We start from the raw sequence: 59,751 nt of genomic DNA on the forward strand, positions 1-59,751 counted from the left end.
GATTTTGTTTGTTGGTCAATTTGGGCAAAGACATTGACTTGCTTGTGGCAAAATATTTCTCAAGAATTAGAAAACTCCATCGATGAAGAAGAAAACTATAAAAGTCTCTCATTACTCTAGGGAAGAGATTCTATTTCCATTTTTTTTTTTTTTTTTTGTTAGATTGGATAGAAGAATTTTATCATTATATTTAATAATATTTATAATATTTTAATATATAGAAGATAATATTATAATTTAAAATTTATATAATTTAGGATAATATATTCCAATGAACTATATTTGCCTCAATTGCTTCCTCACCCAATTTTTTTTATTTCATTATATATTGCTACCTTCTTAAATATTCCTAAGCTTTCAAAATTTTTTTTTGTTATATTATTACTTTTTAAAAATTTTATTTCTTTATATTATTATACCACAATAGTAGATGTCCCCAAAATTTTCTCTCTCTTTATTATTACATCCATAAAGAGATTTAATAGTGAACCCAAACAATTAACTTCTATTTTCTACACCTTTAAAAAAAAAAAATTCTATTTTCTATCCTTTTCTATTATTATTATTATTTTTTTCCTCATTCCAATATTAATATTTAATTGTTAATTGTTATCGTTGTACAATATTATATGTTAGAATTTCTTTTTAGAATAACATTTTAATTAGTAAAAGTTTTCCTTGCTAAGAGCATCTCTAACAGTTTGTTAAAATACTTTTTTTGTGAAACTGTTAAAATACTTTTTTGTGTATAATATACATTGATAAGTTTGTTAAAATACTGTAAAATATACACAATCAAATTTGTTAAAATACACCATCAACCAGTCTGTTAACATATACTGTCATATCATCAATGTGTAAAATTGTATTTCACAAAACCTTTTTACAGAGAGCCATATCAACATATTTCATTTCTCATTCCATTAAACAAATTTGTTACAAATCATGTGAGGTATATGTATTAAATTGATTGGTTTGTTATATTTTTACACAAAAAGTATAAACAACTTTTGAAGCTAAAAATAAATAATTCAAATTTTTTTGTGTAAATCTATTATGACACATCAAATTTACATAAATATATATATATATATATATACACACACACACAACAGGTTGGAGATCCTCTTAACACCCACTTTAATTGTCCTGTTTTGAGAACCATGACTCAAAACCAAACCAAGTTAGTGATAGAAATGGCAAAATGAATCAATCACTAATAATACTACTAACTCACATTTTTTTAGAATACAAACATTTTCTTGGAAAAGGATACAATATCCTCAACCCCTTCCCAACACTCTCAATGAAGGGAGTAAAAAACAAATCAGTGTAATACAAGACAAATGGAACATAAAAAACCACTGTACTATCCTATACTTTTCACATTGTACAACTACAGGCATCATCATTTTCAAGTTCCCTGATTAATCGTTCCATCATATTCTTGTACATCGGCATATAATGATCGTTAATCATCGTTCTTGACAGTCGGAGTTTACTGTACAAATCTCTGGGTGTTTCATAGATACCAACATGCTCCTCGGTCGGACTGTCATGAAGTGAATTAGTAGAATCAAATGAAGGGGCAGAAACAATATGCATTATTCTGCCAGGGGGATAAAAGTGATGATTCTCTGAAACATCTGATGTAGAGAGAGGCGTTTCGCTCTCCACTGCATCAGTCAGAACCTTCTCCTCTTCGGTAATTTCTCTAACTGCAGCCGCTTCTTCCTCCTGGGCCTGAACATTGGCGGCATCATCCTCCTGCCTTTTGAGTTCCTTCTCCAGTTCATACCACAGCTCACCTTCACTGACATCTTCCATGGTGGATGTAGTAATGACTCTATCCACCGGAACAAGTTCCTCCTCATCTGTGTCTTCGGGCCCTGATGCACCACTTGAAGAACATTCCACCTTGTTCACTGTTGGATCTCTGGTTGCAACTTCAGTCACAAGAGATTCGGATGTTTTTTCAGTTATAAGAGGCAAATCCTCCTCTTTAGAGTTCAATGAAGTGCCCACGACACGGCGTCGTGCACCCATGCATGACCATGATGATAGTGATGAGCGTGTCCTTACGACAGCCTGAGCTACGTTTTGTGCTCGCTTCATGACAACCTATATATTCACCATGTAGAAATGACCAAACAATGTGAAAAGATTGGACCATTAATTTTGAGATGACAAGGAGCATTAGAAATAGGTGTATTTGAAGATTAGAAAAGTACATATTTAACCCAATTTCTAATCTTCAATTACACCATGACTAAGGTGTGTTAGACATCCTCAACTGACTCTTTTAATGAAGCAAACTTGAAATGGTGAAACATTTCAATATGAATTCAAAGATTATTAATAGATCACTAACGGGAATTATGCCTATTAGATGTCAATCAAAGGACTGTCAACCAACAAAGACAAGAAGATGTTACCTGAGTGCTGCTGGAGACGGGCCTCAGTAGTGCACCTGCACCAGCAACCCTTGCTTTTGCACCAGCTATAGAGGGTAGACGAGAACCCAGAGCAGTTGCAGAACGATAAACAACATTTAGGACTCTTGTGCGCTCGACTTGATCACGCAAATCATTTATCCAAGAAGATGCTGTGACCTAATGACAAAACACTCCAAATAAGGATTTTGGTTGTTTAAATATTGAAGTTCCATCAAGAACAAATTTGTTCAAAGAATAACACACCTCAGTTCGAAGATCATCAACAGAAGCAGTTGAGAACGTAGGCACCAGATCAGAACCGTTGATAATTGTGGTAATGAAGTGCTTGCCTGATTCAGCCAACTCCCACGTCATACAGGCAGCTGCAAAATGGCAGATATAGCTCAGCTTATGGAAGAGCACACTGTAGTAAACCACTTGACTCAAAAGTCAAAAGAGAAAATAAATGTGCTTTTTAAGTAACAAGTTGAAAAAGTTCCAACTCATCACAAGTTCATATTGTTCCTCTTCAGTTTTCTCCTCTTTCCTTCCATTCACAAGGCAAGGACAGATCCTAAATTAAGTAATCAACACTACCAACAAAAAAAATATTTTAAAATAACTCCAGATCGATTTTAACTTTTGAGAAATTGAAAATTGGAGGTCTTACAAGGGTATTTATGTTCAGTTTTGAAAAAAAAATTCCATGGAAAAATGATATATATATTTTCCGGCAAGCACCATGCCATATGTTAAACTTTGCCAATATCTTCTTACTGAACACAAGACATCAACATCTAAAGTTATGTCATATTCCATATTCACACTCCATGTAAAAGTTTAGTGGCAATTCTGCATCTTGCAATATCTATGTCATACTCCATTTACAAAAGCTGTGTCATAATCCATTCACACTCAGAGAACAAATGACACTAGATTGCCATTTAACATTAAAAATTAAAAAGTAAGCACCAAATTTGGTAAGTACATGCCTGGGGCAAAAGTTACGCAAGTGCTTGAGGAGAGCTCCTTATGTTCCCGGAGAATATATGTTAATAGAGCAGCAGTACCACCACCAAGTGAATGGCCAACAATCTAAAAGTGCAAAGAAGTTGGTTATACAAACACACACACACACACACACACACGAGCAAATTGATATTGCCACAAACTTCCACAAAACACATAAGACTTGAACCTTACTGACACGATAAGAAAAGCTGCAGAACAATCTGGCATGGAAAAATGGGGGACAAAGTTTATACTACCAAAACATGTAGTCATGGATGCAAATTAACATTAGAGAGATTGTCTGCACTAAATTCCTTTTCAAATCACAGTAAGTTTACACCAAAGGTTCAGATTACCCACCACTTATTGATGATAATGATTTAGTTGATGGGAACATTACAAGATAAAATACAACATAAGAACTGTGAAAAGACAACTTAATGTCACGGGCTTAAGAGTTTCAGCACCACTCTAGCTACTCCCGTGCGGCGCCAAGACGTTACTTCTACTCTCGCAAGGACTTGGTCAGCCTAACTCCCGTGCACACCTTAGCCAACACACTCCCCTCGTGCGCTTAGTAGTGTTGTAGTGGCCCTCGCCCTCTCCTTACTTGGCTTGCACACTCACACACTAAGGCACTTAAGTTGGCAAGGAAAGAATACTTCTATTACTTCAAAGAATGCTTTGTACAAGGCTATCACTTAAACTCTCTACAAGGTTCTCAAGACTCACTCTAGGACTTGTTGGCTACAAAATGAAGTCCTACTCCTATTTATAGGCATCCCCATCCCTAATGGATGGCTAGGATGCATTCTAACCAACGATGGAGATCGATTCTCTAGAATCTTCTCCCACCTTCTTCATACTTCCATACTTATCCACAAGTATCTACAATATTCTAGAACTCTCCATACTACTCCACACAATTCTGGAGAACTCTAGAATATACTACACATATCTAGAATCTTCCACACAACTCTAGACAACTCCGGAAGACTCTAGAAACTTCACTCGCCATGCAGCGTCCTCCTCAGCGTCTGCGTGGCACAACCTCCATAGGCGGGGCGTGACATTAAGCTCATAATATTCCAGGATAAACATTACTGCCTTGGTTAAACTAAGAACACAAACAGTAGTAGAGCAAAATTTACGGCTAGACACACCCAAAAGAAATATGTTGTGTGTGTGTATATATATATATATATATATATTTTGATAAGTATATGTTGTATAGGATATCACAAGGAAAAGTATAGAAAACATTGACCTAGTGTACGAGCACTGGAATAAAGTAAATTTCTTCTGAAATAAAGGTTGTCAAGATGCAATATATCCATAATGTGAAGCTGAAAGGGGGTTGAGATGGATTTACAGTAGACAAGAATATATGAAAAGAATAGAAATGCATGCACAACAAATAAGGTGTATTAAAATGTGACAAGGAGGTCAGTAAAAAATGGCTATTGATGGTTTGCAGATGTGAAAAAATTAACAATGTTTCATAAATAGAAAAAGAGAGAGATTCAAAATAAAGGAACATCAAAGACAACGAGAAGGGCAAAAATGATCTGGTGAAGGATACAAGGGAGAAAGGTAGCGATTGTTTAATAAAATAAATGTTGTACCTTGAGCAGATTGACAAACAAAAAAGATTTACTGAGACAAATTATCTTACAAGGCTCTACCATATGAAGCTCTAAAGGTATTAAAGCAGACTAATTTTAGTTTCTTTTTGGAACTAAGTTAAAATAAGAATTTGTATTTTTAGTAATAGGATTTCAGAGATGAATAGAATAGATACAGATACCAACAATTTTTTCAATCAATTCTACCAATTATGCCCAAAGTGAAGATGGTATTATACTTTCCAGAACTTGCCAGAGAACATGCCAGTTCCAATAAAGGGCCCTTAATTTGTCCATTTAACCAGCTTCAAATAACAATAAGTCAAAAGAACTATGATGGGCGTTGTAAAGGTTATGCATTCAGTATCTTAGCAAACAAGTCACACAACCTTGAGCCAAGTCAATCATAAAATATGGATGAGTGAAATGATGGCAAGTTGAGCACTTGCAATGTCAACAATCTACATAAAAAGTTCTAAGGCCTGACTCTTAAAGGACTATTGATGATTGATTTAGTAATGTATGAAACATTGGACAAAAAGGGCGAGGGTAACCACTTAGAAGATAACTTGACAGGCCTTTAATTACTTCCTTAGATCAATTCTAAAACCAAATACAAACCAAGAGACATGCAAGGGAAAATGTTGGGTCAAATCATTGTCATCATCATGCTTGCCTTAATCCCATATGAATGGGGGCAGTCACATGAATTTTTTGTCTCCATTCTTTTCTGTTACAAGCCATTTCACCTACTATGTTTAGCTTATAACAGTCAATTCTAATAACTTCATCCCATGATATTTTTTGTTGCTCTCTCCATTTCTTACCATCTACAACTAATCTTGCTCATTTTACCAGCACATATAGAGGTCTCCATTGAATGTGGGTGTTGTTATAAAATGGTGGGAGTCATTCGATATTAAAGGAATAGTATCTACCTTAACTTCATAGTCAGGAAATTCACCAAGGGCCTTGAGCAGGAAAGGAGTGCAAAGCTTTGCAATCCATCGAGCAGCAGCAACCATCCCACAGTGTGCATATCCCAAAACCAGATTGCTTATTCCACCATCATGTAAAACAGAATGGTGAAATGGGACCACTGCCCCAGTTGCTGCGGTTAGCGTATCTTTGATGCTATGAGTACCCCGAATCAGTAAAAGGAAGCATCTTGAGCTTTTGTCACATAAAATTGTGAAAGCGGGCTTCAAAAGCTGCAAATATTAACCAAAAATTTAAGTAACATTTAAATTTTTTTTCCCCAATAAAAAGGTAAATAGTACAATTAAAACTCCTTCTTCCCTGATGCGCACCCTGTTGTGTGTGGTGAGGATTTAATTTAATTATAACAGTACTGGAGTCAATTACATACCCCTGCTTTGGGCTTCTGAAGAAGGACATCTGCCTGAGAATAGCCAGCAGATTCCAAAAACACTGGAAAAGGCTTCTTTGAGAAAAGCATGCAAAGAGTCAACAGCCTCAAACAATGATTCAACTCAGCAATCATTTCAGGGCCTTTTAGTTGTACACAATTTTCTCCAGCATATACACTTGCAACTTGTAGATTGCCCTGCAAGAACATTATATTTGGTATAATTTCTTTTACAGATTAACTTAGCCCCATGACAACATTGAATCAAAACAGAAGCCAAGAAAAAAGTTGCATAAATTCATATTCTGGGGATATGTCCATTCTAGAATAATAAGCACTCAAACACCGGTATCTATTAAAAGAACTACTGATGGAGAAAGGAAAATTGTGTTGGTGGGTGGGGGAGAGAGCCCAGCTTCTCCACCAAATTTTTTCTTCTGGCAAGAGTGGGCGGGCTTTTGCCCCTCAAAATCTGTAAATTGTTTACTATTCACGGTGGATAGGCCAAAACGCTCAGCAGCCCTTTCGTTCCTTTCTCAAAGAACATGAGGGAAAAGACTCCTTTCCCCAGGTGTACCTCTTTCTTTCTATCCAACTTTCATTCCACAATGAATGTATACTTTCATAATTTATTAAAGATGTGTTGACGACTTGTATTACAACTTCTAATCTCAACATTCTCAATTTTCTGGAGCACACTGATTAAGCAAATAAGGAATGAGACATGGGCACGGAAATTCAATTGAACCAAACCAATACCACATAAACCAATACCACATCCGACCAGAAAAGACTTAAACTTTGAGACATAATACAAAAAAACATAAAATCAATTGAACAAAAAATAGACTTTTACAAATACATAGAAGCAAAACAAAATCCCTAAAAAATGATTAGAACAGGCGGCAGCGTACCTGCCTTCGGATGAGATAATTGATGCCGAAAGCCAAATCTCCGATGGGCCATTTACCTAGGGTTTCAGAATACGTGAACCTGAGCGTCTCAGACAACGTGGTGATGGTTTCGAACCACGTCGCAGGCGCTTGAGCTGGCCTCCGTGAAAGCCTCCTCTTCAACCCCACAGATCTACCCGATTTCGAGTACTCACCGTCCCTGTCACCGTCTTCTTCGGCCTTACCGGCCGCCAGCCTCCGACTCAACACGTAGTACAGCAGCACCACCGCTCCCGCCGCCGTCGCCATTGTCATCGCCGCCATCGTATCAGTCGGAAATCACTGATGGCGATTCGATTCCCGATAACAAATTCGAAACTGAGGATCATGTAAGAACAATCCAACAATTGCAGCCACAATTTCAACAGCTGTTGATAAAACTCTCAAAACGGAAATAACTTAGCAAAATGTGATGTTATCTGAGAACTTAGGGCTTCGTTTAATTGACAAAGAATTGGATTGTGTACATAAAAAAGAAAAAAGAAACACATGACATTTGCATATGTACATTACACATGTATATACATAAACGAGTGTGCATGTATAATATATCTCGAGTTTTCGATCTAGAGAGGGAAAGAGGAGAGAGAGAATGTCCACTTGGCGAAGATGGTATATAGGAAAGACGAAACCGGGAAAGGAGGGTTGGAACCGGGGGAAGGAGATTCTAAGGTGAACTGTGAAATTACTGTATGATTCCTGCTGTACGAGAATTGATGCGTAATTGTGGTATGGATGGTTACGCGTGAGAAGGGTATAAGCGTCATTTTGGAAAAGTAAGTATAGTGCGTACGTTAAGCATCGAAATGGAAGGGATGAAAAAAAAAAAGAAGTGAAATAGTGCGTACGTACGAGTTTGCATATTGAGAGCAAATGAGAGGGAGAGAGAAAGTGGGGAAGGAAATGACAGAAAGAAGTGGGGGAAGTGGGACCAGGTGTTTGGTCACAGGTTCACGGTGTGTTTGGGCTTACAACTGTGTGGGCCCATCTAGCAAACCTAAATATAACTACTAAATGGGATACAGTAGTTCATTCATGAGATTATTTGCAACAGGTCAACCTCCAACTCTCCAAGGCTAAGCCCAATGTACTATCCAATTTACTGGTCTCCTTAATTTTATTAATTGTGAGTGGAAGGTATGGTTGGTTGGTGATACATGATGTGAGGCTTTAGTAATACAACCCATCCACTTCTTACAAAGATTTTGCATTGGATGTAAATTCTCAACTACACCAATTAATATGGTCTAGAGCGACCTCCACTTCTTAGAACTCGAGAATGTCCTATTCTATCCCATTTTATATTGTGCAACGTTTTTTTTCTTATTATATCACTTATAAAATAATTACACTACGAAGTACAGCACGTGCGGAGGAGGACATTCGAATTCTTCATATCCGAAAAAAAAAAAAAAAAAACAAAACAAAAAGATTTCTTCATATACCCTTCAGAAAGCAACTTTTATGCTCGGGAATGGCTTGGCTACCAAAGTCACACCGGAATGTTTAGCAGGATTGTACAGTATGCATTTTGTACAGGAGTTGGATTCGAGAGTCGAAGAAGTAGAAGAAAAATCATTGCTAAATAATATGATAATCAATTAGTGTTATAAGCAAGATGAATAATTGATTAATATAAAAAATTAAAAAAAAATATTCGTAATATTTGTTAGTAAATATATATGCTTCACGTGATATTTAAGATATAACAACCCTTATACTAATATGCCATGAGATAATTAACAATATATTAAGAAATAATTAATTAAATATGCAACTATATATTTAATTAAATATGTAAAATAAAGTAATAAATTAATAAATAATAAATAAAGAACCTGGACCGAGGTTAGTATTGAATACTATGTCCTTAAGACAAATTCGCCCCGTTATAGTGCTAACGGACTCAGTGACGTCTATTTCTCAGGATACAACGGTCTACATCCACTAGTAGCAGCACTACAAACTCGTGAATACGGCGAACCTCCTCCGTGTAATACTCTCTCTGACTCAAAAATGAATTTATACTATATAAATGCTGAATTGGGTGCAATTCGAACCAAATGGTTCGAACCAATCTTAATATGGCTCGATGAAATTGGATTAAGGTTTAAGTAGCTCGGACCACTTAACCTATGGTTTGAACCCACTTGGGTTGGGTTTAAGTCTAGAGAGGGAGATAGAATAAAATGAAATAAACGATTTGCAAATGATCCAAAGGGGGTATTTATAGGCAACAAGATGTCTTTTCGGGTAGGTGCAACCTTTTGGAAAAAACTAAAAAGTAGTTTTTAAGCAATGTGCCTTTTCAGATTGGGTGTGTCTCTTTGTCATTGGACACAACCATTTATATGTGTCTCTTCGTCATTGGACACAACCATTTATATGTCTCTTCACATTGGACACATCCACTCTAATTGGTTGCAATGGTTCACATGGTGTTTGTTCACCAATAGACACATCCATTCCAATAAGTTGCAATGGTTCACATGGTGTCTGTTCACCAATAAACACATTCACTCCAATAGGTTATAATGGTTCACATGAATAGTTATGTCTGTTGGTTTTGAGCTGCATCTTTTCATCCCATAACCAACCAGTAATCGCATCTGTTCAGTCCAAGGTATCTATTGATGACTAATCAAACAATTTTCATTCACAATTTCTAGCAATCCCCCACATGAATGGAAATTGGCTACTTAAATGCAAAAGATGATCATGCAGACACTAGAAAGAGTATAGTCGGAAAGTTACTGCATCATAATAGGTAGTTTTTGATTTGAACCTTCCCTATTGTATTGCTATCGGATTTACTGGCTAACCAGTGAACGCGATGTCTTGAACTGTTCAGCCATTTGTGTAAACCAAGACAATAACAAACACACAGTACCTTTCCTCACAAAGTTGGTTCTCATTGTTGTGTTTATTTTGGCCCTGAACAAGTCCTGGTATTCAATGAGTGCTCGAAAACTTAGCTTTTATAGTTCTCATAGAAGTGGCCCCACTTCACACTCATATAGGTGACTTCTTATTAAGAGTATCCTACCATATTCCACTTGAATTTTCAAGGTATAAGAGTCATTAAAAGCGTAGCTTATCCTAATCTTAGTTGTAGGTAGCACTATCTCATCATAGAAATGGGCAGAAGAGTTATATCTTCCCAATGCTTCTGGTGAGCAATTCAGAATTTCTATTGTCCCTTTGAACCTAGATATTGGGATCTCCAGTCAACTAGGTTGGGTTTCCATTAAGATGACTCGTTAGCTTTCGGCTTAAAACCCCATTCCCCTCAATGATCTGTACAATTACTCTTTAATACAACCCTCAATTTTATATATGGCCACATGGTTGTATATAGAAATATTATACTCTGCAGAGATTTCCCTAATTGAGAGTAAATGTATACTTTGTGCCCTAAAATTACTTATTGTTAGCAATATCCTTTTCTTTAGTGGCACAGGTGTAGACTTACTTTAAAATGTCCTCTAGGTGAAGTCTATTGACTTTCCTATTTGATTTATTCAAAATTTCTAACTTTGAGTTGTATTAATAACATACAACTACACCTTTAATTTTAAAGATATATCTACTCATGGATTTAAAGTCTTTAAAATCCCACATCCAGATTACATCACTGTTACACCTCCAATTTAGTTAGATACCTCGATCTATGCAATAGGACTTGGGGTGTATCTCAACTACCCAATTTATTGCTGTTCAGCGATCCTATCCTGGATAGAAAGTGTGTAATTAATCACAGTTATTAAGATGCCTTGTAATCTCAACCAGTGATATATTTTGACAAATATTTATTTTTGAGATTTACATCTACAAAAGTTAGCTAGGCTTTTTATTTTTATTTTTATCATAGCTAGTATTTTCTCAATCTCACTCTATTAAGAATATAATATGTTATCAGATGTTTAATCTTTCATTTCAAATATACTAATGAGTATATCATTAATTTTTTAAGGCATACAATGACTTATGCATCACATTTGTAATACCCCTAATTTTAAAAGGATAGTCTCGGTATTTATTTATTTGTTTTAATTGTATTTTTTAATTATTTAATTAATTATTTGACTAATTGCTTATGTGTTTAATTGAATTAGGTATTACCTGATTATTTGATTATGTGTCTATGTATTATTTGTATTTGTCTATATGTTAATTGTTTAATTAGATTATGTGCTTAAATGGTGTTTTGATGAATTGTAAATTAAATGTTTTCTTTTCTTTTATTATTTTATTTTATTTTTCTTTTATGGTTATGGTTAGTAGTAATGGGCCAACCAATTGGGTCCCATGAACTACTTGGATAGGAGGTTGGATATGTATGGATTATTACCTATGGATAATGTATGTATATATATTATATACATATATAAAAAGGAAAGTAATTTATTAATTATTTCTATGGTAACTTGGGTAGTAATATTTAATCTGATATATATGTTTTATATTTAAATAATAAAAATATACATAGATTTGATACGTGTTATATTTTAAGTTACTTTATAATATTATGGTAACTTAAGTATTATTGGATAATCCATTAATGAATAATGGAATGCGTATAATTTATTTATTTAATAAACATATACATAAATTATATACGTAACATATTTTACTTACCTTTTTAATATATATATATATATATATATATATATATAAAAGAGAAAGTAATTTATTAATTACTTTTATGGTAATTTGGGTAGTAATATTTAATCTGATGTATATGTTTATTTAAATAATAAAAATATACATAGATTTGATACGTGTTATGTTTTAAGTTACTTTATAATATTATGGTAACTTAAATATTATTAGATAATTCATTAATAAATAATGGAATGTGTATAATTTATTTATTTAATAAACATATACACAAATTATATACGTAACATATTTTGCTTACCTTTTTAATATTTTTATTTTCATTTTTTTTTAGTTGACTTGGATTGGGAAAAGGGTTAGGGTTATTTTATTTAGCCTATAAATATATAGCTATAGGTTGTAAAAGGGGGTTAGAAATTGTAATACCCTGATATTGTAAAAAGGATTTCTTAATTAAATTAATTTATATTATATTATTATTATTATTTTTAAGTGATTTGTTTTATTTAATTAGGTGCTTGATAGTTGTGATTTGTTTTATTTAATTAAGTGCGTAGGTAAATTGTATTGTTTTAATTAAATTATATATTTTGTAATTTTATTTGTTAAATTTATACGGTGTTTAATTTGTGGAATGCTAGTTAGTGAAGTGTTTATTTGATTTGCGTGATTTTATGTTGGTGTACCTTTATTGTTAATTATTGGTAACTATTAAATTTAATTTCATTATTTTAGGTATTTAAGTTATTTGTATTGGGATTAAAGGAAGTTGGACCAACGGATGTGGTATTGGGCTTGAAGGAAGCCTTGTTGGGTTAATTGGTAAAGGCCCGTGGTTGTGAGGATATTTAATAATTATCTTTGCATAATTATACCTATATAATTACATGTGTATATTAATTCATTATGAAATCATGTGGAGGGGTATATATGTCAATATAATTATATATTGATATATATAGGTATATATAATTTATTTAACTAATGGTTATATATGGAAGGTAATATATATATGTTTATAGTAAAATATATGTATGTATATATATTATTTAAAAGATAAATATTATTTATTTTATATGATAATCCTAATGGGAAAAAGATTTAGTTAAAAGATAAATATTATTTATTTTATATGATAATCCTAATGGGAAAAGGATTTAGTTTTTGTATGTATATAAATAGACACATAAGACTCTAGGGTTAGGAGTTTTTCCACGTTAGAAAAATAAGAGAATTAGAGAGAGAAGAAGAAGGGCTAACGAAGAGGAGGCCGGATCAAAGAACGTAAGAGGAGACCGGATTTGGAAAAGAAAAGGCGAGTTCCTCTCTACTTCTCCTCTTAGAACTCATAAACTTATCACCTTGATTATCGAAATTATAATTTTATTTTATTAAATTAAATTATTATTCAGATTGGAGGAGCATATTTATTCTTTACAAAATTATAGAATTAAACATGTGAATATATGTATGCATTGTTCTGATAATTTAGATCTTGTAGGTGAGGTTAGGTTAATTAAATTTTATTTTTCTAAAATTTTTATATTTTGCGTTAACCTTGTGTAGCACGATTAGTTAAATTAAATGGATTTTAATTTAATTGTATATGTTCATTTATGCCCAAAATAATAAATAGAGCTTTTGGGATTTTTCTGAACAATTTCTGAAATTAATTTATATTTTTAATGTTAATTTAGAAATTGTTATATATATATATATATATATATATATATATATATATATATATATATATATGTTAAATTGTTTAACAAACACACTGGAGGCGGCTAGTATTTGCGCATCAATAGGATTTTTATCCAGTGTGGTCGCGTACGTAGGAAAAGGGTGCACTCGTTGATCTAGGCCATAGGATTAATTTTATTTAGTTGGATTGATCTGGTGTGATGCGGTCCATTGTAAGTTGATACACATGCGGCATCAATGGTTAGATGTAGTTGATTAAGGGAGAGGATCCAGTGCATCGCGGCTTACCAAGAGCACCAAACAACAACCAATTAGGAGCTGCCAACACGCGCCGAGAGTGGCTCAGGCGCGTGAGGGCGCGTGCAGGCGCGTGGACGCGCCTGCCGGTAAGGGGAAGCGCGTGGAGGCGCGTGGGAGTAGTCTAGGGCTATGTGGCGGCGCGTGAAGGCGCGTGGGGATACGTGTGAGGTCCTGGAAAGTTGCTTGAGACTCCGGTGAAGTTCCAGTATTTATCTTAAGCTTGTTAGGGTTAAAATTAATCATTAGAGGGTGTGTTCTTGATATTTTGAGAGCCTCAAAGTGTTACTAAGATACCTAGTAGCATTTAGTGGTTAAATGTAATTAATTAAATATTTTTTGCAATGAAAGGAGGTGTATATATGTGTATATATATGTAGATATGATTTTAAATAGTCAACGATTGGTATGGAATGTATGATACACACATATATATATATTACAAAATATATGTGTATATATATATTATTTAAGATTATTAAATATTATAAATCTTGTTTGGTATGACTTGATTCGTGTATGGTATGGTTGATTTAAAATCGTAATAGATACACGGTTATTAAATTAAGGACATGCTTATTATATGCATGTGAAGTCTATGTATAATTATACCTAGAGTTAAGTTTAAAATTAATACATGGTTGAATTGTAGGCATGGATGAGTTGCCAAAGGCTTTGATATACTGCCTTATTGGTTATGAATAAATTTCATATATGGGAAGCATGGTTGAATTGCTAATTAATTGTAAAAGTAAATATATTGAAGGAAGCATGGTTGAATTGCTAGTATATAAATAAATATATTTATAAATGGTATGGTTGATTTGCCGGTGCATATTTAAATTGCTATATGTGTAGATGACTAAATTACTGTTTAGGATGGAGTTAAGGTGAGTGGGGTTTACTTTATGAGAAAATTATAAAAGGGGGGGCTTGGTCTAGGTATGACTAATAATTAATTATTGGTGAGTGGTTTTGACAATTTAATGCCCTATTAACTGGTAGGATTCTTGCACTATATATATAAGTATTTATATATATTTGTAGCATCGTATATTAAAGTTAAAGCTTAATTAGGGATGGTTTTGGTAAAGATGATCTAGTTATTGGTTTTCAGAGGCTTGGTAGAGAGAACTTGCTCGTAGGGTTTAACCCGCGATTTATTTTTCAGGTTGTAGAAGGTCAAGTCTCAAGGTTGAGGATCCGCAGCTGGAGGACTTATCCATTCCTTCTATTTACTTAAAAGTAGGATATTAGTTTTGTTTCAGTTGATATTAGTACTTAATTGGTTGAAATTCTAAATAGTAACTTTTGGTTAAGGGGTCCTTGAGTTACGGGATTCCCGAATTGTAACCATTTGGAAGTTATTAATGGATTTACTATTAATTGGATTTCTTCAGCGTTTTATTTTATTCTTTATTTCATTTTGTAATCCGTGCTTGTTTAAATACTTTAATTGGTTTGATATCCCCTGATTTTGTGCGCGGACTTGATCAACCCGTGTTCCGAAATTAGGGGGTATTACAGAAATATTTACGTGATATATACTAGAGAGATAGTGTTAGAGAGGGAAGGAGGAAAAAGAAGGAATGAGAAGAAAAACCCTTTAGAAAGAAGATCAAGGAAGAAAAAGTTTAACTTTCAATCCGAAAGTTTAAGGCAAGTTCTTCTTCTATCTCTTTCCCTTTGATTCGTGTTTCTGTACATGCCTAGGAAATTCCAAGATTTATTAAACATATAAAATTAAATAATTATGCATGTTTAATTGGATTAGAACATAAGTTTTATGAAATTGGTTTATATCTGTTATTGTGTTATGAATTGATAAAATGCATGATTTTGATTTGATTTCTTATGTGAATATTTACATGTTTAAATTATGTATTTTTCATATCTGTGGAATGATGGAACGTAGAAACATGCCTAGGATTCCTGAACATTAAATAGGGATTAGGATTGGGTTTTAATAAATTTAAATAGACTCAATCATAATGATGCTTGCTATTTAAATGTTTTAAACAAACGAATGGATTTAATCTTTTAAAATATTTTAGCAATTGAGATTAAATGTGTAGGATGAATTGGATATAGAGAATCCTTATTTAACGGTATAATAAAATATCATCATGTATAAGATTCAGTTTGTGTAGGACATATGATATAGGAAGTTTAAAGAAATAATGAGTCATTCCTATTATGTGATAACTTGATATCATATTTATCATAGTTATTTATGGAATGTTTGATGTATTTCCTTAATTGTTACATCAATTGTTGGATTGTGTGGTTTAATGCATCGGTATGGGACGGTGGCATTCTAGGGATGGATTAACTTATCAGTTAAGTCCTACCTATTTTATATAAGGGAATGGATTAACTAAAATGTTAAATCCTACTTATATTTAAGTCAGGTCAGCTGAACAAGTTGAATGACTTATGGAGGATTAATTTATTATATAAGGGAATGGATTAACTAAAATGTTAAGTCCTACTTATATTCAAGTCAGGTCAGTTGAACAAGTTGAATGACTTATGGAGGATTAATTTATACTGGATAGGATGGTTACTAGATTATATATATATAAGTATGGTGCCATGATATGAGCTTGAGTCTCAGGATCAATGGTTAGGGCGCGTATATCGCCAGGGATGTGTAGCTAGATATAGTGTAGTTGTATACCCTGGTAGGTCTAGGTACTCATGCCCACTATATGTGCGTTTTGCATGTTGCCTACTATTCAGGTTGAGACAACCTTATAGTCTAGCGAGGTTCCTTTGGTGTGTATATATATATATATATACGGACTACTAGTTACTGTTGGATTGACTAGGATGTATACGTGTATCGGATCTCTGCTTGGACTGTAGTAGAGTAGAACTTGTTTGTGGGCCTGACCCACCATTATTTTGCAGGTGTTCGTCACGAGTAGAGGTTGTTCGTGCTGAACGGGGATCAGTCTACTTCATTCTTCCGATGCTACATAGGAGTTCCTTTATGATTCAGTTTCCAGTTTTAGATTACTGTCATTTGTTTAGTTTGTAGGGGTCCACACAGTATGAATTCCCGAGTTGTATTTTGGAGGATCAGTTGTATCAGAAGAGTTTATTAATTAATGGAAATATATTATGAGGTTTATTATTAGATTATCATTTTAATTTCTTGTCAGCATTTTATTTATTCTTCTTTATTTTTTTGTACTCTTTGTTCGTTTATTATCAATTTGTTTTGATATCCTCGGGTATTCGGGCGTGGGCCTGGCCAACCCGCATTCGGAAATTCGGGGGTATCACAACATTCATGTCATTATCTTGTTAGTAGCTTTAATCCACTCAAGGATTTATAAGCTTGCACATTTGACTTTTCAACTAAAATAAATAATTCAGCTTTTCAGTTGGAAATAGAACTTTTCTAGTTGTTTCATAAGATTTTCCTCATAGGAAACAACAAGCACTATTTTTATAATACTGTAAATTATTTTTGGTTCTATCCTAAAATTCTTATGATTCGGAACCCCCCACATTTATAAGTATTTCTTTTAAGATGAGGTGACTTGTAACAAATTTCATCAATGAATAATATCTCCCCACAATTTTGGAATAATACTGAAATTTTATTTCTGATGTATTTATTATGATTTTCCAACTCTGGAAGTACCATATATTAAATACTTCACTTCATTTACTTTTTTAAGGTTCCATATCCGCTTTTCAACAAGCATGTATAACAATCTCTAGTGCATATGTACTCACTTTATTATAATAATAAATCGACATTACTGTGAATTAATGCTAGAGATATTAATTAGATCGTGCTCTAATTAATATTTGCTTGTACATTTCTCATATTTATGACTTAAGTTATATATGTTTAAGTTTATGTTAAATCAGTCATATTAACATGTCATAACCTTTCACGTGTCACACACATCACATAACTCAATAATTTAAGTAAATAATTCTCTAGTTATTTAAGTTTTGGATACATCACCACATAGTGAACACTCACTTCTCAAGTACTATTATTAACTTAGATTAAGCACACTCTTCTCATATCTCACTGTTAGGTTATGATGAGCACCCACTCCTCTGCTATTACCACTAGCTTGAAGTTAATTTTGCTTAGCTATCAATTCTAGTAGCTCATAGCTTTAGTACATACTTATCTAAGTAGTCTAACTTGGTAGTATAGGAATTTGTTTTGGAAAATATTATCCAAAAACTACTACTTGTAAAGTAGTATTCTTCCTTCTTACAAGAGCAGATATGATGTATAACTCAAATAGCTTATACCTAAAATGGTTTTTTTTTTTTTTTTTAACTACCAAGTTGAGAGTTAAAACTAATTAGCACCTCTAAGGTTCTTTGCACCTCAGTGATTACTTTAGCGTATAGCTAAGCTAACTAGTTTTCAGCTCAGAAACATTTTAGCTTTTAGGTAGCTTGATTTAGTTTGTCTCAGTGTACTAGCTTAATGTATTCATAACATTTTCTATTGAACTCTTTAGAGTTATCGGAAATCTCTCTCTTATTCAGCCAATTCACAACTATACGTGTTTTAAACACTAATATAGATCTTTCCCCTTGACTATCGGGAGAACTGATGTAGCTGGATTAGTCAATTTTTATTTGTTGTATTACATACACAAACCAGTCATGAAGTTGTACAAATATAATAATATCACACATTAGATAAATTATATTGTAAAATTGAATTACTATGCACACCAAGTAATTCAACTTCATAGTTCAATGTTATAGTAAACATTTATTAAAACAATATTGAACTCGCATAAATAAATATAACAAATTAGTTTAATATTATATTACATGATTAATTATAGCACATAATTAATCTAAGAAATAATAATAATCAGGAGAAGACTTTACTTCCTTAAAACTTTGTGCCTTATTCTTCAATAAACATGCTAGAAAATCAGGACTAAAATATTTAGACGTTCTAACCCTCTTGCTACGTCTAAGCTCATCCTTATTTTCATTTTATGATTTATGCACAAGAAAACGATATGCACTACTGTTATGAACATAACATATCAAAGATTTTATGTAACGATCAACTTTACCATATGGAATGATATTGTCCGCTTTGAGCTCGAGCCCACACGATTTTGTTCTTTGGTTTAATCTCGAAAATGTCACATACCAATTGGTGATAACACCACCACATAAAATCAATTCACATTTCCCTTACCTAAGCGATGTCAGACTGTGCACTTGTAACTCGCTCAGTGTGGTAGCTTGTCAGTGCCTCTTGCACCCGTCCACGACACACTCACCTACAAGGTCGTCACATTTTATGTCCCACTTTAACTTTCTTAGGAGTAGGAATTGTAACCTTAGATAGACACCCCCACACTTTTAAGAATGTATAGAAAGGTTTTCAACCTTTCCATAATTTACATGGTGTCACATTTATTATTATTTTTTTTTAGGTATTTTATTGAGAATATAATTTGTGAAAAGTAAAATTTCTCCCCACAAATTCTGAGTTAAATTAGAACTTATCAACATAGCATTCATCATATCTTAACACCTTTATCTTTTTTGCCAAGTTGATTCTCAACCTCTTTTTTGTAATGTCTAAACATTTCTGAGGTTTCATCTTTGCTTCGTTACTTTTATCAATGGTTGCACAAGATACTGTTATGTATATTTCTAACAAAGTACCTTTTTTCAGCTCTAGTTGGCACATGTTTAAGCTAATGTAATATACTTCATAATATCATATTATAGAATTAAAATAATTCAACCAATATAGAATTATATAAATAATTCAATAATCTACTTATATAACATGCTTCAATTTCACATAATATTGAACACATCAATATTTAACATATTATCATATAATAATGTATATAACATTATTTTATTATGTCTCAACTATTAGTATAATATCTACTTGTTTATATCTTAAATATAAACATATAATTAAATCTACGCAATGAATGAATCTGTCTTAAGATTGTTAGTAAATATATATGCTTTAGGTGACATTTAAGATATAACAACCCTTATACTAATATGTCATGAGATAATTAACAATATGTTAAGAAATAATTAATTAAATATGCAACTATATATTTATGGGCAAATTTCGTAAAACCCCTACTACTTTCATTTTTTAATCATAAAACCCCAACCTGTTTCTAAAAACCCTATACTTTTAAAAAGTGTTCACATTGTCCCAATATCCGTATCTAACCCGTTAATTGGGTTATGAAATGACAAATTTGACCTTATTATTTAATATTAAATTAAAAACTAAAAGTTACTTTTTAAAATTACAAAAATATCCTTCAAGTCTTCTTCTTCTTCACCCCCTTCTCTCTCCCTAAAACAGACCATCTACTGTCAATGAACTACTGACCACACCCGAAATCTTTCTAATTCCAAATCAATCTTTCTCCAATCCATTCCTTTCCGTTGAAGCAAAACTTCCCTGGGCTTAGTATCACCAAAAGGGTTCACCTTTGGCCTTGGTTTCACTGACTGTTCTATTCCCTACAATGCTGGACCCGCTGACCGACATGACTGCACACTTGAAGGCCTGCTAGATTGGGAACTCGTAGGTCTACTGGTTTTCTTCGCCTCAATTGCCAAGTCAAGATTTTTCCAGTCCAAACCTTTCTCGGCCAAAATTTATTCCCTCGGCCGCGCAAACCCAAATGGGTTCGACTTATTCATTCTTACCACCGGCTCAACTATAGCTCCCTTACCCCGTGGTGGATCCAAAATCAAACGGTGGCTCTCCCGCTCCCCATCCTCCTCGAGCAATCCTCCCCTGGTCCAATGATCTGGTTCTGGACCGGAATTACGAAAACCCGAACCAAAAGTCGAAGATCTTACAGGCATTGGCTTCTTCACAGATGCCCAATTATCAACTTTGTTAGCCCTAGACATGCCTCTTACCTCGACAACACCACCACCACCAAGCGACCCGTACCGATTAAAGCGGCCAGAATCGAAGAACGGTAGAGATTTCTTCCCCGATGCCTAATTATCGACCTCATCAGCTCTCGAGGGTTGATCAAAATTTGAAACCCTAAAAGACGGACCCCTACGATCATCATCGAATTCACCACCGTAAGATCTTCGATTACTTCCCCAAGTATTATCACCATCTCTGTCTCGATCCCGCATACGACTCGGTCCTCCATCGGAACGGTCCTAAGACGTGAAACCCCCGCCGAGCTGACCGAACTGCATTTCCTCTGCAGACCGCTCCTTCGGCCCGGTCGAAAGCCTGAGCATCTCGTTCGGCGTCAAACCTTTGTAATCATACACCGGTTTTGGGCGCTGCATCGTGAACTCCTGCAAGCTCATCTTCTTCTTCTTCAGCTTGGTGCTCATAACATCCTTTAGACTCGAAAAGCTCTTCGAATCCCCGCCACCCGCCGCCTTCTTCTCCGCTTGCTCCCTATTTAAGGGTGTTTTTGTAATTTAATAAAAATATATTTTATTTTTTAATTTAATATTAAATGGTAAGGTCAAATTTGTCATTTCACACCCCAATTAAAGTGTTGGATATGGATATTGGGGTAATGTGAACACTTTTTAAAAGTATAGGGGTTTTTAGAAATAGGTTGGGGTTTTATGATCAAAAAATGAAAGTAGTGGGGGATTTTACTAAATTTGCCCTATATTTAATTAAATATGCAAAATAAAGCAATAAATTAATAAATAATAAATAAAGAACCTGTACCAAGGCTAGTATTGAATACTATGTCCTTAAGACAAATTCGTCCCGCTATGGTGCTAACGGACTCAGTGAAGCCTATCTCGCGCCTTTTCGGATTGGGTGTGTCTTTTTGTCACTGGACACAACCATTTATATGTGTCTCTTCATCATTGGACATAACCATTTATATGTGTCTCTTCACACTGGACACATCCACTCTAATTGGTTGCAATGGTTCACATGGTGCTTATTCACCAATAAACACATTCACTCCAATAGGTTGTAATGGTTCACATGAATAGTTATGTCTGTTGGTTTTGAGTTACATCTTTTCATCCCATAACCAACCAGTAATTGCACCTGTTCAGTCCAAGGCATCTATTGATGACTAATCAAACAATTTTCATTCACAATTTATAAAATTTTTTTCATTGAATACAGTTGTTGGTCTTTGCCTTGAATTACACGCATTGACTTTATAAAATTTAAACCTTGTGAAAAACAAATTACATGATACAAGTGGGAAAAAAAAAAAAAAAAATTGAAAGAAAAAAAAAAAATGTCTAAGAAAATTAAATGAATCTACGAGATAACTTTAGAAATAAAAAAAAATTGGGGGGGCATTATGTAGAAAATTTCCTAAATATATAGAAATACAAATAAATTTGCCTTATATTATATAGAAATTTTCCTAAATATATAGAAATATATATAAGGGCTAAAATCTAAAAAAACCCCTCTTGTTAATCGAAACTATCTACTAACCCTCTCGAGTATTAAAAACACCCCTGATATAACAGAAACTATCAAATTGCCCCAATTCCGTCACAGAACCGTTAAGTTACTGTGAAATGACAAGAATACCTTTAATATTATTTTAAAATGAAAATGTGAATTTTGAATTGGCAAATATGCCCCCGTATGAAACGATGTAGTATTGTGTTGTTTTTACCTCTTTGTAAAACGACGTCGTGTGGGGGTTGGGTTGTATGCCCTAAATCAATTTTTATGCCTTAAATCAATTTTTATGCCTCCATCTATGTTCTGTGTTTGTGTGTGAGCCGAGTGTTGAAGAAAACAAGTGCGAAGTCTTGATGAAAGAGATTGTTTATGAAAACGAGTGTTTGAGTGCTGATGAAATCCTCAGCCACCGCTAAACTTTTCATCCCCTCCAGGCACCGTCTTTGTCCACCTTTGAGACCCAACTGGACCTCATTCGTTTTGTCGGAACCAGACCCCTTTTCGACTTAGAGTCCTTCACTTTCCAACTCCTAATAACAACACTGTCCAGATTGCCCTCTCTGTCTTCGTCGTCTAGAGGGTTTTCGCTTAAATTCATTAATGCTCGTGCCTTCGAAGCCTTCTATATATTTATTTTCTTGCATTTTCTTAGCAACCAAATTGGGATTATTTCAATTTTATATGTGCCCTTGAGTTGAAGAACTGAAATGATCAGTGCACTAGATAATATGTATGTAGATTATCATATAATTTAAACTGCAAGAGGCAAAAATTAAAGTAAAATAAAGGGAAAAACTGGTGAAAGCAGATAAAATTTATGATTTTTTACTTTTTGATACCAATTTCGTGAAATACACACACATATATGCTCACTGTTATATATATATATGTTTAACGGTAAGGACAAGGAAAGGCCTTTTTGGTACTCTTTTTATTCTCGTTCAGATAGAGAGAGTGAGAAAAGTGAAGAGATGAAATGAAGAAGAGAGATAATCGAAGGTTTAAAAAGAGAAAGACCCAAGTAACCTAATAATTTTGAGATTCTCTAATTCGAATGATATATATATATATATATCATTCGAATTAGAGAATCTCGAAAAGCCACAAGGAAGCAGTTTGCTTTCAAATTTAGGAAGATAAGTACCAATCCAAGAAAAAAAACTGTAACTAGATAAGGGTCCAACTCTCGCCTGCGATCTCTGGCGAATTCACCTCGTAACAGTCCATTGGCGCTTTATTAATGTTCCCACTTCGAGCTATATTAACAAACCTAGTTGGGCGAGCTTTATTAACGGAGAGTTCCATATAAGTTCAACAAGTGACCATTAATTCCGATGAAACCCAAGCTGCATTTAAGTTCTATTTCAGTCTGTCGAAGCCCAAAGAACAACATCTTAGTCCAGCGAGCACACGTGTACCCTTAAGAACAACACCTTAAGGGTTAGATAACAAACCTTAAGGGTTTTTTTCGTCATTTCCATACAATAAGGGTACTTCCGTCATTATATTGGGGAATCTGGTGTACGTGACGCTCACGTGATAAGAAGACGTTAGTTTTAGACGGTCAACCAACAGGGAGGGGGTCATATGATATATTTTAAATTACGTTGAGGGATTTTATGATAGTTTCCGTATTGGAAGGGGTTAGTAGATAGTTTTTGGAAACAAGAGGGGGTTTTTAAAATTTAGCCCTATGTATAAATTTGACCATACATGTAAGCTCACAGTAGTTCGATGGGATCCCAAACTCACTCATGTCCTATCTGCCACGTGTGCGTTGCACTACTCAGCAAATAGACAAAGCAAAAGACCACCAAAATAAAAACGTCAACACCCTCTTTTTATGTATTGCCTCTTGAGTTGTCCTTGTTCATCAACACCCTCTTTTATGGCATTTACATTCCTATGCATCACCCTCCTATATTAGGTATACGTATAAATGAGCCAGCTTCACGTGGAAATTGTCATCAAATTTATAACTTGTACACTATTATATCACGGATCACCTACTCCAGAGAAATTTCATACAGTTGGCTATTTTTTCTTCTTTTTTTCCTTTTAAAAATACCCATTTTTCCATATAATAAAATTATTAACAAGAATAAAAATGAAATTCAATTTTAGGTAAGTATCTGATAGTGACCCAACAGCTTCAAGTCTGACCAATTCTTAATACCAATTTTATGAATCCTTTATATTTCAGTTCACATACTTGGGGTAGTGTAGTACAAACCTGATTGTGAAACCAAACCATTTGAAGTATTAAATTTAAACCTTTTAGCATATCAAGTGATGCCACGTGTCAACAAAATTAACGTTAACCTCTCCGCTCCGACACTAAACTAATCCACTTTCAAAAAAATTCTACCGCAAACTATGCCCCCTATTTTCTTAACCGCTCCACCTTATTAATTTACCTCATAAATCAAAGATCATATGCACTCAAAACCAATATTATATATATATTACACACACACACACACTCAAGTATGTACATGCTTATATCAATTCTCTGCTATCCATTTACAATTCCATATATATCCACGCTCAACCATTTGTAATTTTAATATACTATCAATGGGGAGAGTGAAAGAGGAATCAGAGCTCAAGTCCAAGCTAGTGACAGAAATTTGTAACATTTCTCGCAGCGCTACTGCTCGTGCTAAATGTCCTCGTTGCAGCGCGGTTAAATCGCCTTTTGTGGACTGGTATCTTCTTCTTAGAGTACGTTTTTCTGGAAATCCTTGATGACAATTTTAACCCATTTCTTGGGGTTATAATTTGAGTTTTTGAATTTATATATATATTTGGGTATCGACAGGTCGATCAGAATGCAGAGATAGATGTTATCCGGAAGAAGTATCATAAGCTCGGTATGTTTTAACGATGAACACGTATTTGCATTCTTCTATATTTCATGTTTCGTGATACATCCTTTTTGTGTGCAGCTTTGCAACTTCATCCAGATAAGAATAAGCACCCCAAAGCTGAAATTGCCTTCAAGCTTGTTTCTGAGGTAACTCTTTAACATGGGGATAAAATGTGTATAAGCACCGTAGAAATCATAGTTTTCCAATCAAAATTATGAATTTACCTTTTACTTGATGTTGTTCATGCCTATGCATTACAATTTCGCAAGTGAAGATTGATGACAACCTAAATTTTCACATTATTTTGCACACAATATGAAACTCATTCCATGCTTTTCAAGTCGAGGATTTACTATTGCACCAAGTAATGATCAGAATCCGCGCTCAATACATGATGTTTGTGGCAGGCATATGTGTGTCTTTCCGACAATGCAAAGCGAAAGGATTTTGATTTGGAGAGACGGAACAGCTTCTGCAATGACTTCAACAGAGTCCCATGTACAACCTGCAGTTCTAATTATGAAGACGACTTTGAAGTGGAAAGACTGAGGTCTAGTAAAATCATACAAGGTCTGAAAGAAATGAGAACGAGATTTAAAGAAGAGGCAGAGGTGATAGAGAGTTGTTTGAGAGCTAACAAAGCAACCAGAAAAGAATACCCAGTTTTCAATCCATCAAGAAAAGAATTCCAAGTTCCCAATCCATCAAGAAAAGAATTCCCAATCTTCAATCCATCAAGAACAGAGTTCCCAGTTTTCAATCCATCCAACTATCCATTCCATGGCTACCCTCATCACAAGAGATGCACTCACGAAAAACCCGAGCACTTCTGGTTCTCAAAGAATAGAAACATGCTGAATTAAATGCAGTAAAGAGGGAACCCAGAATAGTCAATTTTTGCGACTAAGCAGATATTGTGCCACATGAATAACATGAGGCGCCTGTCAAATTGTCTTTCTTTTGCATTATTTTCTACTAGTGTTTTCGGAGCACCACTAGCTCATTTTATAGTCATGCATTTGGATGCCACACAAACTTTAGACTAAATGGAAGAAACAGTAAATATATGTTTCTGTAAGTATGCATCGACAATCAGTAACCCTTCAATTCGTATTACTCCTACACAATTTTGTAACTCAAAATTGGATTCAACCATTCTGAAAACACTCGATACAAAACTTCACTTCTGCCACCAACCCCGTCAGAGTGCTTTTTAGTAATTCACCATTTAAACAACATTTGTAGTAAGATAGAGGCGAATCAGCCTGTGACCTAACAGAAGCCATGCTAACTTAGAAAAAAAGTTTCTTGATCATCTGCCTTGGGTGACTTAACCTTCTTTTGCCAACTGCTTTGCCTTGGGTAATTTCAGTATACCACCATCGATCAAAGGCTGCAACTCTTCTTCTGTCATTTTGCGTACAGTAGAGTCGGTGGATTCCAAGAATGCGCAAACTATCTTAGCACTGCAACCACAAATATAGACCCCATAACAAATTATCTCCAGTTTTATGTTTGGATAAAATGCACTGCAACTTAGAAAGTACTAAGCCAAAGTAGTCTAACCTGTGACCTTGGGCCCACATTCTACACTTCCCTTTTAAAGCTTTTTTCCACAGAATAGAAGCAAAAGAAGGGCAATCTAAAATCAATTTTCTAATGGTCCTGCTAGAATGGAAATTTTCAAGGAGATGCTCCTCTTCTGGTATCTCTGATCTAGGTTGTGCCACAAGAGATGCAATATCTTCATGCAATGTGTCCAACTTTTCACGCAAAGCTGCATGGAGAATGCCTCCATTACCCCCAGTTGCAACCTGCATGTATTACCAGGATCAGAAGGAGGATGGTGATCTAGTGAATGTCTCAAGAAAGACCAGAAAATTGTTGAAGAAATGCAAAAAATGAATCGAAGACTAATTAGAGAATATTAGCGAGCTTTAATAAATAAGCACGAATTATCCAGGAGAAACCCACAAACATTTTAGCACATAAAAAACATAAGGTAATAAGGGAGAAGTGAACTTGAATCACTGAAAAATAAAGAAGAAGAGTCAATTATGATTGTACATTTTAAAGAAGAAAAAGAAATTCACCAGTTCTGTTAGGCATTTCAAACTACTGTATTTTCATGTATTTTATATTCCTTTATAGACTTTCAAACATTGAAGAGTTGGTGGGATAGTCTAAATGGGCAATTTTGCACCAGCCAAACCAGATCCACCACCCACTTTATCCATGGAGGGAGATAATAAAAAACAACCATAGATTTTATCAACAGTCAACAGTGTCCATGTTAGTTCCACAAGATTGGACAAAGGTACAACTTTGTCATACATAATGGTATAGGTGCCAAATTTTTTTGTCTGAACAATCAGATTTGACAATGCAAAGATTATGTCCTGCACAAATTACTGAATCCAGTTTTTAGTAGGTGTAATGCACCGACTTGCACCAGTCTAAGTGGATTTTTTGCCAACCACTACAGAAACAAATGTATACAAGCATAATTTCCGGGTAAAAAAATATATATACAAGCATCCTTTAAAACGGATTCTAGCAAATCTTTGCAATTTTGTGCGTTATACTTTTATATGTATGGGAATAGAATGAACTAAACTACATAAATAATGCATGAATTCCAGAAATATTCATCACCATCAAAGTAGTCCTACTTTTGGAATGGCCTTTATAAACACCAATTATTATCATCACAGCAATTAGACAGCTACTTTATATAGTAGCAGATAATAACCACATACAAAATCCAAAGTTATGTTTGATATCGATACGAGCTGAGCTTGAGCAAAAGTTTGACTGATCAAGATGACTCAAACAGCCAAATACCCAGCTCAATCTCGATTGCAGCTCTACCCAAACACATTTTCAAAATATAAATTTGTAGATTTCAAAAAGTAATTAAACTTCAATTCAATAAAACACATTGGTAATAAACAAGATATATACCTCATATATAACCTCTTTGCCAAAGTTTGATTTAAGCAGTGTTTCTGCAGTCTGTTTACACGTGTCAATGAGTCTCTGCAAGAATGACCAAAATTTTTAAATAAAGTAACTTTGCTAGACATAACAGCAAGCAAGTTAACATCCCATTTTTCAATACAAGTAGTCAAATCGAATTATAAACAAAGCAGGTCAAAGGCTTAGCCCAAGTGGTACCTTTTCCTCCCATTTGGAAGGTCAAAGGCTGAAGTCCATAACGATCCATGAGAGGTGCATGAGTGACTTGCCTACTAAAAGAGTAAATAAATAAATTAACATTGAAGCAACAAACCTCAGCAAACCCACTGTTGATCAACAATTCTTGTCTTCGTACGAGAGGATCTTTTTTCCCACCCTCAATTATATGTCCACTCTCACCGGGGCCTGTATTTCTGTTGGCCTTATCTGCAGCCTCCTCTGTATCACTCTTGTCGTCCCCCTCACCAGCTTCAGTCACCTCTGAAGATATTATTTGCTTCCCCAAACTGGAATCTACCTCGTCATCCTGATAATGATGAGAAAAATCAATTAGTTTTGCTGCATCTGCATCACTTGTATGAGGTACTTACAGGTTTCTAGAGAGAAGTTAAAAGCAAAGCAAAACAGATGTGGAATTGCCTTGTTGCAGAGAGAAGGAACTGATAAATTCAGAGAAGCAAGATCTTCAGGAGTAAAATAGCGGGTACAATTGGGATGAAGTAGCTGCAATAATGGACGCCTTCCATTCTGAAATTAACAAATGAAGGAAACCCAATCAGAAATATATTCATTTAATAAAGAAGGAAAAAAAAGAAAGAAAAAGAAATAGGCTGAAAAAAAAAAGAAAGAAAAAGAAATAGGCTGAAAAAAAAAAAAAAAAAAAAAAAAAAAGGCATAAAAAAGGTCCACCATATGGTAACTTTAAACGGGCATGAGTTCCGAGAGACCTATCTAAGAGCTAGTCTAGAATAAAAAGCATGAGCTAAACATATAAACCTAGTCAGTTGATCATTCAACTACTCGAAGAACAAAGAGCAGATTCTCTAGAATGTCCAGTGAGTTTGACAGGGAGACATTTCAGTAATTGCATCAGTAAATTAGAGTAGAAGTGAACGAGGAGCAAAGCCTAACGTGTGCTGTGTGTGAAAACAGAACTCAGTAGATCATCCTTACCTCCTTTTAGTTGATATTGAACTTTCATTAAATGAAACTGAAATTGGGGGGCAAAAAGAAAAGACACAGGAAGAGTATTAACCTTATCCATGACAAGCTCCTGTAGAATTTCTTGAAGCTCACGAATGACAATCTGTGAATAACAGAATTTTATTGAGATGTCCCCTTAAATAGTAACATTCCCTTAATAGTGCAGAACAGCTATTTATGATAAAGTAGAAGGAACCAACCTTTATTATAAGTTTTGTGTCATCAACAACTGAGAGAATGCAGACGAGCACCTGGAAAGTAAGTAGTATCAAATGAAGACAAAAAAAATCAAAGAAAAGATTCCCAAAAAAAAACACATAAAAGGAAATTAACAAATGATCTCATAAGAATTTTGTTGGTTGGAGTAAATCAAATCCCAGCAATATTTGGAAGTATAAACCTTCTAATTATGGTGTTCTATGGTGTGGAAACTGTAAAGTATGCTAAATTAGGCACTTCTCTGATTAAAGATACCAGGGTGTATACAGACGGCAGGGAAGAATCTATCTACAAAAAAGATAACTTTACAGGTCCATCTTTAATACGGTTTTCTATTCTTTTCCCCGTAAGGCTGCCTTTTATTAATGAGACATTGAAAACGGCTCCTGTATTAAGACACTTACAACAATAGATGAGTGCACGTGTTTGTGGTCTTCTTAATATGTTTTAATATAATTTTTTGCAAAGTATTATGTTTAAATATATATTGATCTTGTTCCAGTGAGTGCATTATTTTGGTAAAACCTTGGATTTTAGAGGCAGCATAAAGCCAAACCTCGTCCATACATGGGCAAACCCCGTCCCTCCCGCATCCAGGAAAAAATAAATAAATCCCAAAAAACTGTGCAGAAAAAAATCACCACAATCAACAGGCCCAAAATAGGTAATGTAATTATATTCATATTGCTCGAGTATGTGGGTATATACTAAAAAAACATGATAAGGACGAACAGAGCATGAATAATATATATATTTTTTAAGGTCAACGTCTTTGGAAGTACCAAATAGGTGGTGTTGGGACACAGTTGGAGACAGCTACAGTATTAGAGTATATAATAATTCAATTAATAATAATAATAAAAAAAAGAAGTGTCCCGTATATCATAAAAAATTTGCTTAAAACATCCTAGCGCCTTAAAGCACAACAAAATTGATAAATATAGACAACAATTCTGCAATTCTCTGTGGTTTGAGAAGAACTGACTTCCTCTATATCTCGTGGGTTGTTGCTTTACTGGCCATACACTCATCTCATGCTATGCAAACAATAATAATAGCATACAATATTTACTTGATGACTTCTCAAAATTTGAAATCCTTCAGAAAAAAAACATTGCAGAATCTAACAAAATATGACTAGCTTTATTACCTTAGTGTAAGAAAAGAAAAATCTTAATAAAATAACCATAACAAATTTGCACTTGAACCCTACAATAACACTAACAGGAATGAATGTGGGCACCTTTAGGACTGAATACAATTATATATGCACGTGGTCAAGATGCTCAACATTTCCTAATAAACTTCCAACTAGAGCTTCTTACAAGTTCAAAACTAAACTTCATCAAGTCTATGAAATAACTCACATGTATACTTCGCTAAGCATATAATCAAATATCATAAGTGATGAGGTCTATCACTGCAATATCTGTAAAGAGTTTAATATAGTTAATATAACAAGTCTATAAATAAATTGTGCATGGTAATATTTGGATTTCATAAAACTATAACATTTTGATTATATTAGATTTTCCGGAAACAATTCAGTTCATAGCAATGACTAAATTAATCTATTAATAGCTCCATTTTCACAGACAGATTTATGCTTGCAATGTTGTGAAATGAAACCAATTTTAATCAACTGGGGAATCAGATTGCATCCTCAAAGATAATAATGCTGAAGTTATTGCTTCAAAATTTTCAATCAAAATCACAAGAGCATGTATAATGGACTGCATATGACTACGAAGCACAAAACAATCAAAAGCAATACAAGGAAAGATTAACTGATGGACAGCATGTTCTGTGAAAGATAAATACTAAGTAGCTGCAATAAGAAATAGTTGGGATCGGAACAGATATATTCTGTATAACATAGGAATTATAAGTCAAAAGAAAGGTTGAAAATGATCATATTCACAAAGTGATCCTTACCATACTCCCATAAGGATCCTGAGCTATTTTGCCTATGTGGCCTTTCATTCCTTTGATGATTTTCTTTCGTTCCTAAAATTAAAAATGTCAAAGATCAACTCAGTAATCAATAAAAAACAAAACTCAACAAATAAATGGTCAAATTGGAATGAAAATTCTTTCTTTCTTAAGATAACAATCTACGGCTAATTGTGGCAAACCTTGGCACTTCCATGTTTGACACAAAGCATCCCAATCCTGGATCCATCCCTGGTACCAATCATCCGAACAAGGAGGGGTCCTGACAACTGCTGTATTATATCTGCAGCAGAGGACTTTTACCAAATTTGAATTAGATAAAAGGAGGAGGAAAATTTGAGTAAAAGTCAGCCCAATAGTCAAGAAATGCGTCTTTAAATCTATGCTTTAGATAATAGAGGAAAACGTGAGGAAAAGCCACCCCAGTAGTCAAGAAATGCTCTTTCAAAGCTACCTTTAGAAATTAGTCTTGTCATATAAATAGCTTTGTAGTACCTGATCAGCAATGCTAAAGTATTCCATCAACGCCCTGTGTATGATAGAGTGGTCCACTATTCCTTTCTCCAAAATTGGTTGCAATACAGATCCCATGTGTCGTATGACTGAAGACTTTTGCAGGCTTAGCTTAGAAATTATATCTACTAACCTGTCAACAACACTAATGAGTATAACGATAAATGAAAGCAGCAGAATTCCAACGTCATCCTGATATTCATGTACATATATCACATTGCATGAGATCTCAAATGCATGATAAGCCAGTGTAGTAGGAGAATTAGAAACAAAATGAGGAACTCCCGAAATTCCCACACTTCCACCACATTGCATGACAGGTTGGGAATTCTCACAAAGATATAGGGGGCAAAGATACCAACCCCAACCAAACACTCAAAACCATAGGTTGTCACAACATTTGCATCAACTAAAGACTACTAATTACATCTAATCCAAAGTTAAGAATGTAGTTTTTGAGAAAATATTTCAACCTTGAGGAGAAAGGATAGTGCAAAATATTCCTTGCAAGAAAAATATCTTGCAGTTCTATACAAATATAGAGAAAATACTATGTAATAAAAGGCACTAAGATAAAAGCAACCAATAACCCCTCCAGTGAGTAATTCATAGACTTAACCCTTTACCTGCTCTCTTTCATTGAGACAAGATCTTTAAACAACTGAAGCTCGGTCGAATATAATTCCATCAGAATAGCACGTTTTTGAGTTGCATTACCCAGCTGATATACATGTTCAACAACTGCAACAAACCAAACAGTATCAAGCCAGGTAATTTAAAATGCAAATGTCAAGAGAAGACAGATCTCCGAGAATAAAACGGTTGAGTGTCAGATCATACACACTCTGTCAATAACCGTGTAATAAAACTTCATTACTATAATTCTACCCTCTCAAATTCCCCACTCCCCAATAGCCTCCACTGTAGCCAAAAACTAATAAAATTTTAGAAATCCAAACTTCACCAAATTGAGTTTGATTTTATTTGCCTATTCATTATGAACCTAAAAAATAAAAAGAGGGTTAAGAAACTCTGCTGCAAGTCAGGTGATTTGCAAAAGCAAATCAGTACAAGATGTCAACAAATTTATTACTAAGATCAAAATACTTTTAACATACCAACAGAGCCAACCATATGCCGAAGAAGTGAAGCAACATGCCCATGGAGGGAGGAAATAAATTCTGCCACCTGTTTTTTTGAAGCTGCAAACAGTACAAAAAGTAATTTAAATAGCAACAAGTTTACAGTTCCTATGTCATACAAAAACACAATTGAACTAGTCTCTCGAATAACATACTTCATTGATTTTATTAGTTGATTCAAGTCAATTGACCATACCGTTATCTAAAATTTTCTTCACCAGATAGACTGCATAACTATTACGAGCAAGGGTGAGAAGATGTGGCCGAAGCTCCTCAAATACAGTGTCCCTTTCAGCTTGTGAGCAGTACTTTATACAAGTCTAAGGTTGAAGAAACAAAGTTACAACAGGTGTTACTGCATACAACAGAAAACTCAGGACAACATCAAGAAATAATAACTAGAAATCACCTGCAGAACACGAGAAGAGACATGTGAGCCTGCAATATCAGGAATCTTCCCCTTCATCTTCTCTAGGGCTACAGTCACCATCCTTAGGGTAAATAGAAAAGGATTTGTATTGCTTAGTTTTTAACAGATACAAAAGAAGAAACCTAAACATAGCATTTGTAACAAAATATATACTTGGATCTATCTTCTTTGGAAATATTACGGCGCCTCATCTTTTCCCACATTGACGCAAGTTCCTAGTGAGGACAAGAAAATGTAAATCAGAAAACAGAGACCACAACTCACTAAGCAGGGTTTAAACTGTTCTTGATCAACAACTGGTGTTCCTCAAAATACTGTAAAACAAATACCCAAGCTTGAAATGCTTTAGAGGGTCACAACATAAAGCTGGGCATGGCCCTCCAAAAAGAATCAGGCATTAGGTTCACACCTCATGCTTCCTTAGTTAAAATTAGTACTTAAAATGACATGGCAAATCAAGAAAGGAATATATGCATATAAAATGCTTTTGCACGCGTGCAGCTGTGCAGACAACCATGACTTGGAAGACATAAGTGGAAGGGAGCAAAATTGTGCTACAATAAAGTATTTGTTTTGGAATGCATATTATGCAACTAATATTTAAAATAAAAAATAAAAAATAACATGAGAGAGAGCTAAGTGGCGTGACAGTGGGCCAATAAAACACCACATAGATTTGTGCCTTTAAAACACCCCATAAATACTAAAAAGATTTGCTTAATCAAATGAAAAACAAAATCAGAAATAGAGGTGTATTGATGATTTGTATCATTGTAATCTTGACAACAGCAAGCCTTGCTGTATATTTCCAGGGAATTATTTAGGGAAGCGAGTGCCTATCAATTTGAAAGGTTTAATTATATCCAGAATACCCATTTTCAATATTACAAGTACAATAGCTATGATTTATTTATTTATTTTCCACCGTATTTAGGATGCATTTCTCTGTAACACCACAAATGAATATTTCAACAAATTTAGTAAATATAAGACTAAGACGAATGCAATACTTGTTCAAGAGTGTAATGTGGCTTCCTCTTCTTCTTCCTAGCCTCCACTAGCTCCTGCATATACAACTCAAATTTCAGTGACCTTGATCCATAAAATCACATTAAATTATATCACAAATTCAATTACAATTTATATCAAAATATAACAGAAGATACAATATAATCAACATAAATTTTCCATATATCGACTTTGACAAAGAGATAAAGAACCAAACTGCCCCAATTGATAATGCTCATCGAAGCAGGTAAAAAAAGCTCCTGAATTGACAAACTCTAATACAGTGTTCCCAAAATCAAATTCCTACCACATTCTACCTCAGTCATTATCGAAGTAAATTCTATACGTATTTATATTACAAAAATGAAGAAAAGGTTAGACCTTTGCTTGTAAACGACGTTCTCGTTTCGATTTCGGGGCCTCCTCCTTGGGTTTCTCTATCGGTGATTTAAATTTATGGTGTTGTGTGGATGATTTGAAAGGTTTCTTCAAACCCTTGTTTGGAGGATTCGAAGGAAATTTCTTCTTCTGCGGATTCGATTTCTCTCCGTCTCCTTTACTGTCTGAAATTCGTTTCCTCTTCTTCGGTTCGTCCTTCGCCGCCATTGATGCTTAGCTCAAGCTTTTCGCTTCTCTTCAGAGTCTCGACTGTGTCGTTGAATCGTTGTTTATCTGTAGAGGTTTTGGTGAGGGTTTTGTAGGTTAAGCTTTCGTTTTCTGAGAGTTCCCGTGGGCCGTTTTGGGCCCAACCATGTGACAAGAACGTTTGGACTGGGTTGACAGGATAGTCAGGCTGACCTTGGCTTGATTATTGGGCTTTTAGTCGGAGTGACCATGGGTAGAGTATTGGGCTCTTATTTCGATCTAATGAATGAGTAATGATATTAATGTTATATTTGATTGGAGGGAAGGATTAAGGTGGAATGGATAATATTATTTTCATATTTGGTTGGAGGGAGCGGAAGAGTGGGAGGGAGGAAGCAAGGAGGTATGCTCCATCTCTCATTTTTTCTATCCGCCCAATTTTGGGGGGATTTGCTCTATTTTGGTAGAAAATAAAAAATTTAAATAGAAGGGAGAGAATTATGGATGGATGAGATAGAAGGAAATAGAAAGTTTTAATTGTTTTTATCATTATATCCAAAAAAAAAATATTTATAATATTGTAATTTATAGAGGATGATACTGTAATTTAAAACTTCTATAATTTATGATATTATTTAAATTTAAAACTTCTATAATAACCCACTTGTCTTACTTCATTTCTTTCTAGTGGATGAAAATTAATATTGAAGTTTGTTCTTTTCTTCCTATTTTATTTCTCTCCACACCTCTTTCTTCCTTTTTATTGAACACAGTAGAAGAGAGGAGAGAGAAAATTAATAACCACCTACAAATATCAATTTCCAAATTTAATCTTTTCAAAAACTTTGAAATAGATATCTACCTAAAAATCAGTTATGTTATTCATTCCATTCAACCAAATAAAAAAAATGAGAGTGACATTTTCCCTTCATTTTTCCATCTCCAATCAAAGTGCAAAGGACTGTATATTTTAATGATAGATTGACACCTTCTAAAATAAATGGCCGAAAATTCAAGTGATACATTCAGGGTGAGTGCATTTTTTGGGAATAATAATTTGGTCCTTCGTTGTAAAAGGTCCACCATTGGTCCAATTTAATGGATCAAGATCCTCCCTTGTTTTTTATTTTTTCGTATCTGTAGTTTGACATGGATTGATGGTTCAAAGCAATCCACAACAACCGAGTCTTTGATTAAATAACACTTCGTTAATTTGAAAAAATCAAGTTAAACGTTAATTAGCAAATGTGTTTTGAACCATCTGATCTAGTACTAAGGAATATAAAAAAAGAAAAATAAAAAAATGTACATATCCTTGTGATAATAATCTAATTTGGCACGAAAGATTTAGTTCTGCAAAGTTTTTAGTTCAAGTTTAGTAGTTTGTATTTGTTTTCATTCCGGCTCGTTTTTCAAGTTTACACTTTTAACCTTGATATTTTATAAGATGGTTACTCTAAAACTCAATCTTGCAATAATGAGGCTTATGTGCAATCGTTAGACTATTGAATTAAGCGACCACTCTCTCAAACCTTAAGAACAGAATTAAAACGATACATGCATCTACTGACACATTATTCTAAAGAGCTGAGGAGGTGTCTCACAGTGTTGTGGACCAGTTCACATGTCTACAACATTGTGAGACAAAGCACGGGCTACATTTTTCTATTTAATACCACCAAAGCGTAATGTTGAAGTGCCACCTCAATATACACATGAGGTATATTCATGTCGCAAATTTCATGTAGGGTCCACATTTGGGGAAAGTAAAATAAAAACTATGCTCTTATATAACTGGTCTTTCGGTCGGTTTATCATTTTCCAAGTTCTGGCAATTTGGCACATTTTTTGAGTACTCTTGGAGTCAAATGGGATTCAGAAGGTTAGAAGATGGACAGTTCTTTATATATGGAAGTGCATGTGAAGTATATACAGTCCACTTCTTCTTATTCCTTTTTTGGTGGGTTAAAAAGTCACTATTCCACAACATATATTGGCAACCAAACAGTGACCTTTTGATGACTAAAGATATGCCAGACAATTCTGAAGAAAAAGTTGAGCATGTACATAGCTCTCAAGAATAAATGATTCAAACATAATGTCTGCTTGTTGGGAAAAGTCTTATCACTATGACGACTTCTTTCTGGGGTATATAATTTATCATCCTTACAATGTATGTGTGTGTGTGTGTATATATATGTTGGTGTGGCCATGGAGTTAAAATGTATTAATTTCAATCAACATTGTCACATTTTAAAATTTAATTTTTTTGCTGTGTAATCATTGTGGATTGTTGCCATTGGCAATACATGCATGATATTGAATGGGAAGTGTTTTTCATTGGCTGTGCGTTTAAATTATGACTAGAGATATATATGCATGATATTTTAATCAACACTTAACAGATTTAATATATTATTTTGTAGTGTTTTTCATTTTTATTTCACTCCCAAAGTGATCTCTAGAGGTTTGTAATAACTTGGTGGTTGAAACTTGAAACCAAAATGGTTTATATATTTATCAAAATGGTTTTTTTTCTTCATAGTTCACATATAGATCTGTGTTGACTGTGTCAGAGACAATACCATGTGAGTCCCAAGTTTTACCTGCAAATCAAGCGGCAGGTCGATCTACTTGATTAGCCTTTTATGAGAAGTCCTTGTCAATTTGCAGCCTTACTATGACTATGTTTGCAAATTGAACATTTTTGATAACTTGTTAATGCCAGATAAATCTGAGATACTCATTTTGCTTTTACATGCATCATCTCGATCCGTTAACTAATTTGTTTGTATATGGGGTAGTGATAGAGAGTTCGACAGCCGACAATTTTAATCCGTTAATTAATTTGTTAGTATATAAGGTAGCGATAGAAAATTTGACAGTCGAATAATTTCTTGTTATGTGTGGGCATTGACATATATGTTATCATGACATCAATCTCCATCTCTTAACACACACAAAATAGTAATAGGCTGTCAGGATTAGGTATAATTTTTCTAACATATAATCTGCATACTACACAGTTAGATAAACTGTCATGACTACGTATTATTTTCTTAATATATAATCTGAATATTATAATTAGACTGTCGGAACTACGTATCATTTTCCTAATATTAAGTAATATATGATCTCTATACTACAGTTAGATAGACGGTCGGAATTACGTTTCATTTTCCTAATATATAATCTGTGTACTACAGTGTGTATATATGTTAGTTGGATTACTGTGATTGTCGAAGGAAAGAAGAAGAGTAGGCACATGTGAGGTTGGAAGGTTTGTACATTGAAACTAAATAATGCTTTGTGTTGTTTTGTGTTTGAGTGGGTCCTAGCTAGAGAGCATACAGTGACCTCATGCTATGGCATGTTGAAGTTGGGCAGGAATTTAATTCCCATATTGCAGTGTTGATGGAGATTGTGTGTGTGTCTCTTCAAGGAGAGTTCTTAATTCATAATTGTATGTGTGGAACCAAGAGAGCATGCATGGATCGATGTGTTTCACCTGGTTTTACAGTTTGAGATGACAATGCAGGGGCATGTCTACTGCATGTGTTGGCATGAAAATGCAGCATCCAACTTGAGTGGAGTTATTTCGTGTAAATAATCGCAACGTTTTAATCTATTGCTCATTGTTTTTGGAGAACTAACCTTCTACCTTTCATTTTACCATTAAACTACCAAAATATTTGTTTAGGGTGGATTGTGTAAATGTGTAAGCAAGTCAATGGGTCATATGTGCCGTAATAGTAGGTTATATATGGTTGTTCTTAGCAAAAGAGAGAGAGGAAAAAAAAAAAAAAAATGGAGGTAGAATTCTAAATTATTAGTAACTTTTAAAAAGAGATGCATAATTATGTTGGATGTTCTAAACTTTTTCTAAAAGGAGTTGGAGGCCCTATAAAGATTCGAGTGGCATTTGTTGAAGTTTTTTTTATTTTATTTTATTTTTTTTATTTTTTTATTTTTTATTTACCAACAGGCTAGTGGCCTCGTGTTATTAAGCTCTTACTAAGTAACAAAGAAACAAAAGTAAATAATATAAAGTTTTTATTTTTATTTTTTTTATACATAAATTTATAAAGTTTATTTTTTATGCATAAATTGTTCATGAGGGTAGATTAGTCCAATTTATTAAATTGTAAGGTTAAAAACAGTCAAAGGGTAATTTGGTCAATTTATCATGTAAATGGGTGTTTTTGTCTATTTTTGAACCTTCAAGAGCTGTTTTTGTCCAAAAAATAGATAAGTTTTTTCTGGATGTTCTTTTATCAAACCTAAAAAAGTATGACTGTACTTTACCCTATTCTTTAAAAAGAAGTTTTTACAATTAGGGTAATACTTTTCTTCCTCTTATAAGAAAAAAAAGAAGAAAAAAAAAAGAAAACTATATGTAGTTATTTATCTTATCATTTTTTCTTACTCTTGACTTTATAAATTATAAATTTATAATCCAATTTAAATTCAAGAATTTTTTTTGTAATACTTCAATTATTTAATCACAATTATCATACACTTTTGAGCACACTATTTTATCGACTTTGCTGAGAATAGTGTCCCATGGTACCATTACACTTCGATTTTAAGAAATTTAAGAAAATGATACTTTTCTTAATTTAATTTTATTAGTTTTACAGGTATCATATTATATTTGTATTGAAATTGAATTGTAAGCCATATAAATCAGTAAAACACTGCGCACATAAGATCCAATCATGCCTCTACACAGCTCCATCATCAAGAAGTAGGACTGTCAATTGTCAACTGCGCTGAGCATCAAATGGAAAATGACCTTAAATATATCATCAAATGGTTACATCATGATGATGTTCACACAAACCTATTTTATCGAATCAATCGCATTCTAAAATCATTATTTTAATTTTTTAAAATTTTCAATAAAGGAAATGACTTAACTACCTTGTGAAAAATAGGTAGTACTCAAAAATAATTTATTTTATTTCATTTATTAAAAACAACTATTTTTTTTTCCTAATTTTTTACATTGACCAGGAATTTGAAAAAAATTTAACGAGTGGCATGTGACAGCTAGGCAAGAGTCCGGCCGGGGTAGGACCAAGTGAGCATGAATGACGGGGTACGACAAACTTATCTCTCTCTTATTCTGTCAACTGATTGACGCCAGCCTGGCAATATTGCACATGATTGATTGTGGGTCCCACTTTCCTTCCGCCTGTCATCCCACATGCGGGCTCGACAATTTATGCACTCACCCCATTATTTTATATATATTTTTTATCTTATTCCCCTCCTCTCTTCTCACTATTCCCACTCCCCACACCACCTCCAATCCCACCCACCGTCCATCAAACCAATCCCAAATCAAGCCACGTGTCCAACCCTTCCCACGTGTCACCCAATTTATTCCGTTTCACTAAAAAAAATCCCATGTGCTCCTGTGTGATTTAATCCTCCACTCTCATTTTGCTTCTCTCACTAATCATCTATTGATAAATCTAAACCCAACCAAAAATCTTTTTCTCTCTCTAAAACACGTTGCTTTGCTAGCTATTATTCCTTAACTCATTGGGCCGTTTCAATTTCAAACAATTTTGTCGGCGACAAACGTTATAAACGATAATTAATTGCTTTAGTTAATTTTGGGCAATCATATATTTTGTTACCTTATTCTCCTTTTCACCTCCGCAAGTTTGATTTGCTCGTATGTTTGGAAAGGCTGGACTATTTACCACTATTTTAATACCTTACATACATAATTTTTTTTGTCATTTATATAATAACTATAGTAATAGTTCGTATAGCATATGTTATATTTATATAATTAAGCAGAGAGAGAGCTACCCTGTTCCTGTACTTCTTTTTTTTCCCCTGGTGCAGTAGTTTGGGCATCAGAGTCTTCTGTTGTTGTTGTCTCTTTGGATGCTGATGCAGAAGAAGCTCAGACCCATGAAGATGCTAGTAAGTACGTTTCTTTTCTATTTCGTTAATTTTCTGGTTTTCTCTCTCCTTTTTTGTTTTCCTAATCAAGAAATTTTCAAGATTTTTCTTCCATTTTGATTGCTGTTAGGGTTTCATCTAGAGTATATGTGTTTTGGGTGTTGTCAATTTTCATTGTAGAATGCTTTATTTGAAGTTTGCATTTGTGAGTTTTTGTAGTTTTTAAAAATCACAAATTTTGTTGATGTTTTATTCAACTATATATATCTCAGTGTATTTCTTTTTTCTTTTTCAATATCATGCTATGTTTTCTACCATAAATGATCAAGTTGCATTCCAGAAATTGATTAAAGTTTTGTTTTTCTTGATTTTATTTTATTTTTGATGTGGATTTTATTTTTCTCCTATGGTTGTCCTTTGATGAGTGGTCTTGTTCTCCTGGGGTACTTCTCTAGGAATTTGTAATGCTTGTTCTTAGAAGTTAGAATCAGTGGCACCTTTTTTACTTTGTGTTTTCTTTCTTTTTTCTTTTGCCTTAAAAATATTGCTTTTGTTGCTTCGGGGATCATGAAGTAGAAAAATACTTCAACTGCTTGTTGAGGCTGGCTTGTAGTTTCTGCAGTTCAGTTATTTCTTTGTTATTATTTTTGGTTCTTGGTTTAGGTCATCTTTTCATTTTTCTGTTGGGCTTTCAGTATCGGCTTCAATCAAATGTTCAATTAATAATACATTACTAGCCCTCCATCTTACACCTTCATATCATTAAGTTAAAATATGATGTTGATTTTCATTAGCATTTTAGAGGAACTACTTTAGAAATTTGTGTTAGCTACTACTCTAATTAACTGCTTCGGTGTCATTATACAAATCCTCTAATTTTGTAATGTGTTCGTTTCTCTAAGTGTTTCACTCTAGATATTTTGCTAGTATTTTTGTTTATGGGGTTGTGCTTGCATAATTTTTTACATTTAAGCTAAATTTTGTAATATTTCCATTTTCCCCCTGTTATGAATATATTGGACTATTATTTTATTTGTAACTTAATTTCAATAGCTTCTGGAAAATCCAAATTGTTGTTTTACAACAAACAACAATTTGGTTATGGCCTGTCAATGGGGTTTTGACTTGCATGATTTCATCCCATTTCCTTCCTGTGGAGTTCTTTTTCTATCCCCCTTCCCTTGTTGGTTCTCTCCCCCCTCTCTCGTGCATTTGTGTGACTTGGTACTTCTAAAATCTAGCATTTTTTCTATTCATGTCTTGCTTACTTTGGTCATATATTTGAATCAGAACTTAGGTATAAAACTGCCTTTTTCATAGTGGCGTCACCTTCTCTTGTCTTTTCAATTTTATTATTATCATTCGGGACGTAATTATAGCATTGTTTTTCCCCCTTCAGGTGGTGTTGTTTTTGCTTCTGGTATTGAGCAATGCTGTGGAACTTAATGTTAAAGAAAATGAGGGAGAATGTGAATATAAGCCAACATTGGACCCAAGACCGCACAGTGTATCCATCCTGGAGTTTGGTGCTGTTGGGGATGGGAAAACATTGAATACCATTGCCTTCCAGAATGCCATTTTCTATCTCAAGTCCTTCGCCGACAAGGGTGGAGCTCAGCTCTATGTGCCACCAGGGAAGTGGCTTACTGGAAGTTTCAATCTTACCAGCCACCTCACAGTATTCTTGGCAAGCGGTGCTGTAATTCTAGGATCTCAGGTGTTATTCTGTTCCTTAATCCATGTTTTAGTTGTTTTTGTCTTACTTCTGATTTATGCACCATTTAAGAAATTAGTGCATGAAAATACTTCCAATAATATATGGATTACTTGGAGAGATTTGTATGAACCTTTGGTTTTCACACATAGAATCATTGCTTGATCAGGACTCATCTAACTGGGGAATCATTGAACCCCTGCCCTCATATGGTCGGGGTCTCGAACTTCCTGGAGCAAGGTATCAAAGCTTGATAAATGGGTATATGTTACGCGATGTGGTAATAACAGGTAACAGTGATTCCTAGATTATGTTGTCTTATTTGACCACCAATGCTTTGTCGGTAGTTTGTTCCTTGGTAGTTTGTTCTATGTTTCTTGTATAATCATTCTTACCTTAATTGACTGTACTAGGTGATAATGGAACCATTGATGGCCAGGGCTCAGTTTGGTGGTATTGGATCAGCTCTCATTCCTTAAATTACAGTCGCCCTCATCTTGTTGAATTTATTGCTTCTAAGGATATTGTTGTGTCAAACCTTACTTTTTTGAATGCCCCTGCATATCATATCCATCCAGTCTATTGCAGGTTTACTGACTCAACCTTTATGATTTTTGGGTCATATTATTTGAATCAATTTCTTAGTAAAACATCCTGAGCATTATCAACTAAATCAATTATTATCTGGATATGCAGCAATGTGCAAGTTCTTAACATTTCAGTCTTTGCTCCACCTGAATCGCCTCTCACTGTTGGTATAGTTCCAGGTACATGATTCATTCATTTCGAATTTCTTTATTCGTCTAGTGAATTAATTACATGCTATAAACAAGTCTCTCTCATGTATTTTTCATGCAAGAGTGCCTTTACTTCAGATATCAATATTTTGCCTTCTTTATTTCCTTTTCTTGTTTATTTCAAGGAGGCTGTTGTTTAGAAGATACTTGTGTTCTATCAGAAATATAATGTTTTGTCATTCAAGATTTTTAGGTTAAATTGATGTTTGGCTCATCCCTTTATGTGTGTTGGTATTGTTGCCACCAGGCGGTGGTTGGGGGATGAATACTGATTGCAGAGTGGGGTATATTCATGCATGTTGTGGGAAGACAACCTTTGAAGAAGTATGTTTATCCCACTTTTCTCATGTAGACCAAACAGAGTTCGGATCCTTCAGAAGAGAATCTTTCAAGTTCACTTCCTTACAAATATTTGTGAGATAATAGAACATGCATATAAAATATTTTCTGGTAGTCTTAATCTCCTTGAGCTAAGTTTTGGGTGACAATGAAGTTTAAATGGTGCGTAGCAGGTGAATTCCAATGGTTTACACAAGGAAATTTCTTGGTGAAATGTAAGAGGGCCAAGGGTTTGCTTGACTACTTCCTTCAATTGATTTTTAAAACTCCGACCCCCTCCCCCTCCAGTAGCTATTTACTCGATCAATTATCAATTTGGTAGTGTTCATGGTTTTCGCTTTTATGCATCTAGTTTACGTTATTTGTCTTCATGAAAAGAAACTTGCAACAGATGTGCTATCTTTATCTTCATATGACATAAAACTGTTCTTTCAGATTCTTCAGATAAAATATGCATAGAGAACTGCAACATTACAACTGGCTATGATGCCATTGCACTCAAGAGCGGGTGGGATGAGTACGGGATTGCATATGGCAGACCTTCAACAAGTATACACATTAAACAAGTCTACCTTCAAGCATCATTTGGCTCTGCCCTTGCCTTTGGCAGTGAGATGTCTGGTGGCATTTCTGATGTGCTTGTGGAGCATCTCCACCTCCACGATTCTCTCACTGGAATTGAGTTCAGAACTTCTAGAGGTAGGGGTGGATATATCAAAGAGATCATTTTATCGGATATTGAAATGGAAAATGTCCACACAGCATTTGGTGCCACGGGACAAAGTGGGTCTCATCCTGACGACAAATTTGATCCTGACGCTCTCCCAGTTTTGTCTCAAATCACCCTGCGGAATGTGGCTGGTAGAAATATCACTCTTGCTGGAAGCTTCATCGGCATTCAAGAATCTCCCTTCACTTCTATATGTCTATCCAACGTTTCCTTATCAGTCTCCTCTGGCTCTGCTACTTCTTGGGTTTGTTCATATGTTTTAGGTTTCTCTGAGTTTGTGTTCCCTGAACCATGTCCGGACCTTGAGACCTCATTTTCAAATTCTTCCTTAGCTTGCTTCTCCCTCCTGAATTCTAATGGTCATGCTGCAGCTTTATGATACCATTTCCCCCACATTAATATTTGAAACTCATCTCTCAGTTCCATCGGACCGGGGATAGAACCAAAGATATTTCTACCATCTTCACTCAGGACAGATTCTTTCCAATAAGACCATCTCCCCAGAACACCTGTTTATCTCCTTCCCTATTTGCACTCTTGCATGTTACCTTCTTCAGATTATGTGTACAGCCTCAATTCTTCATTCATGTGTAAGGAATTTTTGGTATTGAATTTTTTTTTCTTATTTTTGGTTCGTTATTCTTTTCATTGTAAGTGAAATGTTAAAACAAATATTGTTGGATATGAAAGGCAGAAATCATTTGAATGAAGCATCTCAATTATCAAACTAAGCTTACACTAGAATACTTGAAGACAATTTGGTCTCCTCAGTTCATTCTTTTATTCATTTATTTTTTCATATTTACTTTCTGGACCTTAAAAAATGGATTGAATTGTCAAACACTTTGATGTGATCTTAATGAAGGGTTATATAAAACTAAATATAGACTAGAAGATTTGAAGCCAATTTGGTCTCCCTCCATTCGTTTCAGAACCAAGGCTCCACGTGTACGTAGATCAAGCCAGAGATAGGGCGTTTTGAATCATAAGCACAGGAAACCATCATAATTTATTAGATGTATTTTAGCAGATTGGGTGGATTGCCTTACCTGCTAAGATTTAAGTCCTTCTAGAATTGCACAAGGAAGAAATTCTAAGAAATGGTTCAAAGGGGAGACTTAAATCAGGTCAGGTTTTTTGAACTCGAATATAAGACAACAACATAATATTCTATAGTCTTCAAGTATGACAATGTTCTTCACCATCTTCATCTTCCAAAAACACCCATGGTAAATAAATAAAACCCAATTTCACTGATGGTTAATCCCATATGATACAATTACAGTACCCTCATTTCAACACTAGCACAAAACACGGCATCTATCTTGCTGCAAAGGCAATATGATCCCATTGAAACCACGTTTATTGCCTATATACAAGAAGGAAATTTTGGTTTTTTGATGCCCTCAATAAACTTCACATGCCAATTATTTGGAATACAGATATACTCAAATTTTCTATAGAAATACAAAAAATTATGTCAGCACTTTGTAGTGTCATCACCCACATTATGTCTAGAGTGTTGTTTATTTTAAATTCTCAAGCACCAATTAGACAATTATTTGGAATACAGATATACTCAAATTTTCTATAGAAATACAAAAAATTATGTCAGCACTTTGTAGTGTCATCACCCACATTATGTCTAGAGTGTTGTTTATTTTAAATTCTCAAGCACCAATTAGAAATTTATGTGTTCTAAAGAAGTCCCTCTGTTATGTACTTATGCTTCCTGAAAAATCTAATTGAATTGTCATAGATTTGGGTTGATAACATGCTAGCCTAATGTCACGGGCCTAGAGATTTGGCGCAGCGGCACGGCCCGTGCGGCACCAAGGCGTTGCTTCAGCTCGCGCAAGCGCCCTGGTCAGCCACCACGACCTGCCCTCCCAAGGATACATGCTGACTGGTTTCGGCCTGCCATGGCCTCGTCAGGGGAACGGCTCCAGCTCCCGACCAGTTTGTGCAGGGATGGCCAACTCCCTTCTTCATAGTCAAGTCCAAGACTAGCGACAAGCACCTCGAACTGAACCGAGTCGACCTGCCTGAACTCTGAAGAGGTACCATCCTGTGGTCCTGCACGCCCCTTCCCTGGAACCATTCCCAGTCAATGAATGTTCTTAGCCAACCAGCATGCGTATCTTCTATGCTCATGGCGTCGTTAGGAATCGGATCGTGACATTCTCCCCCACCCAAATCCTGCGACGCCCTCGTCGCAGTGCGGCGCTGACTCCGCTGCGTCCAACATTCCAAAGCCTGTCTCCTCCAAGTGGTATGCTCGCCTGCCCACCATCGCTTCCTTGTACAACCCCTGGCTGCACTCGCCCAATGATAGGGTTTCGGGCTAAAGGGACGCCCACTTCTTCGGGACGCAACCCCACGTTATGCCGCCTCCGCGACACCCCGAGCAAACAAGCGCCCTCCGGCTGACTTGATACCCGCCCTTCACAACGGTTTGCACGCCTCTTGAACTTGCAAGAACTTTGGTGCGCGCGGCCCTCCGGCCATCCGATGCGCGCGGCCCTCCGGCTTAAAGGACGCATCTTGATGGGGAGATGGAGGCTCTCCTCCAACAGCATTGATTGCCCACCGACGCTTTAGTGCACCGTCTTCATTCTCAAGACCCCCGGATCGACAAGGGGGCACACCTTTGTGCTTTTCCCCAAGTCCTGCTCTGATACCATTTGTCACGGGCCTAGAGATTTGGCGCAGCGGCACGGCCCGTGCGGCACCAAGGCGTTGCTTCAGCTCGCGCAAGCGCCCTGGTCAGCCACCACGACCTGCCCTCCCAAGGATACATGCTGACTGGTTTCGGCCTGCCATGGCCTCGTCAGGGGAACGGCTCCAGCTCCCGACCAGTTTGTGCAGGGATGGCCAACTCCCTTCTTCATAGTCAAGTCCAAGACTAGCGACAAGCACCTCGAACTGAACCGAGTCGACCTGCCTGAACTCTGAAGAGGTACCATCCTGTGGTCCTGCACGCCCCTTCCCTGGAACCATTCCCAGTCAATGAATGTTCTTAGCCAACCAGCATGCGTATCTTCTATGCTCATGGCGTCGTTAGGAATCGGATCGTGACACTAAGTTCACCTAAGGCATTTGAGGAGGGAGACAGCCAATCCATATCATGACATAATGTTTGAATACTAGAGATGGATTCATGTCAGCTTGCACACTCACAATGTCTAACTGACATCAAGTCCCTTGATGACCTGAAAATTCCCCTATCCCTCTATTTTTCTTCTCCTAAAAATTGTGGAGTGGTGGAGAGACGCATTCTAAAATACTATAGAGTTTGTAGACTAGAGAATATTTCACAAGAGTAGAAGAGTTAAAGAGTTTTTTAGAGTTATAAATATTTAGATAATAAAAATTTAGAGAGTTACGTTAGTCATTGATAGTAATAGATCCAATCCATTCATCAGGAAGGATGAGGTCTATATATAAGAAGGTAGTCACCTTGATTCCTTAGAAGAGGGCAACCAAAGTGACTGTTTCTTTTATTATTAGAAAATTTTTAGTGTTCTTGTAATTAAGAAATGGAACGAAATAATTTAACTAAAATGCAATATTTTTATTTTATATATATGTTAAACTAATCGGGCACAACAGATGGTATGATTGGTAGATTTAATTATTTCAGAATCAGAATCAGAATAGACTTTTCAATACTTTTGGTATAGATTGTTTGTATGACACATGTGACATATAAATTGTTTTATGAGACAAAAAAAATTTTTGTTTGAAATTTGATTCTTCAATTCTTATATATATTTTTTTCTTTTTCGCAGTTGTCAGATTTTCTTTCAAACATCATTCTTTACTAATATTACCAGCTAGTTCTAACCATGGCTTGCTGAACTCTCTTGCCTTTTGTAAATAATCAAGAGACTCCAAATGATTGCCCATTTAGGCCTTAAAAACATTAAAATCAACCTAATTGCACTGGGGAAACCAGTGAATGAGAGTGAAAAACAAGGATGCTTGAACATAATAAACTTCACATGCCGACATCTATATTGCTGCAAAGGCAATAATCCAATTAAAACCATGTTTATTCCCCATGTACAAGAAGAATTTTTTTTGGTTTTTTGATGCCCTTAATAAACTTCACATGCCATTTATTTGCAATACAAAAATACTGGCACTTGAATCCTGCACTTGATGAGGAGAATTTTCTGTACAAATTCAGAAAATCCCGTCAGTACTAGATATTATTTCACAGCCAGTTCTATAAAATGATTCTCTCAAATTCCACAGATGATAACAGACTCAAAGATAACATTAGTCTGATCTAAAGGGAAATCACAATCACATAAGGAATATCTATTAAACAACTGTAAAAAAACAATGAAGACAGAAACATGAAAACAGACAAAATACAGGCTGTTAGACAATTTGCAGTATCATAACAAAACTTTCCTTGTATTTTTTCAAGTATAGGCATGAGGGTGTGCCATGAGGTAGGCTTCCACAACTTCATACATCCCAATGGCTCTATCCTTCCCGAGCTCGATGTCTTCTTCTTTGATCTCCACATTCTCCTTTGGCCTGTACTCACTCGACAACTTGCAAATGCATCCTGAATAACCATATCTCTCAAACTTGACCTCATAAGACACCGATTCAAGCTTCTCCAAGAACGCATCACCCTCGAACAAAGTGTACTTGCACATGAAGTTCTCGTTGTCAAGCGCATCAATTCGATGTTTCACATACCTCAAAGGACTAGCTGCGTAACAAACCAAACCAAACCAAAAACTAACAACTTTAGGCACCAAAATAAAACACAGGATCCACAAACTCAATATTTTCGTGCTAAAAAACTAACCTTCCGTGAAATTCATCTGCTTGATGCTTCCAACCTCTCCATTGCCTTGAAGATATTCGATGCTTTTTATCGACGAAAACATGAGCTTGGGGCAGAGGTTGTGGGAATCAAGGATCAAGGCCTTGAACATCCTAGATGGAGTCACTTGTGTCTTGAATGTTTGGGAGATTTTGATCACACCCATCTTTGCTTAACAATAAACAGGAAGAAGAAGTGATATATATATATATAGAGAGAGAGAGAGAGAGAGAGAGAGAGAATGAGGAGGAAAGAAGAGCAGAGGAGAGGGATTAGTTGGGTATTTTGTGAGAAGATGAAGACTCTGAACTATAAATTTTTTTGTAAACGCAGTGGGAATAAGATATAGGAGGCTTGGATATGAATGAATACACCGTTCAAAATTGGGGTATTATTTTAGTATTAGATCTCAAGTTTTAATTTTGACTTGTCAACTTGTGATAAGCGAGTTCTTTTATGAGAAACCTCTTTGGCTACTTTGGTGACATGGAATTTCCATGCTGTTAAGTTTAGTGGTGTGGTGCTGCAAGTAAATTGATTGACCTCAAAGGTTGGTTAGCAGTGGGGGGACCCTTGTGAAAATATAAAAATGTGTTTAAAACTAACAAAAGACTTTGAAATGACATTAATTTGACAATGCACCTACTTTTCTAAATCAAAACTTATAAGGTTATCCTAATAAAGTGTCTATGACATAGAGTGATGGTACACAATTGCCGAAATATTTTGTCACAGGTAAAAATATTTTAAACGTTGTAGTAGGCGGAGTCAAAATTTTAATTCAGATGGGACATAGCGTAAAAATATATATATATATAATTTAAATAAGAAGAAAAAAAAAATTACATACTATATAAATCATTCTTAAGTGTAACAAAAAGAATGTTGAGAAGTAAGGGGTCAAAAAAAATTAATAAGAAAAAGAAGAAAAAAAGAAAGAAAAATGAAAATTTTGAAAGGAAAAAAAATTATAGTTTTGAGTAAAGAAGAAAAATTTAACTATTTTTTAAAGAAATCGAAGGAATAGTAAGAGCAAAAGAAAAAGAAAAGAAAATTTTAAAAATTTAAAATTTTAGGAGAGCATTATATAGAAATTTTATTATAAATGTACAAATTAAAATAAAAATTATTATATTTTATAATATGCGGGCCAGACCAAGAGGGAAATGTGCTCACCCTAAGCAGACGCTCTGTCCCTGGTTGAAGCCTATTTTATCATGTAAGCTTAACTTTTATACATTTCAAGAAGACTTGCAATTTACCCAAAATAATAATAATAAAATAATAAATAAAAAAATGCAGGGATGTGAATGCTATCTAATTACCTCTCCATACACATGACCGGAGGCAAAATCGATGAATCCATTGGACACAATAGCATACTTCTTTTGTGCAAGTGATGGGACAGTATTGGTATACTAATTTTCGTCTTGGGAAGGCATAATCAAGGTCAATATTGGTATCCTAATCCTACTACCCCACACGTGATGGAGTTGGTGGTACTGGGGCCTATGCCACGTTAGATTTTTGGACATTAATAAGAATCGGAGTAAGTCAAACCCAGAGCCGTTAACTTTTTTGTTAGCAAAAAGTTAGGCCTTTGTTATTTTCATGGGCATGCATTTACAAGGGAAAAAAACGAGGACCAAACCATATGAAAGGCTGACAAATTGAAGAAACAAGCACATCCGGAATCAAAAATTAAATTTACGGGGCAGTGTAAAAATAATAATAATAATAATCACGATAAAAAATATACATTTTATAAATTAAGAATTAAAGAAAAAAATTATTCAAAATAATATGTCAATTAATGAGTAATTTAAGAAAGATAACTAATTAATAAAAAAATTTAAAAAAGGAAAGAAAAATATGATAATTTTTGAAAGGGAAAAAAAATGGAATTTGATTTAAAAAGGAAAATTTGACTTTTTTAAAGGAAATTAAACGAATTTAAAGAGTAAAAAAAAAAAAAGAAATACAAAATTTAAGAGATAATTTTAAAAAATAAAAATAAGAGAGATTTTCATATATATATATAAATATATATAAACTTATAGACAGGGGGCATGTGCCTCCTAGGCATACACTGTCTCCACCCTTGAGCACACGGCAGCATTTTCATATACTCCACATTTTTTTGATTTATATTAGGTTGTATGACAATAAATGGTTGGGATTAGAGTATGATTTTTTTTTTTTTTTTTTTTTGTTAGTACGCACACACTTATACCATCTCAACACAAACTAATCATAATATGGACTTCCTGACAAAAGTTCCATTATTCAAATATTAAATTGCCAACTATCATTTACAAATTTATATTCCTGACAACTATAACCCATTTTCAGACAAATAAAGTCTTTAACTATTACATTGAAATTACGTGAAGTTTGAAAATATATTTTAATTTCAAATTCACTTATTGCAAATAAATTCGTATGAATCAAACTTACAGGCAACTCTAATTATTGAAATCAAATTTCCTTCGCATATTGTGTCTTGGTGCTGCATTGTTAGTGTAACGTATTATTTTTTAGTTCAATATTCTCGTGATGAAAACTATAACACCATGAAATAACAATACAAATGTATTATTTTTAACAAAAAAAAAAAAAAAAATACAAATGTATTATTGCCTGATTTTAAATTATTAATTGTTTTAAGCAATTTAAGGCACCGAGGCAAAGATGTCTTGCGAATGTATGGCCTTCCTGCATTCTTAGAGGCTGATCTTGTTGCCTTTTTAGTTTCTGACATATATTTTAAAAACCAGTGTCTCACTGCTAGAATGAAAATTATCCAAGAACCACTTTCACTCTTGTACAATTCTGAAACAAAAATTTACTTCTTCATGTGTTCCACATAACAGTTCAGGTTTCCAACTGCCAGTTCTTTCGCTTCCGAATTCAGATATACACATACACACACACATATATAGATAATGGTCGCATGTATTTCATGCACTCCCGATGCTCTACCAAGAAGAAACCCGTCCCTGAGCTCTAACCTAAGATTCACTTCTCAAGAAGCCCTCAATTTACTTCAAAATTGCTCCGACTTTAAACAGCTTAAGCAAATTCATGCCAAAATTATTCGAAACGGTCTCTCTCACGAGCATGTAGTGAGCACGAAGCTGATTAAGCTTTGCTCCTCTTACAGAAAAATGGAGTATGCGACTCTGGTTTTCAATCAAATCAAAAACCCTCCAACCTTCACTTGGAATATCATGATTAGGGCTCACACCATCAATGGCAGCTCACGCCAAGCTCTCCTCCTCTACAACCTCATGATCTGCCGAGGACTACCACCAGATAAATTCACATTCCCTTTTGTTATCAAGGCGTGCATTGCTTCCTCTTCGATTCGCAAAGGACACGAGGTTCATATGCTTGCAATCAAGACTGGGTTTTTGGATGATATGTTTGTGCAGAACACTTTGATGGACTTTTACTTCAAGTGTGGGGATTCAGATTATGGACGTAAGGTGTTCGAGAAAATGCGTGTGAGGAGTGTAGTCTCGTGGACAACCATGATCACTGGGCTTGTTGCTTGTGGGGAATTAGATGACGCCCGGGTTTTTTTTGAACAGATGCCGATTAGAAATGTTGTTTCTTGGACAGCAATGATTGATGGGTATGCCAGAAATCAAAGACCCGAAGAGGCTTTTGAACTGTTTTGGAGGATGCAGCTTGATAATGTGAGACCGAATGAGTTTACGCTGGTTAGCTTGTTGATGGCTTGCACTGAACTGGGAAGTCTGAAGTTGGGTCGATGGGTTCATGACTTTGCTCTAAGGAATGGGTTCAAAGTGGGTGTTTTCCTTGGGACAGCCCTTATTGACATGTATAGCAAATGTGGTAGTTTGGAGGATGCGAAGCGAGTGTTTGGTGATATGGAAGTCAAGAGTGTAGCTACATGGAATACGATGATTACTAGCTTGGGGGTGCATGGTTGTGGAGAGGAAGCTCTTGATCTTTTTGCGAAGATGGAGATGGCAAATGTGCAGCCAGATGCAATCACTTTCGTGGGCGTCTTATGTGCTTGTGTACATACAAATAACGTGAGTGATGGTCACAGGTACTTCAAGTTTATGAGTGAATGTTATGGTATCACACCGATTGAAGAACACTGTAATTGCATGATTGAGCTCTCTAGTCGTGCCAACAATTTAGATGAAGTTTGTGAATCAGTGGATGCCAAGCTTGTTTAGGAAAAAAAAGCATTTTTGGGGCACCAGTATATCTCATTTTCTAACCCATTGCTAATGTTGAGTACTTCTTACAACGTGTTGGACAGGAGTGTTGCTTGGGGATAGGTACGTTCTCATTGTCGTCTCGCAGCTTCAAGACTTGGAAGTGGAAAATGAGTTGATTTTTTATATTTTTAAATGTTAAATTAATGTTTCCAGATTATGCAACAATACTTTATCATACTGATAAAGTGAGCTTTGTACAGACATATTTTATGTTTTGAAGGAGCCCTGTACAAAAGCTTCAATTTGTAGATACATTGATCACTAAACTTTTTAGTGACACAACATCAGAAAGGTGATTCATATAAAAGCCAGATTTCAAATGAATGTGAGTGACCAAAGGTTTGTAGCAGGAATATGAGACCTTCTTACCTGTCTTCACTAATAGATTGTATGAGATGCAAGCATCATGTCCAGTAAATTGAAAAATCATGTGTTTTATACTTCATCCTGCAATGGAAACAAGTATTTCTAGTTCCCTTCCTGTCTCATGGAAAAGCATTCCATTCTATTCATTTGGAAAGTGTGGAAACCTAATCAGTCTTCTAGATGGAACTCTATTAACCTTCCTGGCAGATTCATATTTCAGTTTTGAGACAAGCTGGATCAAAGCCAACCCTAGAATCCATTATTTGATTAGTTAATTGAATAATCAAGTGAAAATGTGATTCAATAAGGGTGTGTCCTATTTAAAATATCTTTCCCCATTTATGTTAATGTCAGACTTCGAATAGGTAATGACTGAAATGTTGACTTTGCCATTCATGCCTTCAAAGTTCACAGACTAGTTTCATTATTAGTGACTCCAATGGTCAATTTTGGAGATCATGGATGTCTGTATCATTCACTACTAATTGCTTACTGCAGAAGACCTTCTTATTGGCAATGTGTGGGTTGCATAATTCTTTTGGACATATCCTTAGGGTGCCAGTGTTCTGGTGAGCTCGTAGTGCTTTGGGAGGGACCAATGGTTGAAAATTCGAGCCTCAATGACTTAGATCAACCTCGACATACAAGTGTCCACCTCCTTAATCAACTCTGACTCACGACAGTTACTATGCCCTCACATTTGATTGCAAGGAACTGCCAGCTCAATAGGTTAGTTAACACTAAGATTATTTGCTCTTTTGGCGAAAAGCCAACTAATGAGAGCGGACAAGCTTGTGAAACAAGGACGTCCTAAATATGATCCCGTTGTTGTCATTATGTCTCCCCTTGTAATGAAATTACCTGCAATGTATATGGAGGTTGCACCACGCAAGCGCCCAGGAAGACTCTAAAATGGCTTTGCATGACATAATATGATCCCGTTGTTATCATCATGCCTCCCCTTGTAATGAAATTACCTGCAATGTATATGGAGGTTGCGCCACGCAAGCGCCCAGGAAGACTCTAAAATGGCTTTGCATGACATATGTTTAGACTTGAATTTTAAAATCTTCCACATTTGTGTGGAAACTTGCGAAGTGGTGGAGAAAGGCGTGGAGGATTCTAAAATACTAGAGAGTTTGTAAGAATTGGTACATTAGAGAATATTTTAGAGGAGTAGGGACTTTTGTAGATATGATAAATATCTAGATAGGTAAATGGAAAATTCTAAAAGAATACATCTTATTGATTGTAATACATTTTATCCTCCAATATGTCTATATAAGAAGCACAGTTCTTATTTACCGTCATACAGTTCTAAGAGTTAGGGTAGGACAGTCCCAAATGTGCTCGAAGAAACGGTGTGTATCATAACACAATTGGATGTTATCAAAAGAAATATTTTCTTTTGAGATATATTTAAAGTTAATTGACAATCTGATACATAGATTTAACAATCCCCAGTTAAATTTAGTTTATTATTCTCAAATCAGTTTCTTAGTTAGATTTTGAGTACCAAGTTTATTATTCTCAAATCAAGGTTGTTACAAATGTTTTTTTATGCTCAGAGAGTCTGACACCTTTATTTTAATTGCTTTAATTTTCTTGTTTTAGTGTAATTGTAGTTTAATTGCATTTCAATTCCTATAATTGCTTTAATTTTCTTGTTTTAGTGTAATTGTAGTTTAATTACATTTCAATTTTTCTTGTTGCAAGTTGTATGATTCTTTCATGTTGTATGATTCTTTACATGAATGTGTGCTTGTAGCCACATTGTGTTTACATTTTTACATGAATGTGTGCTTGTAGCCACATTGTGTTTACATTTTTTCCCAAATTATTGAAGGCGGGTGGTTTAGAGAATGAGCTTAGTGGTGATTCCCTAAGACTTCTCTCCTATTTTTTAAACTCTACTCACTTAGTTTTAATTTAATTTAAATTGCATGTTTTTAATTGAACCTTAGAAGTACTTAATTGAACTTGCATCTTTTTAATTGAACCTTAGAAGTACTTAATTGAAGTTTAGAAGTAATACTTGTGGACGATCCCTTTCTCACTATACTTCATTGTATAATATTAATCTTACATCCTCATTGATCTGTTTGTCTATCTTCCAAGTGGATCAATCTGTTTGTCTATCTTCCCAAGTGGATCCTCGGATCAATCTGTTTGTCTATCTTCCCAGCACTTAGCACACATTTCAAAGGAAACAGCCATTTGTGGCAACACACGGGGTGAGCACCAATTTTTTTTGGTGCCGTTGCAAATTTTTAGCATGTAGACCTTAGGGTGTGATTGTAATACATGGCTTTAAAATTTTATTTTAAAAGCATCAAATTTTACTTTTAAATTCTGAAATTTAAATCAAGACAAGCATTACTAGATAATAGGATTCTCCAGTAACCTACTAGTAACTCCCAGGGTAGGTACTAAAGGATTCTCCAGTTACCTACCAGTAACTCCCAGTGTAGGTACTCAACTGATCAGATGTTGAAGTGGCCGTCTCTTCCCCCAACTGCACTAGGAAACGAGTGGAAGAGTGCAAAACAAGTATGCTTCAACATAATGTTCCATGCCTAATTTCAGCTCTGAATTTTATATGCAGGAGAAAAATTAAAAATTATTGGCTGGGTACAACACTAGTCAGAAGAATTTGATTTTAAGGAATTGCATGAGCATCCGTTAACTCACCTTAAACATCAGACACCCTACAAGCAATTGCAGATAGAAAATTCAAATTTGCAGATTCAAAGATAATGCCCCTTCATTCCTAACAAATGTCTCCATTCTCGTATTTATTTTCAGTATAGCTGTAAAAATCGCACAAGATGGAATTCTCCTGACGATTTTCTCCTTATTTTCAAGCTAAAAAAGAAAACCACGCCTTTACTACTTTAATCACACAAAGTCCCATTCACGAGAGACTCTATATATAAATATATCTGGACATAAATACTAGGAAGGTTTAGTAGTAATTAATAGGCATCAGGATTTGCCAAGAGGTAGGCTTCAACGGCCTTGAACATTCCAGAGGCCTTTTCTTTGCCACTCTTGATCTGGTCCTCACTGATCTGAGCATCGCCTTTGGTGTGATACTTGCTGCTGCTCTTGCAGATGGATCCTCCATCAGGGGATGCTACGATCTTGGTCTCGTAACAGATTGATTCAAGGATGCCCATCAAAGCGTCGCCTTCGATTATGCTGTAATTGTAAGTGAAGTTGTCTTTGTCAATTCCATCAACTCTGTGCTTCACACTCTTAAATTGGCTACCTGCAAATGACAATCAAGAACACACCATTTAGCTCTACCTATGCATACATAGAAATTTTGAGGGATAACTTAGTGATTGACTATTGACTACAGAAGAAACTAACCTTCTCCGAAAGTGATGACCTTGACAGTTCCAGGCCCTCCATCTCCTTGAACGATTTCAACACTCTTGATAGCCTGTGGCAAGATCTTGGGGATGAGGTTGTCGGCGTCGAGGACAAAGGCCTTGAACATCTTGGCGGGAGGGATTGTGGTGGTGATCTCCATATCATAACTGATCACACCCATGATATATGGTTTTCGAGGAAGTTTAAGGATTGATGATGATGTTGTACGTAGTGTGAGGGAAATGGGAGACGCAGAGTAGGTATTTTATAGAGTGAGGGATGATGCTAAAGGCTCTCCTTTTAAGTGTGAACTATCGCCAAAAATAAAAAAAAATAAAATAAGTGTGAACTATAGTTTGAAATTATGCACTTGTCATTATCTTCAACTTTACCTAGAAAAAGTTTTCAATAAACCATGGATCGTACGCCAGACAGCCAAGTTTGAACAATTCATATGGTCAGAATTCTACAACCCTAGACTTGCAAATAAATAATGAAATGGGCCCCACTTACCAAACTATCTAACTACAAAATCTTACAAATCTTCATTTAATTTCTGAAAGTATATTATCAATAGTATAAAAGATTAACTTGTATTCCACTCTAGATAGAGGATCATATCAGAGTCACCAAGTGGCAAAGAAATAAATTATAAGGATTAGACGAGTCAAAATTCTAGAAGGATTAAAGTCATATTCTTTTGAGTAAATCACGCCCAAATTAAAGTTTTGAAATTGAAATTAGTAATTTCTTTAATTTTATTAATTTCAATTCTAAAATTTTAATTCCATACAATTAAATAATTAAAAAGTTATACTATAATTAAAATATTATTTAGTATTTATGTCTATAATGACTTGAAATAAAGCAGACTTTTTATCAGTTTCAAAATTTACAAAATACGTTAAAATACTAGTAAATCAACTCAATCAAATCAATTTTGGAGTTACCAATTTGAGGTCCACTTAAGATGTTCTTCAATTTTTCTTGACACGCGTTAAAAACAGGCATATTTGCTTAATGTGAAGGTATATTTGATATATGTTACATTTTGATCATCTAGAATCCGAGCTGTAGCAACATGTTTGACCCCAATAGGCCACTAATCACGGTTGCTGCTGATTATGCCATATAAAATGAACCTAATGTTGACCATTAAATCAAGTTGCTCATTTTGTATAATTGCTTGGATATTTAGCGATCTTATATCTTTGCAAATTGGGCAATTTAGACAAAATAAAATAATTAGCTGATGAATGGCTATATATATATTCTAGGAATTCATACATGTTAAATGTATATATGTGGGTGTGTGTCTGCGTGTTTTCTTGTGTTCTATATAATTTAGTTATTTTTTTTTCTCTTATATTTTTGTGTTATAACTAATTTGTACATGGAAATGTGGTAGTGGGGGTGGGTGAAGAGGGAAAGTGAGGGAAAGAAGGTATTTTTGCTTATTAAAATATAACTTTTTATTTTTATTTTTTTTACGAGGCTACTTAGGATGATAGGGTCTTTTCCCCATAGTATATATGCAATTTCATCATTTTCAACTAAATTTTGTACCGGTCAGAGGGAAAATGCGTAAGTTTCCTCTTTAGTATATATATGCGCCAAATTTCTATGAACGACATTATATTTTATCCAAAATTTAAGAGTTTGATTGGTTTGTAATCTAAAAAATAATTTTTTGTTTTCAGATATAAAATAAAAAAATTTTACAAAATCTCTGTTTGATTCAGTTGAAAATTATCTTATGAAAACTCAATTACAAAAATACATCTTTTCAAATAACTATCTTTTTATAATTTTCAAAAATAATATTTTATTTTCTGAATGACGAATCAAACAAACCCTAAACTTTTCACTTTGAAAAGTAGAAGAATTACCACTGAACTGGCTTTGTCTTCTCGAAATATAATTTTTTATTTTCTTATACATATATTTAGTTTTTGGTGATTCCTATACATAATTCTCTCATATTAAATTTTTTTGCCCAAAATATCAACCAGTATTATCCGGTATGAGAAGGAATTGGGCC

The 59,751-nt window shown here is 34.8% G+C and overlaps 6 protein-coding genes and 1 pseudogene across 8 annotated transcripts; 2 read left to right on the forward strand and 5 right to left on the reverse strand.

The window, feature by feature from the left end:
* Positions 1-1,197: 1,197 nt before the first annotated feature.
* On the reverse strand, positions 1,198-8,239 carry LOC132275320 (uncharacterized). Of its 2 annotated transcripts, none has more exons than XM_059776783.1 (7): positions 7,355-8,239; positions 6,441-6,638; positions 6,010-6,282; positions 3,428-3,530; positions 2,700-2,818; positions 2,436-2,612; positions 1,198-2,121 (listed from the first exon to the last, which is right to left on the reverse strand). In XM_059776783.1, the coding sequence occupies exons 1-7, from the start codon at positions 7,655-7,657 to the stop codon at positions 1,384-1,386; spliced, it is 1,911 nt and encodes a 636-aa protein (XP_059632766.1). In that variant the 5' UTR covers positions 7,658-8,239; the 3' UTR covers positions 1,198-1,383. The 2 variants fall into 2 exon arrangements, with proteins under 2 accessions (XP_059632766.1, XP_059632767.1); XM_059776784.1 differs by having other exon boundaries at positions 7,359-7,550.
* A 12,093-nt stretch (positions 8,240-20,332) lies between these two features.
* LOC132273169 (eukaryotic translation initiation factor 4B2-like) lies at positions 20,333-23,052 on the reverse strand (annotated as a pseudogene).
* A 3,308-nt stretch (positions 23,053-26,360) lies between these two features.
* Positions 26,361-35,443, reverse strand: LOC132275321 (pumilio homolog 24). 2 transcript variants are annotated; one of them, XM_059776786.1, is made up of 17 exons: positions 35,153-35,443; positions 34,774-34,827; positions 33,917-33,978; positions 33,743-33,824; positions 33,530-33,653; positions 33,310-33,393; positions 32,818-32,932; positions 32,174-32,324; positions 31,861-31,974; positions 31,661-31,732; positions 29,707-29,757; positions 29,559-29,609; positions 28,943-29,050; positions 28,617-28,829; positions 28,289-28,363; positions 26,891-27,138; positions 26,361-26,790 (listed from the first exon to the last, which is right to left on the reverse strand). In XM_059776786.1, the coding sequence occupies exons 1-17, from the start codon at positions 35,375-35,377 to the stop codon at positions 26,655-26,657; spliced, it is 1,965 nt and encodes a 654-aa protein (XP_059632769.1). In that variant the 5' UTR covers positions 35,378-35,443; the 3' UTR covers positions 26,361-26,654. The 2 variants fall into 2 exon arrangements, with proteins under 2 accessions (XP_059632769.1, XP_059632768.1); XM_059776785.1 differs by having other exon boundaries at positions 32,174-32,336.
* A 5,410-nt stretch (positions 35,444-40,853) lies between these two features.
* On the forward strand, positions 40,854-45,589 carry LOC132275322 (probable polygalacturonase). The gene is made up of 6 exons (XM_059776787.1): positions 40,854-41,299; positions 42,678-42,995; positions 43,162-43,282; positions 43,406-43,580; positions 43,689-43,759; positions 44,564-45,589. The coding sequence occupies exons 1-6, from the start codon at positions 41,261-41,263 to the stop codon at positions 45,235-45,237; spliced, it is 1,398 nt and encodes a 465-aa protein (XP_059632770.1). The 5' UTR covers positions 40,854-41,260; the 3' UTR covers positions 45,238-45,589.
* Positions 45,590-49,045: 3,456 nt separating this feature from the next.
* LOC132275324 (pathogenesis-related protein STH-21-like) lies at positions 49,046-50,095 on the reverse strand. Its single transcript, XM_059776788.1, has 2 exons — positions 49,690-50,095; positions 49,046-49,590 (listed from the first exon to the last, which is right to left on the reverse strand). The coding sequence occupies exons 1-2, from the start codon at positions 49,871-49,873 to the stop codon at positions 49,292-49,294; spliced, it is 483 nt and encodes a 160-aa protein (XP_059632771.1). The 5' UTR covers positions 49,874-50,095; the 3' UTR covers positions 49,046-49,291.
* Positions 50,096-52,233: 2,138 nt separating this feature from the next.
* LOC132275325 (pentatricopeptide repeat-containing protein At3g26630, chloroplastic) lies at positions 52,234-54,400 on the forward strand. Its single transcript, XM_059776789.1, has one exon. The coding sequence runs from the start codon at positions 52,653-52,655 to the stop codon at positions 53,919-53,921; it is 1,269 nt and encodes a 422-aa protein (XP_059632772.1). The 5' UTR covers positions 52,234-52,652; the 3' UTR covers positions 53,922-54,400.
* Positions 54,401-57,099: 2,699 nt separating this feature from the next.
* LOC132275326 (major allergen Pru ar 1-like) lies at positions 57,100-57,990 on the reverse strand. Its single transcript, XM_059776790.1, has 2 exons — positions 57,708-57,990; positions 57,100-57,603 (listed from the first exon to the last, which is right to left on the reverse strand). Exons 1-2 carry the CDS (start codon positions 57,889-57,891, stop codon positions 57,308-57,310), a joined length of 480 nt encoding a protein of 159 aa, XP_059632773.1. The 5' UTR covers positions 57,892-57,990; the 3' UTR covers positions 57,100-57,307.
* Between the last annotated feature and the right edge of the window lie 1,761 nt (positions 57,991-59,751).

The sequence above is a fragment of the Cornus florida genome, unplaced genomic scaffold, assembly GCF_030987335.1.
Source record: "Cornus florida cultivar Cherokee Brave unplaced genomic scaffold, ASM3098733v1 CherokeeBrave_3.0.0_Hap2_Chr09, whole genome shotgun sequence".
NCBI classification, from domain to species: Eukaryota; Viridiplantae; Streptophyta; class Magnoliopsida; order Cornales; family Cornaceae; genus Cornus; species Cornus florida.

Coding starts and splice junctions, on each gene's coding strand:
- LOC132275321 (XM_059776785.1), bottom strand. CDS start 35,377: ATGGCGGCGAAGGACGAACCGAAGAAGAGGAAACGAATTTCAGACAGT. Junction 32,933..33,309: donor GCATATGGTTGGCTCTGTTG/GTATGTTAAAAG, acceptor GGTTTGTTGCAG/TTGTTGAACATGTATATCAG. Junction 29,610..29,706: donor ACACAAAACTTATAATAAAG/GTTGGTTCCTTC, acceptor TGTTATTCACAG/ATTGTCATTCGTGAGCTTCA.
- LOC132275322 (XM_059776787.1), top strand. CDS start 41,261: ATGCTGATGCAGAAGAAGCTCAGACCCATGAAGATGCTA. Junction 41,300..42,677: donor TCAGACCCATGAAGATGCTA/GTAAGTACGTTT, acceptor TTCCCCCTTCAG/GTGGTGTTGTTTTTGCTTCT. Junction 42,996..43,161: donor CTGTAATTCTAGGATCTCAG/GTGTTATTCTGT, acceptor TTGCTTGATCAG/GACTCATCTAACTGGGGAAT.
- LOC132275326 (XM_059776790.1), bottom strand. CDS start 57,891: ATGGGTGTGATCAGTTATGATATGGAGATCACCACCACAATCCCTCCC. Junction 57,604..57,707: donor GGTCATCACTTTCGGAGAAG/GTTAGTTTCTTC, acceptor TGTCATTTGCAG/GTAGCCAATTTAAGAGTGTG.
- LOC132275320 (XM_059776783.1), bottom strand. CDS start 7,657: ATGGCGGCGATGACAATGGCGACGGCGGCGGGAGCGGTGGTGCTGCTG. Junction 6,283..6,440: donor TTCAGAAGCCCAAAGCAGGG/GTATGTAATTGA, acceptor TAATATTTGCAG/CTTTTGAAGCCCGCTTTCAC. Junction 2,819..3,427: donor TTGCGTAACTTTTGCCCCAG/GCATGTACTTAC, acceptor GCCATTTTGCAG/CTGCCTGTATGACGTGGGAG.
- LOC132275325 (XM_059776789.1), top strand. CDS start 52,653: ATGGTCGCATGTATTTCATGCACTCCCGATGCTCTACCAAGAAGAAAC.
- LOC132275324 (XM_059776788.1), bottom strand. CDS start 49,873: ATGGGTGTGATCAAAATCTCCCAAACATTCAAGACACAAGTGACTCCA. Junction 49,591..49,689: donor GCAGATGAATTTCACGGAAG/GTTAGTTTTTTA, acceptor TTTGTTACGCAG/CTAGTCCTTTGAGGTATGTG.